We start from the raw sequence: 72,089 nt of genomic DNA on the forward strand, positions 1-72,089 counted from the left end.
TATGTTGTTTTTCTCCGTTTCATTTTTTTGTCATATTCTTTTATTTGGGACATATTTCTCTGTTTCCTCATTTTGTGTAGCTCTCCGTGTTTGTTTCTATGTGTTAGATAGATCAGCTATTTCTCCTGGTCTTGAAAGTACTGGCCTTATGTAGAAGAGATTCTGTTGTGCCCAGTAATGTAATGCCACTGATCACCAGAACCAGGCACTCCAGAAGTGTTCCCTGTGTGGGCTGCATATGCCCTACTGTTGTGGCTGAGCCATGATTGCTGTGGGCACACTGGTGGGTGGGGTTGGCCTTTAGACCAGCTGGCTGTAATAACCCACTGTCTGCTTTGGTACACTGGGAAGGGTTTGTTCCCATGTTGTTGAGAGGCATGGCTGTAGCCACCATAGGCTTGCTTGTGGTTGAGGCCAACACCCAGCCTTTCTGTCTGCAGTTAGTGTCTGTGAGAGCTACACGCATACCAAAGGGCAGCACTTGCTCACTGCACATCCAGCTAAGAGGCCTGGCTGCAGGAAATGCCAGAACACTGGTGTGTGAGGTTATCTCCCTCCCTGTTCAGGGCAGGAGTTACTTTGGTGGGCCACTGGTCCTGTCAGGGGCTGCCTGCCAGGTGTGCTTGGGAAAGAGCAACTTCAGAAGGGTGCCTGTCCTGGCAGATGGTTTGAAAGGGGCAGATTTACAGGAGAATGCTGGGGAAGGACATACTAACATGGTAGACACAGCATGTCAGAACTAGCTCCCACAGCATCTGGCTATCTAGGATGAGGGAGGGCAAGAAAAATGGCACCCACCAGCATTTTTGTTCCCAGAGAAGTTTCTTGCAGATCCCTGCCCCTCCAGCCTAAACAGTAAGATTAATCAATAGATCTCCTTATAGTATTTCCCAGGTGCTTTTCAGATTGCTGCTTCTGTGCTGTGTCTTCAGCCAAGTTATTTAGCATGCTGTCTCTTTAAGAGTGGGGATTTAGTTTCAGACATTATAGGGACTTGTCTTCCCAGTGCAGGTTCCTAGGGCTGAGGAGCATTGTGTGGAGTCTGATCTTTCTCCTCTGTGCTTACAATGGCCCTTCCATTTGTGATTAGTTACCCTGTGGTTTGGTTCCCGACCACATCTTTGCCCTTCCCCCCCTTTTGATGTGGCCTTTCCTCTATGTCTGGTTGTGGAAGATCTATTCTACCAGTTTTCAGAGTCAGTTGCAATAGTGTGTCAATGGGATGAGGTGAGTTCAGGATCCTCTGACTCTACCATCATCCCCCTCGGACTCTGAAGAGCCATTTATTATCTTCCCAGTATGAATATTCTGTTGTGAACTCTAACTGTGCTTTTTACCCTTTTACTTTAGGACTGATATACCCTCAATGTGAGATTGTTAATGTTGGCTAAGAAATGAGTGATCATTAAAGATATCCCTTCATTTGTGACACTGAGAGTCTTTTATGAAGTATGAATCCTCACATGTTCTGCAAGTGATGCTCTATGAGTAATAGATTTCCAGTGTTAACTTCACTAAATTGCTTCTGCAGCATGAAATACATGGTCTCCCCCAGTAAGATTCCTTCTTCCGGAAAACTCACATGGGAGAAAAAAACCTATGTTTGTAATCAATGTGAGAGAGCCTCAGTGGCCATTCATTCTTCAAGCACCATAAGTGAATTCATACTCATGGAGGGAAACCATAAAGTCTCTATAGGAAAGCCTTCAATTTATACTGTATCCTTAGCATCAGAAATGTTATACTGGAGAGACACCATGTAAATGAATGTGGAAGAACCTTCTTTCAGAGTGTGCATGTACGCAGACACCAGAGAATTAACACAGGGTGATAAACTATATAAATATAATGAATGTGGAGGAGATGTCAGCTAAAGAGCTCAGTTTTATTCACACCAAAGAACACATGGTAGAAAAACTCTATGTCGGAAATCCTTGTGGAACAGCCTCCATTGATAATTTGTCCTTTAAAAAACATTAGCAGATTCACATGGGAGAGCAGCCCCCTTTCTCTAATCACTGTGGCAGGACCTTTAGTTAAGCTCTAGCCTTGGTGTGCACAAGAAAACTCTGAATTCTAGTAACATGTAAAATAGGAAAGAATGTAGGAAAGACTTTACTGAGAGATAGGCACTTTAAAAACATACAGTTTCCAAAAGAGAGAGAGAGAGAGAGAGAGAGAGAGAGATGTATAATTTTTTAAATACTGAAAGACAGGGTATGGGGAGAAATCATAAGCCCTGGACTTGGGAGAAAAATTATAAAACATATATCCTAGAAATGTAAGCCTCCTAGTTTTACATTCTTATTCTATACCTGGGCAAAAAAAGGGGCTAGCCACATGGATTCTAGTTTATTTTTTATAAAAAAAAATTTTTAATGTTTATTTTTGAGAAAGAGAGACAGAGTGTGAGTGGGGGGAGGGGCTGAGAGAGAGGGAGATACAGAATCTGAAGCAGGCTCCAGGCTCTGAGTTGTCAGCACAGAGCTCGACCCAGGGCTCAAACTCATGAACGATGAGATCATGAGATCATGACCTGAGCTGAAGTTGGACACTAAACTGACTGAGCCACCCAGGTGTCCCATGGATTCTAGTTTAATAAAGACTGTTAGATAATAAACTAAAAGTTATACTGAGACTTTAAAATATTTCTGGTGGGTTAGATTTGTTGTCTAGTCTGTCACAGTTAATATTTAGTGTAATTTCATTGTGATTGAAGAATGTTGCCTGTTTGCATTTTACTTTTTGGAATTGATTGAGTTTGAGTTGATACCTTACTAAATGATTTATTTTTATAAATGTCTCATAATTATTTGGAAAAGAATAGGTCATCTTTGTTGGATGGGTATGAATTGCTCTGTCTTTCCATTTTGGTCTCTTTCTCCATCTCTTCCTCACACACACATAGTCTCACACACAGGCTCCCTTAATCCAAGCCACTATTACGTCTCATCTTGACTCCTACGGTAACACTTAACTAATCTCCCTGTCCAACATTTGACCCTCTGTACTCTACATGGTCAGAAGAATCCTTTTGAAAATGACTTATATAATGTCACTTCTCTGCTCAAAACCTTCATCTCACTCAAAATAAAATTCAAAGTGCCTAACAAGGCCTGTAATGACTTACACCATCTGGCCCCTGACGTCTCCTCTGACTTCTCCTACTTCGTTTCTCCTTTTGCTAACTGCTGTACTCACACTGGCCCCCTTGCCCTTCCTTCAACCTGCGAAGTATAGTCTCGCCCTTGGTGTTTTACTGTTCACTCCCTCCCTGCTACACTCTTCCCCAGACATGTTATAGGACATGCTCTCATTACTTCCAGGTCTCTACTAATGTGTTATTTAGGAGTCCTTCCTTTGCCAACCTGTCTAACCTTTGCTAACACCTACCTATCCCTTTATGCTGATTTAATTGTATTCATTGCTCTTAATCATCACACAGAACACTATATGTTTATATGTTATCTATATATTTATTTGTTATTTATTTAATATATTTGTGTATTGTCTGTCTCCTTTCACTGGAATACAAACTACATTGCTATATCCCCAGGTCCTAGAACACTGTATTTACTCAATAAATATTTGGTTAATGAATGTAACCCACTCTCATCTTTCTGTTTGCATACAGGTAAAATCTCTAACACCCTAATATGAGAGATACGTTGGGGCTTCTAATCATCCATTTTGCTTTGACCTTGCAGTCTCCAATTCAGGAACATACTCTCTGCTTCAGTACTGTAGGCTAACTACTACATTGATATTTGGAAGTATTGTTCTTGAAATCTGTCCCTGAGGTTAGCAGCACACTGGTTTCTGGATATATAGTCTTCATCATTCATACTATAAAGAAATAAAAGGCAATAAAGAAATAAAAGGCAGCTGAGATGTGTTCCCTAATATTAAAAATGGAGGGAAACAATGGCATGGTCCTGGTGGCATTATGGAGAAACATTGTATATGTTCTTTTCTCTTGGGGAATGTATCCCCAGGATATTTAGTAGACTTTCATTTAATCTTTTATTAAGGGTCTCTCTTGAGGGATAGAAGGTTCTGGATATCTGAACTCCCACTAGGTGGAGCACTTTCCACATCAAGGGGTTCTGGAAACCTTCCCTGAAGTCACTAACTCCTATAGTGATAAGTGAGCATTCATTCATGCCTTCTGATTTTGAGTGGGATAAATTGGACCTAAAAGGTGAGGTGTTTCAGCAATTGCAAATATATTCCCTACTTAAGCACAAAAGTCTATGAACACTAATTCCAATGAGTCCTGTATGAATTGTCCTTAAGTTAAGCTGCCTGTGTGGGTAGGACATTCTGCCAGAAGCAGAAGGCACAAATTTTCCAATTTTGGATCTGATACTTCTGCAATTGTAGGGGGGGAAAATCACTGTCTAGATTAGTTTTAAAATTTATGTCCCCATTCATATGTATGATGTTCTCAAAAGCAGGGAGATACTCACAGAGTAAGGCCAATTTTATCTTCTGACCTTGAACCTAGAAAACCACACATTACTTGTGAACTCACTACCCAAGTAACATTTTAAGGCTTGGAAGTAGGTCTAGTCCATCTGTTCAACTAGCTTTTGCCTTTCTTCTTTATCACTTGAAATGATGGAGGTAATGGAGATTTTCCTAGTGTCACACATTCCTCAGCCACAGCTAAATCCCCAAATGCTTAGCCATTTCTTCTCCAAGAGTACTGATGCCACCATTGAGTCCCAGACTGCCTTCACTCTCAATGGGAAATGATTTCCATGACCTGAGCTGAGAAATTCACATCTTTATGCTGATGTCTGATTCTTAATAGACATTGGAAAATTACAGTCTGGAAGAGTAGACCTGTTGTCCCTAATCCAGTTCACTGTGAAACAGGATGTTTAATGGGGTGTTAGTAGTAGTTTCTAGTGAAGCCAAAGTGACAAAGTAGAAAACAATAGGTGACAATTTCTCCCATGTTCTAAAATAAGTTATGAGACTATTTGCATATACCTTGCATAGGAGGTTTTCAACTTTTGGCTAACTGGTCAATTGTAAAAGAGGATAGAGAAGATGAAAGGAGATTGGAGAGAAAATGTCTTTGTAAAAAGTTGTTGAAATGCTATGGCATATCCCCACATTCAACATGACAGGGGAAGGGAAGTGCTTTTTCTCTAACCTTAACCTCAAATAGATTGAGGGAAGTTTCAAAGAGATCATTCAGATGCCTGAAAGAACCAAAGGACAAGAAATGGAAGTTTCTTACAGAAGCCCAGTAGAAGGCTGTGATTTTGAGAATAATCGCTTTCTCAAAGACATAAAAATACATGTTTCCTGTGGATGTATGCACAGAGAGTTGTGTGGGATTCTCTTATTAGTATTATTCCTAAGAGTACAACCTGGAGTTTTGGTAAAATTCCAAAAGAGATTTTCTCATGGGCTCAGACTGTTGAGAACCAAAATGTGCAATGGTGGTGATGGGGTTGGGGGTGTCATCATCATCAGCCCCCTGGAAACTACATCAAAAATTTCAGCAAGAGATTCCAACCAATGAATGTCCTTCATGGAACCCACAAAGCACACTGAAAAGTACAAGTCGGCATATAACATATACCAAGCTAAGAGAGAACTGAATCCAGCTTACAACTCTTTTCATTTAAGGAGCTATTCTCTGCTCCTTATTAATCTCTACAACCTTTCCAGCTTCAAAGAGTATTGGCATTCCAGTGAACTGGTGTGGGTAGAGAGAGAGTGGCTGGCTTCAAATGGGGCAACAGAGTAGAAGTAACTATGCCCATCTTTCTCCTTGAAATGTTTCCATCTAGAGCACACAGAAGGACTTTGTATTATCTAAAATTGAACAAATGAGAGATGGGATTTCCCTGAGATTTTATCCAAGGACAAAAAAAGACTTTCCGTCAAGAGTGAATTTTCAGATGCAGTCATGAAAAACAATTGCCTTATTTTGCCTTTTTATTCTGCCCTTTGAATATGCCACGTACATTTTATATATTTACATATATAATATATAAATATACATATATACTATAATACATATATATTATACATACATTATTCATTGTATATAATTTGTATGCACATTATATGTTACATGCATATGTATATACGTATATGTATCAACATTGTTCATTTTCTTATTTAAATCCTTTACATCCTGAATAGGTTTTGCTTTTATTTTCTGATACCTGAGATAGTAGTGTGAAATTCAGTGTGATTGTTGTTTTGTCAAGTTTCTTCTACACTAACAAGTTTTTCTTTCTATATTTTAAAGCTATATTGTTTGACCCAAAAGGTTTCTGTTATTTATTTTATCTTAGACCACTTTAATTTTTTTCAATCCTAATTTTTACATCAATGTTATAAACTCTGCTTGTTTTCTATTAATGTTTTCCTAATATGTTATTTTATATTACCTTATTTTCAAATTTATGTTATTTTGTAGGCTGTTGGGTTTGGATATACACACGCTTTGCCTAATCTGAGAATTAGTATTTAAATTACAGATATCTTTTGTTATTATTTCTGCCATCTTATTCTAGTTTATTTCCCTGGTAGTAAAAACTACCCTTAAGTTTTTAAATTAAAAAATAGAATTTGAGAGAGAGAGAGAATGCAAATGGAGGAGAGGGGCAGAGGGAAAGAGAGAGAGAATCTTAAACAGGCTCCACTCTCATTGCAGAGCCTGACATGGGCTTCCCTTAAATTTTTAATAGACATATTTAAACATATATTTTGCTATCAGTGAACACATCTAATCAGTAACCTCTCCTGTGAATGAGCAAACATTTACTAAATTTTTTAGGTATTTATTTTTCCTCTCTATTTACTTTCACATTTTGTAGCAATTGTTCATAATTTTAATTGCAGTATATTATACTATGTATTTGCGTTATGAATCCTTATGTAATAAAAACAGTATATTTCACAGGTACAATATAAATAATTATTTGGAATTAAATAAATGTTTTCCTTATATCTTAGGTTACCTGTCTTTTATCTCTTGTATTTTTGTTTTGTTTTGTTATTTTGATATATATCAGCAAGAAAAACTATTAAATGCCCATGAATCATAATATTTTGAGGTTTTAAGTACCTTATGAATATAAAAATGAATTCAAAATACTGGTCATAAGATTTGAAGTTTGCATTCCTCATTCCTCATATCTTAGAGATATTGCTGTTTTTTTCTAAAATTTCATGTTTTAGGTTAAAATCATAGGGGCGCCTGGTTGGCTCAGTCCCTTAAGTGGCCTACTTCACCTCAGGTCATGATCTCACAGTTTATGAGCTCGAGCCCCATGTGAGGCTCTGTGCTGACAGCTTACAGCCTGAAGCCAGTTTCAGATTCTGTGTCTCCCTCTCTCTCTCTGCCTGTCCTCTGCTTGTGCTCACTCTTGCTCACTCTCTCTCTCAAAAATAAATAAGTAAACATTTTTTTAAAAGCGTAACATAAGATTTTTTTTTTTTTTTTGCTTATGGAAAGAACATTTTTCTATATGGTTTTAATGATTTTTTTCTTTTTTCAGTTCTTAATTTTGTTGGTCTATGTGTTTTCTTTTTTTTTTAATATTGGCCTTTATATTTTCTTTGATTATTTCTTCTCCATTTTCTCTGTTGTCTCTCTCGGGAATGGCCATTTTGCTGGTTATCGGACATCTTAAATCAGTTCTCCATATCTCATAGCTTTTCTCTCAAATTTTTGCCTTTCCTTTTATGTTGTGTTCTGACAATTTCTTATTTCGCCTTTCCCCGTCCCTAACTTAATCTTTTCATTTGCTCTTTTTCTCTATTCCCTTCCAGCCTTAGCCATTATTTTATTCAGTCTTCTTGTTGATTCTTTAAAAATGATGATCACGATTACTTTTTGAGAATTCTAATTGGATATGTTTGGTCATTGTTATTATAAAGGATGGAATGTAGGTAGACCTTTTCTAGTTGCTAGACTGGGCTTATTTATCTCTAGAGGCCTAGGATAGTACATGTATTATGATTAGAGAATCGCTGGCTGTCATGCTTTGGATGGAAAGTATTTGGTCAAATGGATTCTAGTATGAAATGCTCTGCATAGTTGAATTTCACCATTCATGAAGAAATCTAAAAGTTGCCTGGAGCATGACTCCATTTTTGACTTAGTTTCTGGCACCCAGAGTATGACTCTCTGGTGGCAGATTGTTCTATTGTTAAAACAGAGAGCTGGCTGTTCTTTCATTTTTAGCTGGTTTGAACTCTGAAGCCAGCAATTCTGAGAGCAGGGGAATTAAACAGATTTGTACAGCCTTTTTATTAATGGGTCCACTGATTGCCCCCAGTTCCTACTGCTTCATCTTATATTTGTAACAAGGGTCTTCTTAAAACACTCACTTGTTAGCAGTTCTGTTTTTTAAACTATTGTGATTTCTTAAATTTTGCTTGGCTTTTCCACCAATCTCATAACATATATATGTTATTTTTCAGAATTTCTCCAATATTTGATTTGATAGGCATTCTTTCTCATTCATCATTAGTATACTGGATTTATTCTTACTTTTATTTATATTTTAACATTTTAGTGGAATTTGGAAAGAACAAAAATATACAGATGCCCTTCGGGTTTTAATAACTCAGATTATTGGATTTAGATATCTGATTATTAAACAGCAGGTACCTCTTTATATTAATGTAAGATGTCTTGTAATATTTACAGAATAATCATTTGAAACAGTTGTGATTCTGATATCCAGTTCTCTGAACTATTTTACTTGCAGATAGTAGAAGTAAGATGTTTTGTTATTTATGACTTCTCCTTCTCACATTTGTTAACTTTTACTGAGGAGATACATTGAAAATCTGCCAAGATAACACATTCAGAAGCAGAAATACTCAGGAAGAATATCAGCTGCATTGCCTTTGCTTCCTGAATTCCAGATCAAAACATTCAGTCAGATGCTTTCCTCCTACTCAAACAAAGGAGATTGCCAGGGTGTAGAAGGGGAAAGAATCAATGTTCTTTTGCTACTACTAGCAAATAATGGCAATGACTCCTCCTCATATTTGCATCTTATAACTTATTAAAACAAGTAAGCATTAAAGATATGATTTAAGGTGGGAATTCTACTGGAAAATGGTCATAGCATAGCATCCTAAACACAGTTATTCTGTTATCAAGCAGTTGTGTTTGGAGGCAATCGTATCTGCAAAGCTTGTTTTCAAATCATTCCCAAGTGGTAGCTCTTCCTTTCTGAGGTACTTAATGGATCAGGATCATGGACTCTTATTGATAAGCAGGTATTTTCCACCTTAAACTTTTCCCTTAAATAATAGAAGGATCTTTTATTCCCTTGCTCTACAAAAACATGACCATTTAGGGACTTGTTATCTATTAAAGAAGAAAGAAAAACAAATGTGCACTGGGTAATTTCTAAAATAAGTCATTCTTCCTGGGAGAGACTCCCAGCCATGCAACCTTCAGAATGAAAACAAAAATGAATGAATGATTTAGCAGTAATATTGTTTTCAATTTTGATGTGAGTTAAAAAGTGAAAGTTATTCAGAATATTCTTTCATTCAAATTAATCTTCCCTGGATCCTTCATACATTATTCAGAATGCTGTGGTAGAATGACCAATTCCACATGAATGCTGGATGGTTTATTTTCTTCTAAATAGAGCCTCTGCCAGCTGCATGAATAACCATAACTCAATGACAATTTTTTTTAAATGTAAAATATTTTTTAAAAATATTATTCCTATTCCTTTTTAGTAACTACTTTTATTGCCATGCTGGTTTCTAAGTGACTAAATAACAGCATAGATTTATCAAAGAAAGAATTGCCACTCTTCTAGTATTTTTGGACTAGATGATTAATTTTAAAATAGTTCATATTTTGTAAACAAGGCGTAATCATGGCTATCTGCGTCTCTCAGGAGTATTTGAAATATTAATTGATGATGAAAGAGAGAGAGGTGACAAAGTAGTCACAGTGGAAAGCTGCCTACCTGTGGAGTCAGGGGCTCATTGTGTTCAGTCTGGGTGGGGCTCAGAAATGTACACTTTTAGTATTATTTAGAGATGCAGATATAAGAATTGTACTTTGAGAAACATTAAAGCACAGCGCTCTTCAAACTTAAATGGGAAAAAAGAATCAACTAAGTTCAGATTCAGTAGGTTCTGGGTTTTCCCTGAGATTCTAAATTTCTCGAAGAGCTCCCAGATAATGCCAGTGCTGCTGATTCAGAAAAATACCCTGAGTAGCACAAGGTGTCGAGACTGGGCTTCAGCTTCACAAATCCAAAATCTCAATTTTGTCAATTCACAGAATTTGATCATGAAAAGACAACACACAACAACCAAAGAGATAAGAGGCTGATGTATAAGCCAAATTACCAGCTTAATGATTGCCCTGGTTCTTAACCCTGAGTACTGTGAGATTCACATATAGATTGTCAATATATACAGAATTGACCCCAATTCCAGAGAATTCTGATTTAATCAGTCTGCAGTGGTAGTGACATCCATAGTTAAAACTTCGCAGGTGATTCTGATATTCAGCCACATTGAGGACCGTTGATTTACATTGCAAAATAGATCAGATGCCAATGTCAATTGATCACCATGCTCCTTCCTGAAGATATGTCTACATGGGGAGCCAATATGAAGTTGGTGGCTCACCTGAGGAAGTAGAAATCACAAAAGAAGGGGTTAAATAACCAAGCGGCTAACCTCATCAAGTCTGTTAGGTATCCTTTCATGAAAGGATACACCTGAGAGGGTGTAGTGTACAGGTAGACCCCTTTGGTGCCCTTCTTCATTTCCTATATTCTTGCATTCTGAGTTCCCACTGTCTGTATACGAAGGCAGACTATCCCACCTCTGGTATTCTTCTTCATTCTTGGAAACATATTTTTAGTATTAGCTCACGCAAGACTTATACTTTGTTTATTTCTGTTTACTGAATCATGTATTTCCAGCTCCCCAAAATTCTTAGTCCTCTTGATTAAAAGTGGACATTTCAACATCACCCCCATGGTTCACTTCATAGTTCATGCCTTAGGGTAGATTTTCTTTGTATATGACATGTATTTTCTGTTATATTTCCCACTTTTTGGGTTTCTTCTTTGACACACACCTGCTGACTTTGTATTTCCTAAATCTTTTGTTCAGAATCAATTAGATGAATACATGAAATGCACAGTATATATTCTGCTAATTTTCACCAAGTTGATGCAATAGCTGTAATATTTGAAGACAAAACTGAAATGAGATTGAGTAGAATGTATTTTAGTTTAGGGTCATAGAACAGTACTACATTTTTCTGTCATTTAGAAAAAGTGTTTAACATAAAACTGAAATGATATGTACAAAGGCATGTTCTTACAAAGGCACTTCAACCAGAGCACTGGACAAGTGCTGGTGGAGCATTTGACTTTTTATTTTAAGTGGGAAAATGGCTGACCAAGAATTATTCTTTTTGGGAGGGGGTAAACTTTTACTACCATTAAACTCAATGGAAGTTTTAACAACGTATCATTTTGAAGACATATAAAAGGAAAGAGGTAGTAATCAGAATTTCTTTGTGAAGTTCTGTCAGACTAATTGAATTTTCCTCTCTGTCAGAATGATAGGACTGATATATCAGGTGAAGTAACAGCTGTAATTTACCTTGACTTTAAATGAGCTTCAGCTTCTACTTGTTTGGCATACAAATTACAGATTTTTAAAAATAAAAATAATCTAGACTAGAATCTTGCATGGTTGGAGTTTTACTTATCCATACCAGATACTTATCCAAAATTACCTAAGATTTTTTATCTATGTGATATATTTGTATATACTTGACACACAATTGCAGATGAACCACTGTTATATAGTAATAACAGGCATATTATGTGTGGGTGTGTATGTGTGTAAATCACAGACAAAGCCAAGAATCTGCTAGTGGAATATTAACTTGGCTTGAGATACCAGTCCTGACTTTCTAAAGAAGCCATAACATATGGCAATAGAGCCCAGAAATGGATAGTGTATTAATCAGTTTTCCCCAGAGAACAGAGCCAATAGTACACACGTATGATGGAGTGATGGGATTCTTATTTTGCTCCCCTATCTTGAAACCCTTCAAAGTCAACAAAACTAAAATATTTAGATTCTCAGAAAGTGGGGTGAAGCCCGAATCTGGCCTGGAGAGTGGCAGGTATTCTCTATATGTATGTTACATTTGTTGTTTTTAACAGAGTAAAGATATGTATATTAAGAAATTGGCTCATGTGATGATTATGGAGGCTGAAAAGTCCCGTGATCTATCTTCAAGCAAAAGATCCAGGAAAGGCAGTGGGGTAGTTCAGTCCATTTCTGAAGACCTGAAAAGCAGGAGAGAAGAGGCCATAAGTCCCAGTCAGAAGGCAGAAGACTTAACAGCACAGCTCAAGCAGTCAAGCTGAGGAAGGGAATTCTCCCTTCCTCCACCATGTTGTTCTACTCAGGTTCTCAGTGGATTGAATGATGCCCACCAGTATCAGGGAGAGCAATCTGCTTTACTCAGTCCAGATTCCAATGCTAATTTCACCTGGAAATATTCTCACAGACACACCCAGAAATAATGTTTAGCCAAATATCTGGGCACCCCATGACCCAGTCAAGTTGACACATCAAATTGACTGTCACATATAGCTACATCCATCCCAGCCCTCCCCAAGGTCTTTCCATTACCTGCTACGCTGTGGAAGACCTAAAATCAACATCATCATTGCACAAAGAAAAAAAAAAAAAGAAACAAAAGAAACAAAAAGGAAGTTAGGGAGCTATATGGAAGGAAAAACACCTTAAAAGTTCAGAAACCAAACCAATTTCTCAAACGCAATTCATACAGCAGAGAGATGTGGTTCAGACTTAGGCATCATGTAAATACCATCTGCTTATTTAAGTGTCAACCTTGTTCTCCTGGAAAACTGAATATGCAAAGAGAGGAAAGCAATGTTAGAAATAATAACCCCTTTGAATAGGATTTTATAGTAATAAACAAAAGTCCTGTTACCTCATTTGCTACTCAGAACATCTCTTTAGATGGCAGTTGCAGGACGCTAGGGTGGCTCAGTCGGTTGAGAGTCCCACTTCGGCTCGGGTCATGATCGGCTCGGATTCATGAGTTTGAGCCCCATGTCAGGTTCTTGTTGCTAACAGCTCAGAGACTAGGTTCTACTTCAGATTCTGTGTCTCCCTCTCTCTCTGCCCCTCCCCTGTTTGTACTCTGTCCCTGTCTCAAAAATAAACATTAAAGAAAATTTAAAAAAATAAAGTGAGATGGCAGTTAGTACTGTAATACCAGGTTTTCATATAACAAAATCAGAGTATTTAAATGATAGTTTTTAGCACCCACCCCCGAGGATCCAGAAGCACATACAGAGGCCTGCAGTTTGTACCTCTCTAAAACCAAACAAAGAACAACAAGTCAGAGAAATCTCCCTTTGGAGAACATGTTTCAAAAATACCAATCCCTTATTTCAATTTATTAACACCATGCAAGAATTTAATGTATCTAAGTTCAACATTTGCAAATTGAAACATCCCCCATGGGTTTCCATGCATGGTACATTCCATAGTTTTTCTATACCCTATTAATCCCCTAGATTGAGAACACCTAAAACATATGCTCATATATTAGACCTCTCAGAATGATAACATTAACCTTTAGGGAAAATTCTAACTGAATCAAGGTTAGCTTTCAGTGTTTTCCCAGATTTATATGCAAGTTTCACTAAATTTAGAAAAAACATACATAATATCATTTGGAAGATGAGGCAAGTTCCTTATTTTTTTTATTTGTATAAAATACATGTATTTGTTCATTTTGGTGGGCCTTAAGAAAGCAGAGTAAAAATGCCACTGCTCCTTCTTCTTAAAGCAGAATTCAGTTCTTTATTCTTAATGGATCACTCTAAATGGTATACTCTTAATATCTGTAGAATCATAGAATACCACATGTCACATTCCCTTAAAACTGTGGTCCAGCCAAACATCTATGATCACCTGATTTATGACAGAGAGACCAGACAGTATAATAGAGAAAATTTGGTCTTTTCAATAAATTGTGAAATGAATCTCACCTCGAATTCATACCATGCATATAAATCAACCATAGATAATTTCAGATTACATCTGGTATAAATTCAGCAATATCTGGTAAATAAAACAATAAAACTTGCAGAAGAAAACATTAAAAAAAATCTTCATAGAGTAGGCAAGGATTTCTTAAATAGGAATCAAAAAGTACCAATAATTAAAGAATAAAAAAAAGATAAATAGGACCATATTAAAATGGTTCATCAAAATGCACCACAAGGAAAGTGAAAAGGCAAGGTACAGACTGGGAGACGGCTCTGTATTTGAGCTATGGGCTATAGTTTGCTAACCCCTAGTCTAGAAAATGTAAATAAATGAAAAGAAGGCTAAGAGACAGAAACATTTTTGTGAAAGAAAGAAGACATTTCGGTAGTAAACCACTGGAAGAGAATCAGACTTCAGAAGGACTGAGTCATCAAATATAAGTCCAATGGAAAAAAAACTCACAAAATGTCTAAGGTTACCAATTTTATGTCCAGTCTGTTTATGGTTGGAAAGTAGCATTTTCCCCCTCAAATGAATATCATATCTGCAAAGGACAGGGCATATCTTAAGAAATCAGCATTGCAAAATTCAGGGTTAAGTTGTTTTGTTAGAATATGTAATACTTGTGTTTTCATTTATTTGAGAAACTTCACTTACTCAACTGACTTTTTTTTTCTTGGAATGCAAAATGCAGATCCTGATGGAATTCCTGATGTGCACACTTTTGATGGTGACAAGACAAAATGTCAGTTTTACATCCACTTATGAAGGGTCCCCACAGCAATATCTCAGTTCATAGAGATTATTATAAAAGGCATAATGACTTCAGGTATATTTCTAGGGATTTTTAAATACTTTGCTTCATCAAGGATATAAGTATATTAGTTAAGATGGTTTTCACTATAAAGAAAAGAAAATTCAATTCAAATCAGCTTAAATATTGAGAGTTCTGGAGGGGTGTCTATTAACTGAATAAATTCACAGGTGGTTCAGGAAGCAAGTTCATTTCTCTGTTCTGTAGCTCTGCCTCCTCTGTGTGTTGGTTTCATCATCAGTCTCTTTATAAAATGCTTTATAAATTTGTTCCACATTTATAAGCAGATCAAAGGCAGACAGAGTGGCTTTCAAAATTTGGCCCATAATTGAAGTTGCTATCCCAGGAGCCATTATCAAACCTGCCCTTACATGTCTTTGGTCTGAAATCGATTATTCACCTATTTCTTGGGCAAATCTTTATCACCAGGGGAATGACCCTGGTGTCAGCTGCCCATCTTGAATGAATCACTGAGCACTGGGGTTACCTTGAGTAACTTAGTCCACTGCTTCTCAAAGTGTGGTCCCCTAACTAGCAGGGTCAGTATCACCAGAGAATTTGTAGAAATGTAATTTCTAGGGCCTCATTCTAGACCAACAAATTTGAAGCTCTGAGGGAGTACCCAGCAATCTGTATTTTATTGAGCCCTCCAGAAGAGTCTGTACACACTAAAACTTGAGAACCACTGTTTTTGACTAATCAGAAGCTTATCTAGAGCTGGAGTCAAAGCATCAAACTACACAGCTACTAATTAATTGAAGAGATGTGAAGTGCATTATAGATACAGCCATAAAGTCAACCACACACAAAGCATATAAAGTATACTTATTTGATAGGGAACAATTTAAAAAGCATTATGTGTAGTCAATTATTAAAGTTGTAAAATGTCATTTCTTGGAGTATATGTTAAATGAGATACATTTTTATTTGAGTGGTTGATTTTTCATACTTTGGATTGTGCTCCTTAAAGGTGATTATAGAAGTTGCTTTATTTAATCATGACCAATTTTTTAAAAAAATATATTAGATTTAGTAGAGAGAATAAAATAGAAAATAGAGTGCAGCAGTGTGAAATTTTTATTCAAATGGATATCTGCATGTGTAAATACATGTGTGCTACTAGGTTGTGATATAAGATATTTAGCAACTAGGTGTCTGGGGGCAAATTGCTCTGGCTTATAGGTTGTCAGTTGCATAGTGTAAATATTATACCTCTCCACTGCCCCATAGCAGATGTCAGGCTACCAGTGTGGCTCCACTTGTCTGTGGATGCACAATGCATGCCACTGTAATGTATTTTAACCCTAAAAATAAGTATAAATAGCCTCAAGCATATAGTAAAATGTAATAATTAGAAATTGTTAGGTTTTGAGCATTTATTGCCTTTATTTTTAAGCATTTGATTTTAAATTATATAATTTAATGTTTAATAATGGCCATCTTTAACAACTGTTTCACAGTGTTCCCAAAAAGTTAATAATCAGCTCTTGTGAGCTGGTAGAAGCCAGCTCAAATACAAGTAGGCTGTGCCAGAAAGTTTCAGAGCTAGTGGCTTAGGCCATTCCCCATGCTTTCTGCTGACTCAAATGTTGAGGGAAAATGGCCAATGTAATAAGCCATTTCAAAACCTTTATCCTGTCTCTGGACTACCTAAACTTCTCTATTAAAATAAGGAAATCTGATTTCCATCCACTCCTCTTTTCCATAATCATATTATTTTATCCCTAAAAATTGGCAACTGTATCCATCTTCAAACTAATATACCTGATGAATTGGATTTGGGCACTGAAGGGAAGAGAGGAGTTGAAAACCATCTGATATCCAAAGATTGGTATAATTTTGTGTCATTAACTTCAATGAGGAGACAGAAATAATAATAATTTAAGTGCAGTTGACTGGATCATGTTTACCATTCAAAGGATTCCTTCAATAGAAGCTTTTCTCACAATAAGCTTTATCACATAATGATATGTTAAGAAAAATAAACAAGGGCACCTGGGTGGCTCAGTCAGTTAAGTGTCTGACTTTGGCTCAGGTCATGATCTCATGGTTCGTGAGTTTGAACCCTGCATCGGGCTCACTGCTGACAGTGCAGAGCCTGCTTGGGATTTTTGCCTGCTTGGGATTTGCTCTCTCCCTCTCTCTCTTTGTCCCTCTCCTGCTCACATGCTCTCTTTCTCTCAAATATAAATAAATATTAAAAAAAAGAAAAACAAATAACTAATGAAATCCATTCTGCCTACATATTGTCTCTAATATTTCATGAGAAGGTATCAAAGGAAGTACCTTATGCAGGGAACAAAATTTCAAATATAACAACAAGATAATTGCCATATAATTTTTTTCTCTGGCACTTTTCCTCAGAGTTTTTTGAGCATGTTAATAATAAAATGAATGCAAATTTATTTATGAATGATGTTTAATTTCCACTTAAGCTGGTGGAAAACATCATAAGCCTTTCCCTCAAGGCACAACTTAAGTCCTATCTTCTTTGCAAAATCATTCTTAATGACTTGCTCCAGTTTATTTACTTTTTATTTTTCTGATATCTATTATACATATTTTGTTGTGGCAAAATTAGAAAGCTATTGTTCTCTCAATAACATCTTACCTTCATTAAATTTTAAGATCTATAGCAACAGAATATTTTGCTTTATTTTTGTCCTCTCTAACCTCTACCAGCATCAGGAACATAGTAGTATTCAGTGCCTTTTAAAGTCTATTAGAAAGAAGTGTAAGGTTCTGTACATGAGCCTACACAGTCAGCTCCCCCTAATAATATTAATAATATATTAGTATAATTATTTAGTGTTTAATAATGCTAGCACTATTCTAAGTAATTTACATGGATTATTCATATAATTCTTACCACAAACTTTAGGTAGTAGAAAGAAGGTTATCTCCTGATCATATAGTTTAAGGACCAGCATCCAGGAAGTTTGGGTCTAAAATCTGCACCCATAATCATTCTCTCTACCATCTCACATACAGATATGATCAAGTGATAGCAGCATGTTTCAGAAGTTTACCGACAAAAATCCCAACACTGATGGAGTTCAGTGCTTTTAAGATTTTGTACAAATGGAATTTAGAGTTTTGGAAGTTCTCTAAGTGTAACCCAGTAAATGATGTGAATATGGCAAGTGTGAGACCAAATACATGAGGAAATATGAGAATAAACTCAATGTGATTTGAGCTCCTTAGAAAGTAAAAACAAAACAAGACACTTATGGTCTGTTGGAGTTCAACACTGATGGAGTTCAGTGCTTTTAAGATTTTGTACAAATGGAATTTAGAGTTTTGGAAGTTCTCTAAGTGTAACCCAGTAAATGATGTGAAAATGTCAAGTGTGAGACCAAATACATGAGGAAATATGAGAATAAACTCAATGTGATTTGAGCTCCTTAGAAAGTAAAAACAAAACAAGACACTTATGGTCATTCATTAAAAATTTACTGGGAAGACAGGAAGCAGGAAGATTAGATGTGACATTTTAGAACCACAGTTCACATCTTTTGTAAGGCTTAACCCAGAGGACCTGCAAGAGCTAAGGCAAGCTGAGCTTTGGGTTGGGCCATCCTTTCAAGGCTCTGCCTTACTCAGGTCCAAGAAACTTAAGTATTCCATCTCTAATCTTTAATTTCTAAGAAAAGTCCAACTAAAAGAGGCTTTCTGAAACACAGTCTGCTTAAATGATTTATATGAGGAATTCAATACTAATAACCAAAACCAAGAGTCCTGTGTGATTTTTTTTAAAGGATATCTTTTTATTTAAAATGATGATTTGGAAATCCTAAAGGATCAGGGTGATAATCATATGCACTATTCCACTGCTTCAGCTATTTCTTAAAGGAGATAACCTGAAAATAAAGACAACAGAAATGCAAGTTTGGGGCCTCAATTAAGTCATCAGTCTTCTTTATATTATTTAGAATGGACTAATTTTTTACTTGTAAGAAGTTAAAATTATTGTTTCCTGTCAAAGATTTTATTTGGTCATTTGAAAGTTCTATGACATTCCAAATAAGAAAAAAAATACAATCCAGCCTCTTTCTGGATAAAATGTATATTTCTGGAAAAATATATTTTGAGTTCTAATAGTGTCCAGTACTTATCTGTTCAGTAGAATCAGAACTCATGCAATATAAAATAGAGTAGGGCAACACTGCCTGAGAGCAGTAGGGGCTGAAGTCAGATAATCTTAAATTAGAAGCTCAGCTTTTCTTATTGGTTGGATGACCTTAAGTTACCTAATTTTTCCTAAGCCCCACTTCCAAATCTCTGACATGGATATGAATGGAAATATTGACTCAGGGGATCATTGCAAGAAATAGATGATCCAATAGACATGAGGTGCTGAGTGAAATAAATGGAAATTACAATGATATAACGTAAAGTCAACACTTTGCTTTTCATTCATGTATTATTCATAGCATAATTGATCACAAGAACATTTTTCAAATTTGTATTGGCATTGTGGTCCATTTTGTTCAATTCTTTATGTGTTGACATAAATAAGATACTATTTCAAAGTATTGCAGTTTTTCATAGGGAGGGTCTTATAAGCATAGATAGATAGATAGATGGTAGGTAGGTAGGTAAGTAGATATATACTTAGTAATTTCCAGACAACATATTGCCACAGTTATTTAGGAGGTACCTGCTAACTACTCTATTTTTGTCCTTTGTATGAATCTAAGATTTTCTTTCCATTCTGGAATATGAAGAGAAAAATATTTAAGAAACAGTCAAGTATTAAGAAAGGGGAAGATATTTAAGAAAAATCAGTCTCTTGAACTTTGGGTTTGTGTATGTTTTTGATGTGGGATAAAGTATTTGTTCATAACAAGATCAAAGATCTGTCTATTCAAATGTGCTTCAAAAATAACTCCAAAGAGCAAATATACATTATTTTTAATTATCTAAGACATTGCCCAGTAATTGAGATTACAGTATAAAAGAGAATAGCAGCAGGTGATAAAAAATAATTTCATATTACCTAAAGGGAAAGTTGACAATTCAATGAAGATGTTGACTGGATTTTTCTCCCTCCTTTCACTGAGGTTATTTCTTTCCATCTCCAAGGGCCTTTCTCACAATAACCTTTCTTAAAAAAAAAAAAAAAAAAAAAAAGCTCAATGACATTGCCTGCAGAAATCATCTGCTGCTTCTAAAGTCAGTCATAGGTTTTTTGCTTCAAGGCAAGAAAACACGTTGCTCTCAGTCACACCTCAGTGTGTCATCTTCAGAAAGCCTCACATTCCTATAAATGCAACCCCATCTCTTATAGTCAGACTGAAATACAGACGGTCCCAGCTTAATATAGTTTGACACAGTTTTTTGACATTATGATAGTGCAAAAATGATACACATTCAGTGGAAACTGTACTTTGAATTTTGAATTGTGATCTTTTCCCTGGCTAATGATATGCATTTCGATTTAGAATATTTTATTTTTAAAAAAAATGTTTATTTAAGAGAGAGACAGAGAGTGCATCCACACCTGTGAGCAGGGGAGGGGCAGAGAGAGAGGAAGAGAGAGAATTCCAAGCAGACTCCACGCTGTCCGCACAGAGCCCAACATGGGGCTCAAACTCACAAACCCTTGAGATCATGACCTGGGCCAAAATAAAACGTTGTTGCTTAACTGAGTGAGCCACCCAGGCACCCTGATTTAGGATATTTCCTACTTAGTGGGTTTTTTGGGATGTAACCCCATCATAAGTCAAAGAAAATTTGTATTTCAGGAAAACTTGAATTCCTCAAAAGGAAATGTTACTTACACTCTAGTTTTGTTAATGTGTTCAAGGAACTGTGGGTTTGTTTTTTTTTTTAAGAAAAGAAAGAAGATGCTAAGATATCAAAAGAGGAAACAATGAATTTGATAATCATATATGGATATATGCAGCATGTATTAAAATTATGCATGTTAGGGGAGCCTGGGTGGCTCAGTCGGTTGAGCGTCCAACTTCGGCTCAGGTCATGGTCTTACGGTTTGTGGGTTCAAGCCACATGTCGGGCTCTGTGCTGACACCTCAGCCTGGAGCCTGCTTTGGATTCTGTGTCTCCCTGTCTCTGGCCCTTCCCCTCTTGAGCTCTGTCTCTCCTTCTCTCTCAGAAATAAATAAACATTAAAAACAATATTCATGTTATTTAGAAATATCTTAAGTAGGATGGTTTAAAAAAAATTTTTTTTTTTTTTTTTGAGAAAAGCACACATGCATGAGCAGGGGAAGGGCAGAGAGAGAGAGGGAGAGAAAGAATCCCAAGCAGGTTCCGTGCTGTCAGTGCAGAGCCCAACACAGGGCTCGATCTTACAAACTGAGATCATGACTTGAGCCAAAACCAAGAGTCAAAGGCTTTAATGACTGAGCCACTCAGGCACCCCTAAAAATTAAAAAAAAAAAAAAACAAAAAACTATTAACTTGGTCTTAGTAGGCTATGTGTACCTTTTTTATATAATTATTAACTGCTATCATGGTCCTTCGTATTAAAAACTAACACTGAGCTGTGACATTAGGCCTCTGGATGGTTGTAAACTCATCTATAATTCCCTTTAGTCAATCTAATGACCCGTAGGGATAGGGAATGCCTTCTGCAGTGAAAAGGCAGAATTAAGAGAAAATTGAGGCATGCTTAGCAAGGAAAGGAGTATAAAGCCCACTGACCCACTCAAGCCCTCGTTAATATTATCTATCTTTATCTGAGCTAATCTACAACTATTCTTTGTTCCCCTGGGAAGAAAATGAAAAGTACAGAAGCCCTGGTATTCTCTTGGCTTACTACTTAATGTAGGGCCTCTCTCAGACATTGTTTTTGATAACTCCTAAATAGTCCTCAGCAACCATGTTGAGTTATAATATTACCTAGCAGAGCAAACAGTAAAAAACAAAAATGTCACATTAAGTTTCTCAAAAGAATGGGGCGCCTGGGTGGCTCAGTCAGTTAAGCATCCAACTTTGGCTCAAGTTATGATCTCGCAGTTCATGGGTTCAAGCCCTGCAACAGGCTCTGTGCTGACAGCTCAGAGCCTGGGGCCTGCCTCGGATTCTCTCTCTCTCTCTCTCTCTCTCTCTCTCTCTCTCTCTCTTTCTCACTCTCTCTCTCTCTCTCTCTCTTTCTCTCTCCACTCCTCCCCCGATTGTTCTCTGTCCGTCTCTCTCTCAAAAATAAATAAACATTAATTTTTTTAAAAGACTCTCAAAAAGAAGACTGCTTTATTTCTTTGAGTTATTATTCCTGCAAGTTCATAAACACTATATTATAAAATGTTGGCTGGTGAGTCTTTGTTTTGTCCTGTCAGCCAGAGTTTTGACATGATGACATCTGACTTGGCAGGGTTGTGTTTCTTGTAAAGGATGGGGGCAGAAGACCATTCAAAGATAAAGATAATAAGGAGATGAATAAAGTGGCTTTTAACTCAAAATGCTATTTTGTGTAGCATTTGTATTTTGTTAAAATTGTTTTCCACAACTAGCAAAAAAGCAATTAAGCAAATTAATTCAGCATCTACTGTATAAACTTGATACAGTATACATATGTATAGACCATCTAGAGTATATAGTATAATGTATTTATTCCACAAATTTATCTAGTTGGTGCTAGACACTTATTAAGGCATAACATGTACCCTTATAACGGTAAACAAAAGACCCTACCTCATGCATTTTATAATCTAGTGGAGGAAAATAAACATTTAATAAACATCTAAACAAATATACATATAATGGGTTAATTGGTGATAAGTGCTTGGAAGATATATAAATATCAGTAAAGGGGTTGAGAGGGACAAATAGTGATGTCATTTATTATTCAGCGAGGGATTCAAGGGCCATGAAATTGTGAAAGAGCCTAGCTTTCTGGAATGATGCCTATCTGGGAAGATTCTGTAGACTACTGATTTTCACAAGTTAAGGTACTATAATGTTATAGAAAAGAGATTTTATGACATTAGGTCTATGCTAAACAATTTTCAATATAAATTACTTTTGAGTATAGACTATAAGATGGTTTTGTAATCAAATCTCATCAGAATCTGACAGAGACCTTACAAGAAAAGATAATTACAGACTATTCTCTCTTATAACATAAATGCAAAAACTCTTACCCAAAGTATTAGAAAACCAAGTTCCATAATACATAAAAAGGATAACACAAATGATAAAGTTGGGCTTATTCCAATGGCACAAGATTTAAAAATTAAATCAATATAACTTACAAAATAAAACAAGAAAAGACATATTCATCTCCACTAATATAGAAAAGGAATTTGATCAAAATCATTCCTTCACAGTTAAAAAAAGTAAAGCTGTTAAACTAGTAATGAGAAAGATTTCCCAGTCTGACAAAATATTTATGACATTATATTTAATGATGAGATGCTTAATATTTACCTCACTTAATATAGTGGCAAGGATACATATAGCCACTTCTATCCAATATTGTACTATAGAAACTGTCCAGTGAATAAAGTGAAAAGGAATGAATGTGAGCAGATTAGAAAAAAAGTTGACAAGTTGTAGATGAAAATAATATAAGAGATTCTACAGAAAAGTTATTAGAGTAGAAAGTAAATTTAGCAAGGTCTCTGCACCTGAAGCAAACATTTAAAAAAAAAATGTATTTCTTCATAACATTGTGGTAGATTTGAAAAAATGGTCACCAAATACATATATTTTGACATATATATCAAAAGACATATGATAGGGGCATCTGGGTGTCTCATTCAGTTAAGCATCTGGCTCTTGACTTTAACTCAAGTCATGATCTCACATTTTGTGGATTGGACCCCCATGTGGGGCTCTCTGCTGCTTGGGATTCTCTCCCTCTCTCTCTGCCCCTCCCCTGATCTCTCTGCCCCTCCCCTGCTCTGTCTTTCTCTCTCAAAATAAATTTAAAAACCTTAAAAAGAAAGAGACATATGATATGTTCAAAAGTTTTGTTAGGATTTCAAAAAGAAATGTTGAATTCCTAACCCCTTCTACCTCCAAATGTGACTTTATTTGGAAGTAGAATCTTTGCACGGGTAGTCAAATGAAAGTGAGGTCAATAGGGTGGGCTTAATCCAATATGACTGGTATTCTTATGTAAAGGAAATTTGGGCACAGAGACAGATGTGTACAGGAGGAAGACAATGTGAATGCACACAAGAAGATAGCCATGTGACCAGAGTGATGCATCAGCCAACGAACACCAAAGATTGCTCACAAACTACCAGAAGCTAGGAAGAGGCAACAAAAGATTGCCTCGCACATTTCAGGAGCATGGCCTTACTGATTGCCTGCAAAACTGTGTGATAATAAATGTCTGTTTTATGCCACCCAGTTTTGAACAGTTCATTACAGTAGCCCTAGGAAACTAGAACAGTTCATATTTGTATTATTTGTTGCATCTAAATTATTTGGAAACAACCCAAATATTCATCAATGGTAACATGGATTTATTTTTATTTATTTACTTTTAATGTTTATTTTTGAAGGAGAGAGAGACAGAGTGTGAGTGGGGGAGGGGCAGAGAGAGAGGGAGACACAGAATCTGAAGCAGGCTCCAGCCTCTGAGCTGTCAGCACAGACCCCGATGCGGGGCTCGAACTCACGAACCGCGAGATCATGACCTGAGCTGAAGTTGCATGCTCAACGGACTGAGCCACCCAGGAGCCCCAGCATGGATTTTTTTTTTTTAATGTTGTGTGTTCACATATTGGAATAGATGTATTCATGCATTGGAATGGGAATAACAATGAAGAGAATACTGTAGCAACCAGAGATAAATAGATAGATGATAGGTAGACAGATATATAAACCCATACATAAAGTTGAGGAACAGTTAAACTACTCACTGTTGTTACAAGTCAGAATAATGATGACCTGTTGGGAAGAAAGAGATAAGGAGTGATATGTGGAGGTACAATCCTCTTAGTTGTAGAATGAGTAAGTATGGTGCTGCTATTCTTGAAATAGCCTGAAACACTCATTCTACAGTTAAGAGAATTGTAGAAGCCAAATCTGCAAGACAAGCTACTTAGCAGTATCTGAGAAGCAGCCTGGAGGCATTGTTAAAATTGTGGACAGTGGACCCAGTCTCCCACACCTACCACTTGCTGGCCAAGTAACTTTGGGTTAACTTTTCTGTGCTTCCATTTCTCATCTGTGAAATTGGGATAATTATCTCTCTTAGGGGATTACTTTGAGGGCTATATAAGTTAATGCTTCTAAAATATTTATAATAGTGCCTAAACATTTAATATATATTTAGTATATATTTATTAAATAAATATTAATATGTATTTATATTTATTATAAATATATGTATAGTGTATTTAGGATATATTTAGTACATAAAATCTTGGGAAAACAAACAAAATTTGAACTATAGAGATTTCATGTTTAGAATTTAAATGGTTTTCTTCTTTTGCACTAGCCTGTATAAACCAGTACACAGGTGCACTTAAGCATTAAGCAGTACATGCAAACAAATGTGTCCAGGATAAGAACATATTCTGAATCTTAATAAAATAACATCTTGAATTGCTATAGATACTCACAATCATGATAAAACAAAACAGTTAAAAATATTATCTACATAAAGCAAAGACACTGATAACATACTGTCAAATTGTAGTTGTCTTCCTAGAAACATCAAACTATACTGGAAAGCAGTTTCTTTTGCTTTTCTTTTTTTTTTTTTTTTAATGTTTATTTATTTTTGATACAGAGAGAGACAGAGCATGAATGGGGGAGGGTCAGAAAGAGAGGGAGACACAGAATCTGAAACAGGCTCCAAGCTCTGAGCTGTCAGCACAGAGCCCGACGCGGGGCTTGAACTCCCGGACTGCGAGAACATGACCTAAGCTGAAGTCGGACACTTAACTGACTGAGCCACCCAGGCTCTCCGAAAGCAGTTTCTAATTATTGTTCATGTTTTTAGGTATCAACACATGATTTTAATTAATATGTATGACCGTTAAAAGTTCATAGTAGGTAAGAAAAAACTATGTTAACATTAAAATGTGACTAGCCTTTTATATTCCAAAACTTATACAAATTGTCAGGTATTCCCTATTTCCTTATTAATAGCAAATTATATAAAATTATTTATGTGGGACTTGCAACAAAAGACTGTCTTCCCACAGTGTTGATTCTCAAGATTTAAATCAGTATTGTTTTCTGGACATTCATTTTGTCCACTTTCAAAAATAAACTCCTATCACAGTGGGTTTCCTCTCAATCATAATCCTGATGTATATTCATGAGTTCCAGAATGAAGGGCTCAGTTCCATCTTCAAACCCAATGTCTGTCTATTTGACCCCTTGCTCTACCCCAAAGGGAGTTTATTTGATACCATTAGTTTCACAATACCAAGAAGGTCCACTAGGTTCACTGACATAGTCATCCCTGAGAATGGACCCACTGATCATTTTCTGCTGTCAGATCATTCCAAGACATAGTAAAAATTGGTTAACTCATTTTTCTGGATTGTAGCAATTAAAAAATAAGTAGAAATAGAATATGTTCTCTCCTTTTGTTTTATTGAGAAATAGATTTTAGTCTCGGCATCCTTGTTTTATGTATGTATGTATGTATGTATGTATGTACGTATGTATGTATGTATATCTTATTTGTTTATTTTGAGAGAGAGAGAACAAGGGAACAAGGAGAGAGAGAATCCCAAGCAGGTTCTACACTGTCAGGGCAGAGATGATGTAGAGCTTGAACTCACAAACCTTGAGATCATGACCTGATCAGAAATCAAGAGTCTGTTGCTTAACCAACAGAGCCATCCAGGCGCCCCTGGGCCATCTTCACTTTAAAATGTAAATAATATGTAGATATATTTGTAATCCATTGCAATTTATTGAAAGTTGTAAAGGTTTGACTTTTAAATAATACTTCATGGAGTATTAATTATTAAGCTATTAAGTATTCCATTTTTTTTAATGTTATCTAAATTGCAGTTGGAAACAGAAGGAGCAGGAGAGAGACTGTAACTCACTTTATGACTTTAGGCTACCCTCCCCCCATGTCTACCGTCCACTCCTATACTACTGACTACCCAATATCATGTTCCATTCAGCCCAAGTTGAAGTCTACTGTATTACATAAGGTTATATTCACCTGTCTTTTGTTTTACTTTGTGAGATATGGTAGACCAGTTTCTAGGAGCTTATTTCTATTTAAAGAATTTGAAAAGCATTGAGGAAATGTAAAATTAAAAATAAAATATGTACCTGTTTTTCCATATAACGTGATCAATTTCATTTAGCTATTGTATGGGAGCATTCAGAGTCTCTGCCCTAAGGATTCATTATTCTACATAGAAAATAGGCTTTGTGGCTTTTGGCAGCTTGATATTTTGTTATCCTTTATATAGGTAGGAAAGAGCAGGCTGATTGAAGAGATTCATTATAATGTAGTTTCAGTTCCTTGATCCTGTCCAGTGGGGAAAACTGAAGAAGAATCTGCTAAAAATAGATAAGCAGAATGTTGAATAAACAAAACGAAGAGACCCTTTCTTGTTCAGGTTTCTTTCCTGAAAAAGCCTGTGGGAACTGTTATTTCCGAACAGGTCCTGCTAATTAATTAGCACATGTTAAATATCTGTGCATTTTGAAAATAAAAATCAACATTTGGTTCATTTATGCCACATGAATAGATCTAAGCCTTGGTGTAAAGACATATTCCTATATACAAATTATTCTTTCATAGATGGAGTAGTTTCATCCCTTCAAAGTTAGCTGAGAAGGAAAAAAAAAATCAATATATCAAACCTCATCTTCTAAATTACTCCCATTGAAAATGAAAGATGGGTTTTGGAGTTGAAGATTTAAGAGAGCAGATGTAGAAACTGAGATTTTGGCAGCCCTGTCAAAAGCTAATGAGCTCTGGGGCAATCCAGCTGATACAGAGTTTGGATAGACTACTATCTAAACTATAGGGTGTCTAACAGCTACAGTGAACTGGCTTCAAGGTGGCACACAGAAACTGACCAGAGGTAGTCTTTCCCAATCATGTATAGAATTATTCAGTATTATAAAAGACTACCCAGTGTAGTATTACTCAATATATTTAGAATTAATGCTCCTATTAATATTTGCACCATACCTACTCTTTTCGAAGCAGGTAAAAGTTCACAGTACTTTAAACTCTTGGTAGGTGCCTTACATGGTTCATTAGTCACCATAAAGCTATGGATGGTCTTTGTTTCATGGAGGCTATCTAGGGAAGGCCTGTGGTTAATATGCAGTTGACTCTCAGAGAGAGTCCCAGAGCCTTCAGCCAGCCATTAGAAGAGCAGAGGGATGGTATGAAGTGTAGTAAGACAAAGTGTAAGGAGAGTATGAAAGCTCAGGGTTCCTGTACTCCATGGTCGGGAACTCTTTTTTATAATTGGTTCTCCTAGTGGTTTTGCTGTTTGTTTCCTTTCTATGATTGGCTATATGCTAACTACCTAATTTCAGTGTGTTTAGTGTTTTAGTATGTTTTCAGTGTATAAATATAATTAGTGCATATTTGACTCTGCTATTCCTGCACATCTGGCTGTAGATTTTCAGGATATACAAATTAGGCAATCTTTATATATTGATGCTGATAAGATGCTGCCATGGGACTTCAAGTCAGAATTCATACATACACATTTTCTAGTTACTCAATCCTGCTCTATCAGAGTTTGGAAGGGTATGGAGTAAAAGGGGAGGTGGGAGATACTAACATGAGTGAACAGGAATCTCTCTCAAAGACTGTTGCCCCCAAGTATATTGGACCCCTCCATTTCGGCACCCCTCCAACTTGGCACCCCTCCAACTCATGGGTCTAATCCAGTGTTTCCAAAAAATCCAATCTCACTTTGGCCTCTGTCCCTTCGTTCCAGTGGACTCAGCTTGATGACTCACACCCTAGTAAACTTTCAATGACTTCCCATTAAACTTTAGGATAAAGTTCAAACTTCTTATCATAGCCTGTATGATCCTATACAAATTTACCCCTGTCCACCAAACCTTGTCTATATTCTAGGAAATAGTTGGGTATCCTTACTCTTCTCTAAATTTTCAAAGCACCTCCTATTTCAAAGCCTTTGCCTTTTTCTTCTCTCTGCCCACTGTTTGCTCTTCCTCACTCTTCATTTTTGTAACTGAAGTATATAGTCTTTATCTGGCAACATCAAAGCAACAGAGTTGTCAAATGTTAAGGGAAACATGGTGAAAAATGGCAACCACTTGCTGTGATGTCAATATTTCCATTTGTTTTGTATTTTTTTTTGTGACAAATTGCCATATATATGTGAGGGAGGTCTAAATGTCCTTCCTAATTTTTGTAAAAAAAAAAAAAATGAAGGATAGTTAAGCCATTTTCTATTAAGAAATCTATGTCAGGCACATTCTGCATTTAGAAATCTGCAGTGAGTGCTACCTCAGACCAGAAAGTCTATTTGCAGAGGTTAATTATTCACAAACCCAAATCTTATAAATTCATTTTTTTAGCCAATAGGCATTTATTGAGTAACTGCTATATGCCAGTCACTCTAAAAGATAGCATGCAACATTTCCAGTTATCCTGTTGTAAAGAAACATGATCCCAAGGAAAAGATACATAGGGAATAAACTGTAAAGATATTTTACTTTCTTACAAACATTACCTGAGAATGTATTATGTGCCTATCACTCTGCTAAGCATTGAGAACATTAGAGCCCCTGATTTCAGAAGTTTACACTCTTTGGCAGAAATAGACTTAAAATTTTTTTGAATATATTTTCCTAAGTATGATATGTTACAGAGGTTAAAAAAAAAAAGGAAGGAGGAATAATGAATTAATAGTGAGAGAGGGGGCAGTGGGTCATTAGGGGATTTTTCCTGGGGTTTCTGAGAGTATTTGAGTTTTGAAAAGAGAAGGAACAATGTATTTCTCAACCAACATGGAATGTTCCCCATCTTTCCCTTCCACCTGGAGGTAAAGGTGGTTTGTTGGTTTATTTGTTTTTTAATTTTCTGTCTCCCCACTGTTCTTCTAGAAAGGTTCTGCCTTTGGCTAATCAGTTACAGTATTTAATTATACAAGTCAAGAGAAGGAAGAAAGAAGTCCTGAGTGAATCATAACTGGAGGAGAAGGTTGGAGATAATTTAGTAGGAATATGAATAGAGGTTGCTATTGTAAATAGGACAGAAAAGTAGAGACTTCTAAAACTGTGGCTCTTCTTAGACTATATATCACATATATGGGGTCAAGAACATAACTATCCAGGAGTAATAGAGAGTAATGTAAGGAAATGTGTGCTCAACCCATTATTCTAAGGTCTAGGGCTAAACAACATTGGATGCAGAAAGGTAAGAAGACATTTACTGAGAAGACAGAGAGCAAGGATACGGACAGGGACATAAACACATACCATAGCATAGGTTCTTGAGGTGATTGTAAAAAGCTTCGTACTGAATATTGTGTAGAGAGAAAGGGAATGTAACAGAATGGAGATGTAAGTATGTGAAGCTTGTATATGGGATACACCACTGGAGTATGGAAAATTTCTAATCAGCCACTTGGTTCATACTTCAGGAGCTATTTTGACTTACTGTGAGCATTAAACTGCCAAAGTGGCCAGCTAATTGGTCTGACTTCATATTGGCACAGTCTTACTCATTGTCTATACAGTGAAGTTGCTTGTAGAGAAATGCTGGCATAAAATTAGACTGGATTAATCTGTCCAGGACATTTGCAGTATGTCTCAGCACATTGTCTATCCTTCCCCTGTGTTTGTACTTCTGTTTCACAACTATAGGCTAGCAAAATTCTGTTGATATCCCTTCATCCCTGTGAAACTGGTTGTAATCTTTCTGGGCTCTGTTGTCATTTTTTTATTACCAGAGGTGGATTTCAGGTGAAGTTAATCAAGACTAAGCTTCAGGGCCTATCACTTACATGGGCTCATTCCATATGAATCTAATATTTAACTTGTAATCTTGTCTTCTTAAATAGGGATCCCAAAGTTGTATAACATGCAGGCCACATCACACCTAGATCTACTCCTGCAGTAATCTCAGCTATAAATATGTGGCCCAAGTTGAAATAGCTGTCAACAGTATTTCAGTCAGTTCTTGAAGCTAAATTGTAGTTCCTTATTTTCACTGTTTGGTAGACTCCAAAAATTTAATGTGATTTTGACCCAGATGTTAAAATATAAATTATTCATCATGAGGTTTGCTCTCCAAAGGGAGTACATAAATGTGATTCTAAAGTGATTCTAAAAGTTTTGAATTGCCAATTCAGATGTAATTACTGGATGATGGAAAATTTTATCTCCTCATAATCACAAATAAATATACATGCAATGTTTTGTAAACATCACATCAGATTTTATATATCATCTTATTTAACAACTGTATTAAATTGCTCGGGCTGCCATAACAGTGTTTGAGCCACAAATTAGGTGGCTCAAACAACAGAAATTTGTTGTGTTCTCGGTTCTTGAGGCGAGAAGTCTGACATCAAACTGTTAACGGGGCTGGTTCCCTTGGAAAACTGTGAAGAAGAACCTGTTCCATGCCTCCCTTTTAGCTTCTGCAGATTTGCTGGCAATTTCTCTTATTCCTTGGCTGCTGCTTCATCACCCTGGTCTCTGCTTCATCTTTGCATGGTGTTCTCCCTGTGTGTGTCTGTGTCTAAATTTTCCCATTTGATAAGGACACTAATCATATTGGATTAAGGGCCCACCCTAGCCCAGGGTGTTCTCATTTTAACTAATTACATGGGCAACAATCCTATTTTCCAGTAAGATTAGATTCTGAAATGCTGCGAGTTAGGACTTCAACATATGAACTCTGAGGGAACAGAATTTAAACCTTACCAACTCATGATAGTAAATAAATCAGAAGGAATATTGACATGTATACAGTTGGCTTGCTTCTATTGGGGGAGGGGGGGTGCTTACAATTCAAGTTAGTAGCTCTAGGGATCTGTCTTGAGGAGGCACAGCCAGAGTCAGCAGAGCTAAAAGTATTGAGCACGTTTCTAATGACAGTGGGCATAGTTATAAGTAAGTATGTACTGTGTTTATGGTCTGGAGTTCAGAAAATATCATATCTTGCCCACAGGTTGTGGCCTCAAATACATTTCAATTCTAGGGCCTGCACCTTTGTAAAAGTAACTGATGCTGAAAGATACACAGTCCAATCCTTCTTGTCCTGTTAAACCTTGAAGCTTTTTGGGTTTTTCCTTTAAGGGGGGAGTAGTATGGACAGTTTTGAAGTTCTGTGAACTGTTTTAGGGCTGTAGTATCTTAAAAAACATTCTGTGAAAAAATTGACTCCCTCATATAAAAATATATGTACCCCATTCAAATTAAAATTTTGAATTTCCAACTTCTGTACTCTCATGGAGATAATGGTCTCCTTAATTTTTTGAGCAAAGTTGCCTATAATCCATATTTCATGTTAATTGATGAAATGGAATTATTAAAAAAGAAGGAAATTAAGGAAGAGAAGGCAAGGAAGAAAAAGAAAAAAGAGAAAGAGAGATGACCAAATGTGAAGAAAAGAAAAGCAGAGAAAAGACTTTGTTCTGAATTTTCAGAAAGCCTCTCTTAAGTAAGTATTGTAGTTCCGTAAATAATTCTGACTGCCGAAGATAAAAGGAGCAGATTGGCCAATTACTTTCAAACTGTTTGATCAGATCCATGTTTTCATTAATTATTCAAGCTTTAGGACTCATCAAAGAATCCTAATGCATAACTCAAAAGGAGGAGCAAAAGCTAAGGCACTGGCAAATGCTTTTTATGTTTAAGATTTCTCCCACTTATGACATATGTGCTTTTGAATGTTGGGCTGATTTAAACCCTGTCCATGGGAAGGAGGTTGGCAGTTTACCCTTTTGGAAAAAGGGAAAGAAGGACATAAATTAAAGGTGCTTAAAAAGTTGTGTCAGCAAGTAGGGCTACAGGTGCAGGACAAAATGACATCCTTGGCTTTATGTGACCTACTTTGTAGGTTGTCCCTATTGTGCCCGCCTCCTTGGCCTGGCTGTACATTTGATGCTGCAGGCCAAGCAATGATTGACCATATATAATAATGGTACTTGAGTCTTTACATGAAAAATAGTTGTAACAACAGTTTAAGGATCATATGAAAAATGAAATGAGATGATTAGACCCAAGAAGGAAGGATGATGCAGTGAGATCCTGCAATAATGTGAGAGTAAGTTCCCAAGAAACATTTTTATGAAGTCTATAATGTGTTACTTTAGTTTTATCCTGATTGTAAGTTATCAGACCATTTTATGGGCACTATAATGTCACTAGAAGTGCATGTCTAACAAAATAATAGAGTGCATTACCGATTCCTCTGTGATGACCACTGCAGAGAAACTATTAGTCCCATTTGTCAATGTACTTTGGTGTCTAGTAACTTTAAAGAATGGATACTTGTGAACACTATTCAACATTTTAAAGGTATTGTTTCTCCTCACGTACAGTCCATTGAATCATCAATTTTGAGTACCTCTATTTGTCCACCCTTGCCTTTTCAGGAAGCTGATTGAAAAGTAAACAACAAAAACACATTTTGAATGACAGACTAGAAAATACTAACAGTGTGTGAATGGAATTTGTAAGATCTATTTATTATTTCAAATACAATTGGTATTTTGTTACATTTTGGGTATTATGTAAGTTGGCCTAGAATATTAAAATATATACAACATAGATCTTCAGAATAGTAAAAATCTGCTTTGCAAGAAAAAGCTTAGAAGTCCAAAATAGTAGGGTTCATGCCATTATAAGGAATTTCTTTACAATAGATAGATTTAGCAAGCTCTTTAAAAGCATAGTTTCAGATATTGTTTATAGTACTATATTTATGTAAAGGAGTTTGCTTTACCAATTCTAACTTCAACCTTCATTGACTGATCTCATGTTCCCAGTCCTTTATAATCCTAAATACCACTACCCTTCTCCTTTCCAACTCCTTTAATTATTAAAATGGATGAAGAAAAAAGAAAAAAAAAAGGGAAAGAGGAGAGCAAGAGGGGTTTTCCTTTAGGAAGAGCTACTGGTTTGCTCTGTGCTTTTGAGTCAGTTCCACCAATTGTTAAATAGGGGACTGAACAAGGTGATCTATAAAGCGTCCCTGCTCCAGATCTACAATGCTATGATGCTAAGCGGGGGCATGAAAATAAAAACTGTAAACAACAAATTAAAGCAAAGGGTAGTGTGGAACCAGCTTTCCAAAATTGTCACAAATGCTCAAGAACAACTTTTTAAATTAAGATTCAGCATTGCAGTATTTTGTATTGCACACCTTTAAGTCCTAGGTGCACTATTAACTAGCTCTGAGACATTGGGCAGATCATCTAACTCCTTAAAAACCACAATTTCCTACTTCTTACTCTGTTAAATAAGAATAATGATATTACTATATAGGTGAGGATTCAGTAAGGTGATATAGGCTAAAATGTAGTACCAACTAAGTGTTATCCAGATGTGTATTGGCCATGATTAATTTATTCTTCAGTTACCTATTCACAAATATTCATATATATTTTATGTCAAAAATTATACCTAATACTGAGCCTCCACATTTAAATGTGGTCTGCCATGCATTTGTAGGATTGAAAAGTAAACTGATTAGCTTTTGTTTTAAAAATATATATGACTGAGAAGATATAACAAGTCACAGATTCAAGTGTGTAGAAGAAAACAACTTTTATTTATCTACTACTAAGTAAATGTAAGTCACCTCTCTGGTCCTTTTTTGATTGTTAGCAGAAACTCTGATCTTGCCAGTGGAAGGTAACTTGCACCTCTTTTCTCAAATTCATTGACTTTTGGTTCACTTCAGGGTTTTGTATCACCACTTTTTTCTACCCCCCTGCCTTCTTCCCATTGAGTTCTTTTGTCTTGTCCTAGAATCAGGATATCTGATCTGTGGTTGCCTCTCTGTTTTCTGCAGTCTTGGTTGTCTTTTGACTTCTGTGCTGTAGGCATTGAAAACATGGAAGTTGTTCTGTGGGACCATAGGGTTCTGCCATTGAACACCCAGACTCTGTTTGGCTTTTGCTGACTTTGTGGTCCTCTACAGTTTAGCAGCGTCCTCCACCTGACCCCTAGCTAGAGATGTCCATCCTGCAAATTTTGTTTAGCTATGGAATCCCCTCACATCAAGCTAGAGTAACATTCTAGGCTCACTGATTCCCAACTTTTAACTCTCATTTGTTCCTCAGTCATGGTCTTGAAAATTTCTTTTATTTCCTCCCTACCTTGTGAGAGCTAAAGAAAGCTTGGGTAGGATTGGGGTCCATCTCAGGCCTTCTCTTTATCTAGATCTGCCTAGCTGACACTTCTACCTACTGCAGTCAGCTGGTTTGGTGAAGGGTAACTGCCAAGGTTATTTTCTTCTCAAGTTCCAGAGTAGATGTGGGGGAGTCAGCATGCAAGAGTTACTAAATATTTGGGGGAATTTCTGTCACCCAACCCTAGAATTTCAATCCCAACATAGTTTCAGGGAATAAGGCCACCTATACTCTTTTTATTCTCCTTTCTCTATCTCTCCTTTTCTAGTCCAAAAAGGATTTTTTTATCACCTGTTTTATAGGAAAACTGCTCCAATGGCATCACTTCTTTTTCTTACACTTTCTCCAAGGCCTGAACCCTTGCTCCAGGATTTGGCTCTTGATATTTAAATCCAATCTTTTGGATTTTTTTTTTTCTTTTAAAGCTGCTGGTACTTGCAATTCAAAGCCTTGGTTTTAAAGACCATTGTCTGCACGTTTACTTACAAAGGTCAAATTAATTGCTCAAAGGCCAAAAATGTGATTCTTTGTTCTCTCTGAATCAACCATATCCTGAGGTATAGAGAAAAGTACTCTTTGCCACTTAAATATAGTAGAAAAATAGAACTAAAAGAAATTGAAAAAACTCAATACTTAGTTTAATAGCAAAATACCTACTACAGAAAGAAATCCACAGTGAAATAAAGTAATAAGTATATTATATATTTATCTATGTTTGCCCAGCTCCATAAGGTAAAAGAAAATCAAAACAACAAATGTGCCATATATATGTGTGTGTTTTAGTTATGTGCATATATGTATATATTTATATATATATTATATATTACATATATTAACATGTTAATATGTATAATATATATAATGTTTTTGAGCTGCACATGTTATCACTGACTCTGTTTTTAAAAATCTTTTTGGGGCACCTCGGTGTCTCAGTTGGTCAAGCATAAGACTCTTGATTTTGACTCAGGTCACGATCTCACAATTTGGGAGATCAAGCCCCGCATCAGGCTCTGTGCTGACAGTGTGGAGCCTGCTTGGGATTCTCTCTCTCCCTCTCTCTCTTGCCCTTCCCTCATGCTCGCTTGTGCTCTCTCTCTCTCTCTCAAAATAAATAAACATTTAAAACAATATTTTAACATGAGCATACTATCTTGGTTTAATACTTCTAGCTATAAACATCATTAATTTATATATTGAATGCCTACCATATGCCAGGAACTAGGGATAAATAAGTGAAAAAGAACAATGGAAATGTCCCTGATCTATTAAATGCTAAGAATTTCTCAGCCAACAAATAGACACCAAAAATCCTCAAGCTTACATCTCACACTGTGTAATCTCCGAAACCTTATCTTTCCAAGATGTTCAAAGCCACACCTAGAATCTTCACGTGTTCTGTCTGGTGGTAAAGTAAACCATATCTGGCATTTCATTCTCCATCACCACAGAGAGTACTGTTAGATCCCCAAAAGAGTTAACCCGAGGAACACAGTTTTAAGGCTGATTTCTAAAAAAGAAGAACCTTGTAAATAAATAGTATCAGAAAGAAACGTGCTTTTTGTTAATAATTACAACTTACTGTCCACCAATAGCTATCATTTCTCAAGATGCAACTGGTTTTTAGAAGACTAGAAAATGACTCCATCAGTTTATACGACAGAAATTTGATATATTTCCTTTCTTCTTGGATTTAAAATTGGATACAGCATAAATTCATCTCTCTTTATAGTTCTTTCCTAGCAAGTAAAATAATCTCATAGTCAGATTCTATTATTGCTAAATTGAAATTAATAGTATATCAAAATCTGAGGAGTTGAATGGTATTTTACAGCTATACAAGGGAGATTTCACAGTTCCACTAGGACTGGTTGGGTTTTTTTGTTTTTTGTTTGTTTGTTTTTAACAATGACATTTATTTTAAGCCTTCTTTTTTCTTTTAGTACATGATCTGGTGGGAAGTCAGGATGAATTAAGGATGATCATGAGATTTCAGTAAATTAACTCTTTCAGGACACCAGAGCTTTATCTTTTAAACACTAAATATCCACAAGTGCGAAATTTAAAATATACATTTTCCACAATCTTGTAGGTAGGTCAGTTCTTATTAAACTTGCATAATATAGAGAGTCTTTTTAAGGGAAAAGCACAAACAAGGACAAAAATCTTCTCTTTGAGCCCCAGTATTAAATCACGTTTATTACATTGTTACTTAAAATTATGCAAACCTAAAACCAGGCATAAATACCTTATGCTTATACCTCTTACAAAACATAACAACAAATAAAATACAAATCTACAAATGTGAGAATTTCAATTTCACAATATTGGTTTTTAATGTAGCAGGAAATGTTTTATTAAAATGAAATATTTGTTCACTATGTGAATATGGCATTGGCTTGCTACATAGAAGATTCTTATCCAGTATGACAGCATGGTGTGCAGTATAGTGACCATCCTTCTCATGTTTTATTTGTGGAAACTCTTCGTACAGTGTCATCACTGGCTTTTTTTCTAGCTCTGTTTTTATTACAACTTCCTGGTGCCATTGTATTTACAAATATGAATGCTGGGTTCATTGGAGAATATGTTGCTGTTAAAATAGTGGTCTAGAAGACCCAGAAACCACTTGGATTATTTTTTGAATTACTGTGGGAAATCAAAACACAAACATAAAAAAATATTAAAGGAAAATTTTTAGAAGGGCAAACTCAAAATTATTATACAAGTGTGAAAAAAATTTAAAAAATATTTCACTTAGTTATTAATAAGGAACTAATAAAATGTTATCACCTGGCTCAGTAGGGTATTCAGAATACCGCACATACATGGTCAAGTCAGGAATGTTGAAATGAATCTCCAAATAGATATAAAGCTGGTCTTTTCCCCTAGGGTTGGAATAGAGAGAGAAATCAATTTTTTCTCCATTAAGAGGAATTTGCAGGTCTTTGGATAAGTATTATTTTAATTGTTATCAGTAATGTATAGTTTACAGCTCTGTAAAATAGCTAAAATTGCCCTCCAAAAGAATTAGATAGCCAAGAAATATGTGCTAGATAATGTCTCCTTTCCATTAAAGATACTCAGTCTTCTTTTGGTCCATTCCAGTCTTTCACAATTTGTCCATCCAGTATGTTTAAGAGGAATATGCAGACTGTACAGAACCTATCTCTGTGGAAACCTTGTAAATCTTCTCAGCTCAGCTCTTCCTCTTGAGAAATGACTTCTAGCTATGAATGAATGCCCCATCATGAGCCTTTAGTCTTAAAGGAATTTGTAGCTCTCCCTTCAAATATAAACACTAAGCAGCTGTTTGCATTCAGTGACTTCTAAGGGAAGAAGAATTATAACTAATCCCAAATCTTTTACATGTGGAAATTGTGCCCAAAGGCGGAGTTTTAACGATAAGCCAAATCTTCAATAAGAATGATAGAGCTTTCTCTTTTTCTCTTCCTTCCTTCCTTCCTTCCTTCCCTCCCTCCTTCCTTCCTTCCTTCCTTCCTTCCTTGCTCCTTCCTTCCTTCCTTCCTTCCTTCCTTTCTTTCTTCCTTCCTCCTTCCTCCCTCCTCCTTCCTTCCCTCCTTCTTCCTTCCTTCCTTCCTTCCTTCCTTCCTTCCTTCCTTCCTTCCATCATTCCTTCCTTCCTTCCTTCCTTCCTTCCTTCCTTCCTTCCTTCCTTCCTTCCTTTTTGCTTTCTTTCGAGGGCAATTGGGCAGTTACCAAATACCAGGTATTGCATTAAGTATTATATATATATTATTTCATTAAATATCATAATAAGCCTATAGATATATGTATTTTATAAGAAAATTCTGCCTGAACTAACCCCATGTTAAAAATTAAAGAAAAGAGTATTAGATGAAAAACAGGGCAAAACCAAATGTGTATTTAATGAGATCTGCATTAGTAATTAGGAAAATATCTTAAGGACTTAGATGACACATGTTGTCCCAAAATCAGCTCAGTCAATATTTATGGAACACATCCTAGTCCTTCCCACCTCACCTGGGAAACTGAGTGCCCAACTTACTTTTTATTTTTTTTCAGAGCCCTGTGTATGCATTTGTCATAGCACTTGCCAAATGAGATTAAATTATCTTTTTATATGTTTACATCTTCTTACCATCAATGGCTAAGCTATGAATTACTTTAGAGGAAAAGCCGTGTTTGATTCATATACCCCTAGTGACTTGCATAGTGACTGGCATATACTAGGAGGTAATATATACCTTTGAACTTACCTAAGGAATGCATATGTAATAAAGCCATTTCCTACAATTGAACCTCTAGAAAAATTGAGTCCTAATCACTAATTCTAAATGTTTCAGTGCTGTTATATAGATTTTAGTACTTAATAAATCCATTAAATTTGGAGCTGCTTAGAATTTGCTCTAAGGACACATGGGAAGCCTTGTCTTATGGGATACAAAGCCTGCAGGCTGAATGTCATGATGTGACATCTCTTTGAGAGTGGGGAAGGAAGCTGTGACAATGCAAAAACCATTAGAAATCATCTAGAACTTTGCACCACAATTATGTACCTAATGGATTGAGATTGAGAGAGCTTTAAGTGCCAGTTTTTATAAGGTTCTTCAAATATCACAAACTCAACACCACGTTTTTTCCTTAAAGTATTTCTTAAAATACCAGTGACTATCAAAGAATGACTAAAGAACTGGGAACCCAGGGAGCTGATATTTACATTGGCAGGAAGAAAGAATGCAGACCAAACTAAAGTCAGATTGGTAGGGTAAAAATTAGAAAAGTAGAAGGAAAAATTACAAGAAAATATTCTGTTGTGTTAATTATTATAATCATCAGCTCTTTGGGGAATAAAAAACAAAACATGGGATTTAATAAAATGTACTACTTGGTCAAAATGTTTACGTTTCTTAAATATTTAATGTGTTAAGCCTACACAAACAGGAACCATAATTCCTAATTAGCAATAGAGGATTTCTTTTGAATTTGTCACTGACCAGAGTTAGAAAGTAGTAAAAATGTCATTCCACAGTTTGAAGTACAAGCTCACAGTATTTTCTGTGGATACGTGGGATAGTTGTCATTTTTGAGAGAGTTAAGAGTTCCAGTTACTTTTGAGTTTTAGTGGCCATTTGTGGTCCTTCCAGTAGAATGCAACCCAAATCCTAAATTGTCTGGTCAGAGACTGGGAAGGACAGTAGAAATCAGTGAGAGGCAATGTTGTGGATGCATGCTTGATTAAATACAAAACATTCATTATCCATCGCGGCCTTGGTTTAAAGTACGCTTCTCATTCCAAGGCCAATTTTTGAATTACTCACTATTTCTAGTGTCTCACTATGAGGTTTCTCATAGAGCAATCTTTAAAAACTCATGGTGGTTTTCTTGTAGACAGCTTCACAAAATAAACCACAGCATAGTCCTCCTTAACAGGCTTGGAAATTCAATAATTATGTGGTTCATGTTTTATTTATTTGTTTTTAAATTATATTTTTTCATCTTTCTGATCTTGTAAATGACTCCTCCCATTTTGGAAAGAACTTTGGACAAATAGGTTAGAAAGCCATGAAAAAGAGAAAGATGATTTTTATACCAGTTAGACAAAGGAATATTTTCACATACTTTAAAAATTAGATTGCCCATAGAGAGACTTCATTTAAAAGTGTGTTGGGGTGATGGTGAGGGAGATGTATTTACCTAAAAGTACTTTATATTGGAATGCTGGTCCATTCATGGTTATACTTTGTTTGTATATCAAATACTGTACCTGTCACAAGCTTGGATTTATTGTGCGTATGCATAGTGCTTGTTGTTGGGAAAGCCTGCAAATCCCTTGTTGGCAGCCGTCACCAGAAGTAGATGCACCTGTCTTCCCAGCTGGGATTTGCTCATGGGAAAGAGGGTCATTTAACACCATGTTATCCTCATGGACAGCTGTATCTATAAGTTGCCCTAGGGTATGGAAGACCTAAATTCTGTTTTACAAAAAGACTTCAATGTCCAAATGAAATTTGACATGAAAAGTATTTTGATGTTTTGATTCAGTAGATTTAGAGAATATTTAGGCTTGGTTTAATAGAAAAACATCATTTAGTTTGCTTTAGCCTGATCACTCTAACAGCTTTTAATGACTCAGTGAACACCAATATTTTCAGCTTAGCTTAGCTTGGGGTTTAGCATAAAATAGTTCATTCTGTTTTGATGCAAGCCCTTAGTTAAAATATGGTCCTTCTCTCAAAGCTACAACCATAACTCTTTGTTTTTGTCCGTTTTAATTGTCTATTTTCCCCCAACAGGCCCTAAGCTCCATAATAGAGTCTGTGTCTCTTTTGCTAACCATTATTTTTTCTAGCACACTGCCGCTGTGTTAACTCTGGATATATTCGTGCTTAATAAATCTTTGTTAAGTGGATACCTAAATGGAAGAATGAAGAATTGTTTTTCACTGGCCAGGAAGGCGGTAAAGACTTCTTCATAAATACTAGGTGATTGAAAATCATCCCAAAACTGAGAGGTCTCTTTGAGTCCCTTTGTTTTTCATTTTTTATTATGGTATTTACTTACAATAAAATGTAGGCTTTATGAGCATAGAGCCATAGAGGTTTTTCAATTGTGTCTATTTATATAATCACTAACCCCATCAAGACAGGATTCTTCCATTATCCCAGAAAGTTCCCTCATGCCATTTTCCAGTTAATCTCTCACAACCAGTGTTCTAATGATCACCATAGCCTCGTGTGTGTGTGTGTGTGTGTGTGTGTGTGCCTGTTCTAGAGCTTCATATAAGTATAATCATAACCAAATAAAGTATGTACTTTTTTTGTCTGTAATAAGATTAATAAGGAAGGGCTGTGTTATTTAAAAAAAACTGCTGTATGCCTCTCCTTGGAGGATTTGTTGTCCTACCTTCCCACTCTCTAATCATTTGCTCTTAAGAATTTCAAAGGTATACAGAATAGGATTCCCAGAAGTAGAGTTCCGAAGTACCATCAAACTAATATCATTGTACTGTGTGCCTCCATAGTCAGATCATTGGACAAATCAAGCCGATCAAGAGGGGCATATTTTAGAACTGGGAAGGCAGCCCGCCTTCCTGACTTCTCTGAGCTTTACACAGCACTGCACCATTGGTTTCGCTTATCCTCGAAACAGTTCTGTGGGTAAACAACGTATGTGTAACAAGTTGGAGAGGTTAAGAAGGAGCTCCAAAATTAGATATTTCCACTAAAAGTCTCCTTTAAAATGTATTTTCAGTAACATATAATTCTTTGTGGTGTAGAGGGTGGTGTTTGGGGTAGAGCTGCAAAGGAGGTTTGCAAAGAACTGTAGTCAGTTTGCAGGCAGTGGAAAGAGGCTTGCCAAGTAAAGCCGGCAGAAAATGGATTCATCGAATTAGAGCAGTCCATGATCAACTGCCAGAGCTGGCTTATTTTCTTTGCTAGTTCCAAAAAAGAGTGTCTGAAACTTTGTGGTGATGGAAGGCTATCTTATAGAACATGCTGGCAGAGCACACTTTTTCACTGGCTCAGGTCAGTATTATTATAGACTCGATGGGGTACTTAGGGCTCTGGTAGAGATTTTTAGGTCAGAAAAAAAATTAGGCATAGGAGATTAGGGACCAAAATGTGTTAGTTTATTTCATAGCAGAGCAGAGAAATAAAACAGTCTTAGCAAAGCCACAGACAGGACTGGCTAAGCCTAACAATTTTTAACTTTTCTTGCAGAAGCATTTGCTATTACTAATGAGACCAAAGAATCGAATTGTGATCTAGGGAAAGGAAGTAAATAATCATGAAAAATAGTTAATATGATGTTATAACAGAGAAAGATGCCATTCGAAGATGGATGTGGGGGAGATTATAAATGATTGAAAGCAAGTAAATTCCTTGTCCAAGTTAAATGTTCTGTAAATGCTGATTATTTTGTACAAGATGGTTGGATGCAAGATATGTGGCAATCATGAAATGGCAAAAGAGAATGTGAACTCAGAAAAGAGTGTTAATGTTAGCTGAAGTGCACCAAGGTTATTTATGTATTTCTCTTGCCCCTCAGAGCTGGTAGAGACGCTTCAAGAACTGCTCAGTCCCGGAGTGGAGGGATTATGTGAAGACCCCAGTGCTTTACCCTGAGACCAAGTGCAGAGGTTTTCATTATAGGGTAAGAGCCGATTCCTACATTTGGTTTTGTAGTGCTTGAAAATTAATGAAACTGTGATGTAAAATTGGGCAGTATTATCAGAAGTATGAGGATGCTCTGAATTTGATTTTAGCTTTGTAGTAGCTTAAGCCTTATACCTTTCATGTGAAGTATGTTGAGAAATAATTCCTTGGCAGGTATTATCCTTATGTTTGAAACAGGATGATATGTAGAAACAATGGGAATTGCAAAACACCAATCTGGCCATTTTAGATGAAAACATCTTTAGCAAAGATTCTCTTGTGAGCTGCTTCTCAGCCTTTTTCTTAGCATGCCTATGTAGAAGAGAATAATATTCTTGTGATACACCGCAGAGACTGCTTACTACCAGAGACAACTCGCACCAATAATCAGATCCAGAGCAACTCCACAGCTGAAGAATTTGAATCTTAGGACATCTATAAACCATTATTTGGGGGAGCTCTGCTGGGGAACAATAGAAGTTTTCCTTTTTGAAAGTGCTAAATATCCCCAGCTTTGTAGGCATCCAGGTGCTTGGAGTCTGGATTTAGAGGAGTTTTTCTTAGAGGAAAAAAAAAAAAATAGGATACTTTGGATCCCAAATTTTCACATGAAGGTAATTTGACCTAAAACTTGACCAGTATCCCTGATTTTGTGTCAAAAAAAATGAACCTAAAATATTTTCTCCTTCTTTCTGTTAGTACAATGATAAAGAAGCTCTCTCCTAGAGAATCCACAGGTACATTTCAATTCTGGCAAGGCTCCTTGTTGTCCTAGAGCTCTGGGGAGGTTTACATAAGACAAAATCTGCCCTAAGAGTCACAAGTTTCCCCAAGAGTCTGAGATGTGTACAGCTTATGCCTCATTTCAATATTCAATCTAGTCTGGGTAAGTCCTGTTAGTTGTCTTAGTAGTCATTTAAAAAATGATTATGTGTTCATCAGTTTTGGGGCCTGATTCAAACCCAGACTGAATACTGCAGAATTATAGGTTTCAGGCTAATGGGACCTGGATACTCTCTGGTATTTCTTCTGTGCCTTATTCCAGTATCATCACAGGTATCAACATAATTATTATCTCAAGAATAAATGACAACAGGGTGTCCAGTGGTATCACTGTGAAAGACTGGCATAAAATAGCCTTTGGTCACAATTCTAGAAGTTGTCTTATCTTACCAGGATTTTTGTCTTGTTTTGATTTGGTTTATTTTGGTATTATAACCTTGGTGTATTGGGTCTTGCTTTAAAAAAAAAAATTGGTAAACAACTTTTTTTTAGAGTTTTAGGTTTACAGCCAAATTAATTGAAAGCTATGGAGAGTTCCTATGTATCCTACCCCAAAACACACATAATTCTTAACATCTTGTATAAGCATTGTGCACTTGTTATGATTAATGAACTAGTATTGGTAGGTACATTATTATTAAAATCCATTACGTATGAGTTCACTCTTTGTATTGTACGTTCTTTGGTTTTGAAAAATGTGTAATGACATATTTCCATTGTTACTGTGCCATATAGTATCCCATACAGTACTGGACACTGCATTATACAGAAAATACAGAGTATTTTGACCACCCTAAAAATTTCATGTGCTTTCCCTCCCCTCACACCCTGGCAACCTCTGATCGTTCTCCTACCTCCAGAATTTTTCCTTTTCAGGAATGTCAGAATCATACAGAAGATAGGCTTTCAGACTGGCTTCTTTCACTTAGTAATATCTCACTTAGCTTTTAAGTTTCCTTCATGTCTTTTTGTGGGTGGATAGCTCATTTTTTATTGCTGAATAATATTCCATTGTATGAAATATACCATAGTTTGTCTATCCATTTGCTTCCAGAAGAACCTCTAGGTTTCTTCTAAGTTTGATAGTTATGAAAAAAAACTGCTCTTAACATTTCTCTGCACAGACGTTTGCATGGACATAAGTTTTCAACTCATTTGGGTATATGTCAAGGAGTGTGATTACTGGACCATGTCGTATGAGTAACTTGAGTTCTGTAAGAAATCTCCATACTGTCTGGCTATATCATTGTGCATTCAAAATGATGAGAATGCCTGTTGCTTTACATCCTTACCAGAATTTGGGGTTGTCAATGTTTTGAATTTTAGCTATTCTAATAAGTGAGTAGTGTTTTCTCGTTGTCTTAGATTTTTAACACAATTAGTTACACAAGATCATAACTGCCCAGAATACTCTGAACACTTAGCCACTAGAAATTTCTTCAGTATTTACTTGACAAGGAAAATTATTAAGAATATGGGTTTTCCCCTGGTAACATTGACTGTGACAGTACATTTTTATGAGAGAAGTATGTGTGTACACCTAAGTGTATATTTATGTGTGTCTCTGTATACGTACTATTCTCTGTTATACAAAGAAGGAGTAATAGGCAAAGACTTTTCTAATAATACACCCTTAAAATGAAAATATGAAGAGTAGATCAAAGATAGTTTCTAAAAATGAAATATGAGTATTCTATAGATCCTGATATTAGAACAGACCATGCTCGATGTTATTTAAAGCTAAATCTCTGACAATGGTAAGCTGTTTCTAATTAGGCATTCCTAATTTTTGTATTCAGTTAAATTCAGCCATGTAGATATATCTATAGGAAGGAATTCTTTATTGCCCTTTCAAGTTGTAGTAATTTTTCTGTATGCTTGGTGCATGTTTCTCCTTTAGATTTGATTATATTGCTTTGTAAGTATGCTTGATGTGATAAACTTCCATTCTAGAGGACTACTTTCTCAAGCATAAGGACTACTTCTCTCATAATTCTATCTTTAAAACATTGCACAATGCCTGTGTTAAAGAAAAAATTTTCATGACACTTTATTAAAGATCGTAAGGAAGACTTTATTCAAGAGAGACTATGGCAGTGGAGTTTTTCCAAAGGGGAGAGAGATGGACCTCAATCCCCAATACAACATGGATAAGTAGAAATTTATAGCCAAGGATCAGGGTAGGGATCAGGGGATGGAAAAGTACCAGGCTAGGGGAATTCTCCTTAGACTGACTCAACAGGATTCTTACTGAAGGCAGGCCAGGATGATAAGATATGGAATGTGGAGAATGAGAAATTTGATCTAATATCAAGGATAATCAGATACCAAGGGAAGAGTATTTTCACTGAACTGATAGCAGAATTTTTGCTAAAATTCCACTAAACAGGTCAAAGAGAGAACCCAAGGTCAGAGCTCAGTTGAGAAGAGGATTCAGAGGACCCTGACACAGATTTGGTCCAGGAGAGAGTCTTTGTCACCTGACACATAGTAGAATTTTAGTGAACATGTATGATGTTGTTATATAGATGGCTATCCATCACATACTATAGAAATCAATTAACAAAGTCCTAAAGACACAAGGCAAGCATTATAATTTAAGGGAAAAAAGAGGGAAATCACTTTAAATGATGTAAATAATCCTGTGTAATGTTCAAGACTAAGCTATTAAAGCATGGATTTGGCTAAAAAATAAAACAACTAATATACATGAGCAGTTTCTATGTGTAAAACACAATCTCAATGGTAACAAAAATGCAAAGATAAAGTAGACATGTTCTTTCTAAAAACGATGCACTCTAGTGGAGGAGAGATGGGGGAGAGGGGTAGGGGAATTGTTTTGTATTAGTGATCACAGATTATATATATATAAATTTTATAGAGAAATAGAATAAAATGTATCTTAAATCTAGGATATACTTTAAGTTGGACTGTACTTTAATTCTAGGTTGCCAATTCATTGATATCATATTATATGGAAGCCTGGTTTTCTAAACATCAGTATACATAAAAATTACCTTGAGTTTTTATGTAAATTTCATTCTCTTAAGCCCCTCACCTCAATATCTGAGAAATTTGAAGGATCAGTGATTTTTCACTTTTAATGAGTACCCCAGTTTATTCTATTACAAGGACCTGTAAGCCATGCTTTAAAGAACACTGATCTGTACCATTTACAGTTTTCCTCCCTGTAGTGTGGTTGATGTTAAAAAGTACCCCCTGAGAATAAAGTGATAGGGAGACCAGCCCAAATATAGGAACCAAGAGAATGTGCCAACAAGATTAACTTCATGGCCTCTTACAATGGTGTAGTTGAAGGAAGATTGTGCTAAGTTTGAAAGTGAGAAAACAAACTAATTGGAGACACCAGCACAAAAATTGTGTTTAAGATTAGAAAGTTTAGAAAAGACTGAAATGTGTATTTAGTAAATGGAATGAATATTTTCTAAATAAAATATAGTGTAATCACATCACTAATGAATGAGTTATTTCAAAGGTGTGAGTTACAATATTTATAATTATAAGGGGAATAATAAATACCCAAGAGTCCAAAAGTGGGGGAATGATTGAGTTACTTAGTATCACTGTCCCAATGTAATATTTTCACTGCTTTAAAGAATGATGTTACAGGAAGTATCTAACAATGTTGTATCAAAAGAAAAATGAGAGTTGATATGACTGTTTCCCATAAAATACATATGTATATGTGGTAAAATTACAGGTGTCTTGAATTCTAAATCTTTTCTTAGATATTATATGGTATTCACAAAATCAGATGCTAGAATCTAACACCTAGATGAAATGGATCAATAAAATCTGGACTCAGAAGCCTTTGGTCATGAATTTTTAATAGTTAATAATTTTTTTTTTCCTTTTGGCTGGGCTCACCATCTGCCAGTAATTTGCTGAAATGACTGCTGCAAAGGGGAGAGGAGAGGCACCCTCTGTATGTTCTCTAAGCCCTTTTAGAAAACATGGAGTGATTCCTTTGGCCACATACATGCCAATCTACAAGAAAGATGATACTGTAGACGTCAGGGGAATGGCACTGTTTAAAAAGGAACCCCCCATGGATGTTACCATGCCAAGACTGGGAGAATCTACATTGTCACCCATAGTGCTGTTGTCATTGTTGTAAACAACAAGTTAAGGATAAGACTCTTGCCAAGAGAATTAATGTACATATTGAGAGTATTAAGCACTCTAAGAGTATGGATAGCTTCCTGAAGTGTGTGAAGGAAAATGATTAGAAAAAGAGGAAGCCAAGGAGAAAGGCACTTGGGTTCAATTGAAGTCCTAACCTGCTCCTTCCAGAGAGGCACACTTTGTAAGAACCAATGGAAAGGAAAGGAGTCTGAGCTGCTGGAACCCATTCTCTATGAATTCATGGCTTGATAAATGACAAAAATATAAACAATCCCTGGACTATGAAAATATTTCTCTAGTTGGATAGAAGTGTAGTATCCCCTCCCCCAAATAAATATTTAACCATAAATAAATAAATAATTTTTAAGTAAAAAGGTATTTTGTGATTATGTTACCATTAAGCTCTAGCAGTGATACCCACATCTGGCTGATTAATGGAATCATTTGGGGGACTTTTTGAAAATATCAATTTCTTAGAATCTAGACAAGTGATTCAGTTTCTGCAGATCTGAATTTTTCAAATGCTGTATTGATAGCCTTATTGATTATCAAATGTTGTCAACCACTGTTGTGGGGAAGACAGTTTTATGCCTCCAAGAATTTCTGCAATAATCAATATATGACAAAAAATATAAGTAAAAAATAATGTAAAAGTCTAGAATGTGTAATGCATATAACATAGTAAATAAAGTAGAAGTTAAGACAAGGGGAAGAATAACACGAGGAGGATTACCTGGGAGGGCCTTCTTGAACAAGAACCTCATAAGCATTGGTGGCAAAGGTAGAGTAAATGCTGCAGAAATTATCCTCATCTTAGTAACCCTCATGTTAGGATGAGGGGTGATGACACAATGAAACACTTAGACATGTCAGTAACACAGTGGGCCCATTTGGGGATGCCAGCTCTTTCACCAGTCCAAAGTGTAAGCCCTCCAACCTTTCCCTTGAGGCCCAGATCCCTTTCCAGGCCTTTCTTCCCAAGTTGGATCCTGGTTCTGGGGCAAGGGGTGCCTCCTGGTTGAAGAGGTTTTCAGTACTTTGGGATGGGAAGGCATGTGGAGTCTATAAATCATTCTTTTTCAAGTGGGGGAAAGGCATATCAGTATATTATGGAAAGACAAAATATTTATTATTTATGTTTATTACAAGGAATTATGGGTGTACCTAGGTGGATCAGTCAGTTGAGTGACCCTTTGTTTCAGCTCAGGTTGTGATTTCATAGTTCATGGGTTTGAACCCCACATAGGGCTCCTCACTAACAGTGTGGAGCCTGCTTGGGATTTCTCTCTCTCTCTCTCTCTCTCCCTCCCTCTCCCTCTGCCCCTCTCAGTTTGCGCTCTCTCTCTCTCTCTCTCTCTCTCTCTCTCTCCGTCTCAAATAAATAAATATTAAAAATTAAAAAAAATGAATTATGACTTCTAAAAGACAGAGAATCAGTCACAGAGTAAGTTGAACTTGAACCTTTACAAATAGATATGATTCCCTCCCCACCCCCACCAAACATGAAAGGTAGAGGTGAGAGGCATTTCAGTGATGGGGACCACATATACCTAAATCTGCCAAATGTCTTTCTTCTGTAGACTCAATTTCTTCTTTAATACAAATGCCATTGTTTACACTCACATTCTTCTAACTTGTGTTGCCTAAACTGATAGTAAATTAGTTTTATGCCACATAGGACCCAAGAGTAGGAGGTCAACAAATACTTCTTAAAGAAAAAATGCCAATAGCAGCTTGACTCGAGTGGACCAAGGAATGGCGTAAGTGAGGCCGGACATGATTGGTAGTCATACTAAGCAGGGTGTCAAGTTCCAGAATAAGGAATTTTGACTTGGCCTTATAGTGAAGGTTTCTGAAAATGATAATGAGAAGATAAATGTGGGTTTTGAAGAAGAAAATCAGCCAACAGTAAAGAAGATGGATTAAAGAGAGGAGGAACAGGAAATGCAATTAGCATGCTAATTAGCTAATTACCACAAGAGGAAACCTGGACTAGGCTGTTGGCAGTGAAAAGAAAAAGAAAGTAGAAGATAAGAGCAAAGTTTTTCAGCTCAATTAGAGTGATATTGATTGATCACCTACTAAGTGCCAATCACTGTTCTAGGCCACTGGAACATCAGTGAACAAAATGGAGCATATATTCTATCTGGAAAACAAGCATAAGGAGCAATAACTAATACATATAATAAGTAATATATATTATTACATATCATTGGAAATTTTAAATGTTATAGAAAAATAAAAATCTGAGCAGAGTGAAGGGGGTAGGGGCAGCAGTTTGTAATATTACATAGGACAGTCAGGGGAAGAAACCTCACTGAGAAGGAGCAAAGGTTTGAGGAAGGTGAGTGAAGCAGCACCCTGAGGGAAGAGCCTTTCAGGAAGAAGGAAAAGGAAGGGCAAAGACCCTAAAGTGGGATGTGCTGCTAATAGCCACATTTTGAATTTAAAATCTATCCGTTGGCAAGATGCTCAATTGTACCAATTACCAACTACTGAAATGGGGGATTTTGCTGCAGGAAAGAATCTTCTTGCTTTGCAGTGCTGCTTCAGGCCAAATTGGATTACATTTCAAAAGGACAAAAGAAATAGAAGAGTGAATTAAGGAGTCAGCCTTGGGCCATGCCCATAGTTAAAGTCAGTGGGAGAAAATAAAGGACATAGAAGTCAAGAGAAGCCAGAATCTCATTTGTTCCTTATAGCTGATTAAAGAGGGCTTGGCTAAGAAAAGGAGACTCCCAGATGCCAAATGTTGTAAAAAGATTAAGGGAGAATACAGATTACAGAGACAAAAAAAACAGTGGGGTCGAGAAAAGAGGTGTTGGGGTTATGAAGGCCATTGATGACCCAAGAGAGAGCAGTTTCAGTTGATTGAGAGCACAGTTTTATGAAATGCTCATCTAGTCATGTTGCTATACCAAGAACAATGGAAAATCTGTGCTGTTAAGAATGAGTAGTATCCTAGACAGGTTGATTATCAACAATCCTTTAAAGATATTTTAATAATGTTTTGAAATCTATCTTTGATAAAAAGTGTTGACAACTTTGAGAGAGTAAAATGAAATGTGTTAGGCTTCAAATTGAGGATGTATGCAACTTCTCTTTATCCCTTTGCTCTTCCCTTCTGTTCTGATTTTTAACAAGGCACAAGGCACAATATTGACATGTTAAAGAAGTTTCCACATACTGGGGTTGGGTAATGTTGCAGTATTGATCAGTTTGCAGAAATTCTCTGGACTGGGGCACCTGGGTGGCTCAGTCCATTAAGCGTTGGACTCTTGATTTCAGCTCCGGTCATGATCTCACGGTTTGTGGGATTGAACCCCTTGTCAGACTCTTCGCTGACAGCATGGAACCTGCTTGGGATTTTCTCCCTCCCTCTTCTCCCTCTCTCTCTCCCTGCCCCTTCCCCCACTCACATGCTTTCTAATTCTCCTCCCCACCTCTCAAAATAAATAAATAAGCATAAAAAAAAAATTCTCTGGCCTGAAGTATAGTTTTCTTCAGGTCATCACCAAAGCTTGTATTTTATTAATGTATCAACTTAAGTCTTTTTCTAGCACATGGTGTTGTTCTAGTTTCAAAAGGCTTGCAGAAACATATGGTTATCCTAGAGTTAAGAGTGGAACCTGTCATTATTTGGTAGCAAAATATCTCCCTTAAAGTTCATACAAATTAAAACATAGCAATAAATAACCTGGGTGGCTCAACTGGTTGAGCATCAAACTTCAGCCCAGTCATGATCTCACAGTTCATGAGTTTGAGCCCCACGTGGGGCTCAGCACAGAGCCTGCTTTGGATCCTCTGTCCCCTTCTCTATGCTTCTGCCTGACTTGTGCTCTCTCTCATTCTTTCAAAAATAAATAAACATTAAAACAGTTTTTCAAAAAACAAAACGAAAATAACAACAACAAAAAACATAGCAATAAATAAATAGCGCTCAGTTAAGCGTCTGACTCTTGATTTTGGCTCAGGTCATGATCTCATGGGTTTGTGAGTTCAAGGCCTGCCTAGGGCTACACACTGACAGTGTGGAACCTGCATGGGATTCTGTCTCTCCCTCTCTATCTCTGCTCCTTCCTGGCTCATTCTCTCTCTCAAAATAAATAAATAATTAAAAACATTAAAAAAAAAACAAAAAATAAAACATCACAATAAATAATGACTCAATATACTTCTATTAGAATGTCAATAACAAAACGTATAGAAGTCAGGGATTTATAAAATTGGTACATTCAACCATGCTTCCTGCTTCTTGTGCTATGACCTAGAATTCACTTTTTAAAACATCTTTTTTGTGTTATGTAGTGAATCTATCAGAAAAAAAGGGCTTTGAAAGCAGTAGGATATTAGCCATTTAAAGACTGGAAAAACATCTAAATATAAGAAAAGGGATAGACTTGTCATTCCAGAAAACAAATAGGGAAAGTATGTTAAAATTGATGTGATAGGTCATGGAGATTATTTGGAATTTCAGGATTGATGGTAAGGAAATTTCTGGAGATCAGATTCATATTTAAGGTCAGTCTCTTGCCCTTATTCTCTTCTTGCCTCTTCCTTCTAGATTCCCATCATTCTCCCCCTATTAAAACAGGATCCTGCTCAGGAAAGGATCCACTTTCACAGTCTTTTATAACTTCCTATGAATTTAAATCAGTGTGTTACTTCTCCCATGTGTATTCACATTTTATTTTCTTTTTTTTTTTTTAATTTTTTTTTAACGTTTATTTATTTTTGAGACAGAGAGAGACAGAGCATGAACGGGGGAGGGTCAGAGAGAGAGGGAGACACAGAATCTGAAACAGGCTCCACGCTCTGAGCCGTCAGCACAGAGCCTGATGCGGGGCTTGAACTCACAGACCGAGAGATCGTGACCTGAGCCGAAGTCGGACGCCCAACCGACTGAGCCACCCAGGCACCCCACATTTTATTCTCTTAATGTTTATTTACTTTGAGAGAGAGCATGTGAGCAGAGAAGAGGAGAGAGAGAGAGGAAGAGAGAAAATCCCAAGCAGGCTCTGCATGGTAAGTGCAGGGCCCCACTCAGGACTCCATCTCATGAACCATGAGATCATGCCCTGACATGAAATCAAGTCAGATGCCCAACAGTCTGAGCCACCCAGGTGCCTCATATTTACATTTTATTTTTATTTTATTATATTTTTTTATTTTTTTAATGTTTTTTATTTATTTTTGAGAGAGAGAGAGAGAGACAGAGCATTAGTGGGGAGGAACAGAGAGAGGGAGACACAGAATCCTTAACAGGCTCCAGGTTCTGAGCTGTCAGCACAGAGCCTGCTGTGGGGCTCAAACTCATGAACCATGAGATCATGACCTGAGCCAAAGGCAGACTCTTAAATGGGCCATCAAGCACCCCACCCCCACCCCATAGTTGCATTTTTTTAATGTTTATTTATTTATTTTGAGAGAGAACATGAGCACACATGCACCTGCGTGAGGGGGGTGGGGCAGAGAGAATCCCAAGCAAGCTCTGCACTATCAGCATGGAGCTCTATGCAGGGCTCGATCCCACCAACCCTGAGATCATAACCTGAGCCAAGATCAAGAGTCTGATGCTTAACAACTGAGTCACCCACGCACCCTGGTAGTTGCATTGTTAAATATATTTTCTTTTTGCTGGCAATTTATAGTAAAGGAACTGTGTAGTTCCCATAATTGCAACATGATGAGATTCTCATTGCTTCTAATTAACCTGCCTTTTTCTTTCTCAACTCCACAATTAATTTGGCTAAATTGGTTAGCAAACAAAAAAATGTAACTACACTAGCTGCATATTGCTTTTACTGTGGACTGTTTGGTACTTCCATTGTGTTTCACATGAGAAAAATCTTAAAGTCTAGATTTTATATTCTGTGATAAAAATCACCACTTTGTCCTTGAAGGCATTGTCTCAGAAATGATTTTTTAAAAGATAGCACTATTGGTTTCATTTCTGGAAAGAGAAAAACATCAGTCAGAGTAGTAGTAAAATAGTAATCTAGTACATTTGGTATTATGAGACTCAAGGATTTTGCAATAAAATGAAATCTTTACTGAAGAAAAAATTGGCATATTTTGTTAAGAGGAAGAGAGTTGAATTGCTATATTTGACTGCAAATCTGGCAACACTAGAAGTAGTTACTTAGAAGTAAAAGTTTTCCTAAAGCTTTTTATTTGAATTAGTTATTGTAATTGCATCAATAACAGAATTCTTAATTTTTACAAGCACAGAAGTATGCATAGGTTTTTTTAATCCTGTAATATCCCTAAATACTTAAGACATGTGCTTTATAGAAACAGAGTGTCAAAAGTTCAGAAATAACAGAAGTAAAACCAATGAATTACCAAAGTAGTAATTAGTACAAGTTTATTGTGCACACACCAAAAACTTTGCAAACTGGAAGCCTGCAAAGCAAAGTGTGGAATGAGGCTCAGGAGCGTATTGTTATAAAGCAATTCATATAGTAAGAAAGCAGTGACTGTTTATTCTTGACAGTGATTAGTTATAATGTTAAAATTTTCTTAAACAATAAGGAATTCGTCAGTGGTTACCTCGATATCTACCTTGAGAAATAGTTTAAAATTTGCTTATGATTTCCAGAGGCAGAAGGAGGAAATGATCCAGGTCAAGTTCATCTTTCGAAATAAGCTAAATAAAGCTTTGCATATGTGACTGAACTGGTTTTGGCTGCCCAGGAAATCTTCAAGGTTCATCTGTTGTTTTGATTATAACAAATCCCACTTTTGGTTATTCTCTCAGCAGGCTAAGAATATGACTAAGCAGTATAGCAGTATTTTGGTTACTACCATTGATGTAGTCAGACTGAAGAATCACATGTCAGTGTTTGCATTCATCAGGCCAGAGGGCCTTGTAACCACTGGATTCATCATTTGTGTGATTATTGTTGATTTGATCTAGTTGTCTGATCCTGATGAACACCATTTGGCATGTGATTGACTGACAACAGGCTTTTAAGACCCTCAAGGTAATACAGTGCACTAGAGAGGTCTATATGGTGACTATAAGAAGAAAAATAGCCAAGGATTAAAAAATTCACTGGAGGACAGCTTCTCATGAGCCAAGATTTAACCAGTTAAGTGTTTCAAGTAGGTTATAATTTAAGTTATTTACGTAGCACAACGTGATGTATTAGCAAACATCCTTATGCTTACTTAGGAAGGATGAATATTGAGGATGCTTAATTTTAGGAGATGGTGTTGTGGGTGAGCTTCCACCTAAATTAGGTGGAATATATGAGATGAACAATCAGGTAATTTAATGAGAGGTGTTTTTATGGAAACAGAAGAGAAACACAGCTTAATAATTTGAACAATTTATAAGTTTCTGAGTTTGGGAACCAGCCAGTTGAGATTTCCGTATACGGGATTCTAAAGCATCCTCAGATACAGTGAGAGCAAGCAGGGACAATCTGACAGATTTTCTTGGTTTGCAGTGTGAATGTGTCTGATGATCTGAGTGTCCACATAGCAACAGGCATGAAGATGGTCCACACATCCACTGGAGCGGTGATTTCTCAGGAGTTTATATCAAGTTGTCCAGCTTTAGCTTGCATGACTTCAAGAAAAAGACAGTTTTAGTTTCATAGTGATTCCAAATCTTAAGAATGGGAGAAAACTGGAAATGTTAGTTTGAAAAATTCTAGCCAAATATTAGAGGAAACTAAAAGAATTCAGGACCCAATCCAGTTTATGGGTAGAAAACAAAACCTCAAAAACATTAACAGCACTAGGATCTGATACCCACAAAAATGTATTACTGAAATATAATTTTTCTCTCTCTAATCATCCCCATTTCCTTCAAAGATAACCACACTAAGACTAATTTGTTTGCAAACTAATTCTGATTTCAATAAACTTGGCCTGGTTATTTACAAAAGTGTAGCAAGAACAGTGATTGGCCATATAGTTCTTTGGTTTTTTTAAAGTTTATTTATTTATTTTGAGAAGAAGGGTGGGGACAGAGAGCAAGGGAGAGAGAGAATCCCAAGCAGACTGCACACCCAGTGCAGAGCCTGCTGTGGGGCTCAACTTCATGACCATAAGACTGTGAGATCATGACCTGAGCTGAAATCAAGAGTCAGATGCTTAACAGACTGAGCCAACAGATGTCCAAACCATATAGTTCTTTAAAAAAATTTTTTTAATGTTTATTTATTCTTGAGACAGAGAAAGAGCATGAACAGTGGAGGGTCAGAGAGAGGGAGACACCCAATCTGAAGCAGGCTCCAGGCTCCGAGCTGTCAGCACAGAGCCTGACTGTGAGATCATGTCCTGAGCTGAAGTCAGATGCTTAACCAACTGAGCCACCCAGGTGCCCCCATATAGTTCTTCTAAATGTGCTTTGCTGGACCTTTTCATAGGGTATCTCAGATTAGACTTTCAAAAGCCTTTCAAGGCTAGGAAGCCAAGCCAAGGGTTTGTCTTTGAATTCAAAGAATCAACTATAACAAAAACTTGTGAGTGACAAAAGAGCCATGATTAAAGAGCCATGGTTAAAGATCTAGTGAGAGTTCACACACATACACACACACACACACACACACACACACACACACACACACACGCACAATGTTGACAAGTAAGTTTGTTTTGTGTGTGTGTGTGATTTACAATATTTTAAGGTAATAGCTGGAATTATGACTAATAACATATCAATTTTTAAGGAATTTATATAAAAATTTAACTTACTTATTTTAATGATATATGTCCCATATAAATATGATCTAAGAAGGTTAAACATTACTTGTTATTTGACAATGTTCCCCATGAAATTTAATATATCAAGTTTAAATAAACTAACTTTTCTTTTTTTAAATTTCATTCAGATATGATTTGAGGAGGTTTAAATGTCAAAAGATTTTTTTTTAATGTCAAAAGATTAAAAATACTTGATCAAATAGGATCATAAGTCTCTGTGATACAACACTTCATTATCCATTCAACTCAAAAGTGAACTTAAAAGATGTCAGAGGCAAATACAAAGTTACATGGTTATACAACTAGTATGTACAACTATTGAATTTAACTCCATTAATGGAGAAGATTCTGGGTTTTTCTTTAAGAAAACCAGGACCTGACAAAGACAACATGAAGCACAGGGAATTATTTTCATAAGACACAGAATCTTTGTTTCCTAGGCAGAATACATTAAAGGTAAAGAAAAATCTTTGTTTATAATTTCTTATTAAGATCAACTGATGATCTAAAACAAACTTTGTCATTTTAAAGGAGAGAAGCAAATTATAATTTTGCACCAGTATTCTTTTGATATTAAAAGTACCCCCCTTCTTTTTTTTTTTTACCTTGTTAACATAAATGTATTCCAATCTTAGCTTGACTACATATAAAATTCCTTTCTGAAGATTTCTTTTTCACAAACCTTCTACAATTTTCTGTATCCATTCAGCTGTTGTCCTATCTTTTCTTATTCTGGAACAATTATATTACTTTAGGACAAAATTACTTTCTTTTGTCCTTTACAAAAAACCAAAAACATTCCATGTCCTTCATATCTTTTCTTACCCCTCCAAAATTCTATTTTCCTTACCCACTTTTCATATTCAGTCATTTTCTTTTATCCTTATTACTTCTAGTAGTTCTAATTACATATATTAATTAAAATTCTAATCTCCTAGAATCCTTAATGCCTAGTGAAAACTAAGAAGTAAGCAGATGTGGACTGGCAAATTTATAATTACATTTCATAATTTCTAAAAGTATATTCTTCCTCATGGTAAATTTTTCGGTGTGGCACAAAACATGTTTATTAATAGACCCAAATATCTGTTGTCTCTCTAAAAATTAAAAAGCCAAAAGATGAACTTATGTTTGTTATTTAATGTTTTTCTTACTTGGAAATTATTTAGGTATTCAATGAATATTCATTATTTAGTTTAACTTAGTATCAACTTTTATTTTATTTGCATTTATTTAAATTCATTGGTTTTAACAGTTATGTTTGGTTTAGACATTGAACAGCTAACTGTTACATTAAGTAACTTTTCTTGTTGACCAATTTTGAAGAACTAGAGATACCCTGAGCTTATTGGATTAGTAAAACTAGGTAGAAAAAGTTGTATGTTTGCATTACATTTAATATTTACAACTCTCAAGACATTCCCGTTTTTATTAAACCACAAACTTAAACTAGCTTTTATTTGTCAAAGATTATCCCAGACCATTTACACTTGAAAAATGTTTGGGTTAGTTTCTGTATTTCTGGGAATTTTAGGAGTACTTAATTTTTATAAGTGCTTGTTTTTCTTTAAGCCAATTAAATTGATCTCCTTACAAATTAGTTTTGGCAATATCCAGAGTTTGAAAAATATCACATATTTACAACATACATCAGGTGGCCTAAGTTACGGTTACCTGCTCAGATGGCCAAAGAGATTTTACTGAAGACTTTTTATTTGCACGCTGCAAGGATCCTTTTAAAGCTATTTTCAAAGTAATTTTGTCTATTAGAAGCTTTTAAACACCAATCAAAGAATGCACTCCATTGCCTCTAAGAAGTTTGGAATCCTCTTTTTTGAGGATGCCACTTAAGGTGCACTTATCTAAGTTAAAGTTTCTCCAACATGGCTACTACAGTTCCCAAAGCTCCTACATTTTCCAAAAACACACAAGATCCTGGACCATAGACCAGGTTGAACCCATCTCTGCCTTAAGATTCCCTAAGTCATCTTAACTACGAGGGGCCTTGTTTTCTAACAATTGTTCCAAAACACAGGGAATCATGTATTTTTTCCTCCTTTTGAAAAGAATAGGACAAAGAAGCTTTATTAAGCAAAATATGGATATGCACAATAAAGTCAGAGAGCTCAAAAGGCAAAGAGAGCAGTACTGGGATCCAAGAGAGATTTATTCTCAAAACCAGGGTTAGTAAGAAAGCAGTGAGCTCAGCAAGCTCTGTAGGTACAGCACCTGTTTGTTTACAGGCCTTGGAGTCTTTAGGCATCTTCTTTGGATCCTACGTCTGATGCCATGGCATGCCAAAAGTTTAGAAATAATAGAAGTAAAACCAGTGAACCACCAAAGTAGTCATTTGTACAAGTTTATTGTGCACACACCAAGAAGATAATTTGCAAACTGGCAGCCCCACAGACCAAAATGTGGAACGAGGCTCAGGGGAATATTGTTATAAAGCAATTTATGTAGTGAGAAAGCAGCGACTGCTTATTCTTCACAATGATTGGTTATAATAGTAGAATTTTCTTAAATGATAGGGAATTGGTCAGTGGTTACTTCATATCAACCTTGAGAAACAGTTTAAGTTTTGCTTATGACTTCCAGAGGAATAAGCAAGAAATGACCCAGGTCAAGTTAGTCTTATGAAATAAGATAAATTAGGCTTTGCTTGTATGACTAACTGGTTTTGTCTGACCAAAGGATTGTCAAGGTTAATCTCCATTTGTTTTTAATTTTCACAGGAGTAGTAGGGAAAATAACATAAACATCTCAAAACTCTATATTAAAAGATGAAAGAAATTATGTTTTCCCTTCCCCTGCAAAGAGCAGCACAAGAACAATTTGGGTGGAAAAATAAGTGAACCAAGTGAGGAATGCATGACTGGCTTGGAACCTGGAGATACCTTAGTTAAATTCACTTATCTGCCCTACTACTAGAGTAGTTTAAGTAAAATCTTGGGGATGGTGGGAAAGGAGTAAGGTGGGGGGAGGGGGAGAAAGGGAGAGGGAGGGAGGGAGAGAGAGAGTGAGAAAACTAAGAAAGAAAGAAAGAAAGAAAGAAAGAAAGAAAGAAAGAGAGAAAGAAAGAAAAGGCAAGAAAAGAACGTGTGTGTGTGTGTGTGTGTGTGTGTGTGTGTGTGTGTGTGTGTGTGTGTGTGTATAAGAAATAGTCTAAAAGACAGGTACAAAAACAAGCTCAGAGGGAAGAATTTGAGTTCCAAGTAGAGGAAGATATTTGATAATCTTTCAAGCTTATGGTTTGACACTACCAATGGCTTTTGTTGCTTTGGAAACATCATTTCAACTTCTTGCATCTGAATTTTTCTGGGAAAAACATCCACTTAATGTCACAGTAGCCTCACAGGAACAATTTAATAGTCCCTGTTAAAAGCTTGTACGAACTCTCAGGACTGAAGATGCAGTTTTGCAAAGGCATTTGCAGCCTCTGTCAATCTTAATTTAACAGATTGAGAATTTGATTGTTTTATTACCAAACCATCAGTTGCACAGAATAGTAGGCAAGAACAATTCTTTACAAATTGTTAAAATGCTAGTTAAATAATGACCAGAAAATTGCAAATTGACCTTCTTTAGTGGCATTTCTAAAAGATGGCTTCAATATGCCCAGTTTTATTTCCTTACTCTAAATGATAGCTCATCAGACAAAGTTCCCATGTTGTGCCATTGATGGGATCTTTGGAGAAAACTCCTTTCCTCTATATTTGTTTTATGAGTTGTGGCATCTTCTCTTGGTTTGACCATATCTGGAGGATCTGGCTATATTCATCATGAGAGTAACTGCAAGCATTTGAGTTCTGTTCCACACTAGGACCCCAGACAGAACTTAACTTAGGAGGAGCAAAACATGCCCATTTTATGCTTGTTATAAAAGCCAGAGTGTTTGTTCACAGCTTCATTTTTGTGAGCATCAGTAATTCTTTAATACATTGCTACTACATGGGTCTTAAAATGAATATGACTGACAATCCCTTGACTAATGTTATTGGAATTTTCAATTCACTTGCTGATTCTAACTTATTCCTGGGGTAAGAGTAGAAAAATCTTGCAAAGAATGATTCATAGGAAGATTGATCCCAGTGAGGTAATTATAGGCTCTTTAATAATAGTTGATTGTTTGAACCACAATTCTTTACTGATGATAGGTCTATCATACTATCTGGAATAGTGAAACTATTAGTTATAAATTCCTAAAGTAGAATAATAGGACACCCTTTAAAAAATGACACTTAAGTAGCCGTTGAGGTAAACAACTTTATAACATATTTTAATAAATTAAAATGCAGTGATTATAAAATTATTGTCCTTTTAAATAATTTTATAAGATATTACGTCATAGAAGTAAATGAAATGGGCTTTGAGTTTACAACAGTAGAAAACCTCTTAAAGTGGATATTTAGGCTGATTTTTTTCTGATAATATATCTGTTATGTATAAATGAAAGCAAATACAATATTTATTAACTCAAAATTCAAAAATATTTACATTGATTTTACTTTAAGTTGTAATTTCTATCATAGTTTAGTAAAATTAATACATAATGCAGCTAATAACTATTTCTAGTTTTCAAATCTCAAGTTTTGTTTTTCCATATAAGCTTTTAAATACGCTAAAAATAATTTCTTGATTTTACCTTGAAGTTCAAACTTTTAAGCAATAAATTAAAATAAAAAACACCAATACCTTTTATTTACAAAACAAAATCAATGTTTTAAACATGTATGAAACAGTTTATAGTTGCCTCTTAGTTGTAATGTAAATATAAGATTGATTAGATCTATTCCAAATTTGGAAACCTTTTGCTCCTAAAGACAACTCTCCAAAATATTAATTCACTCATCTACAGCAGCAAAAGAATGTCAGTAAGGTTGAGCCACTAGTGTGCTACTCTTGCAGTAATTACATACCTTGGACTTTACCTTGAAGTACTTGCTTATTTGTTGGAATTTAGCCTTCAAAGTAGTGTTGAGTTTGAGATGAGTACATAAATGAATTACATATGACATTTATAGCAAGGCTCTAGAGTCTCATTTCCTCTCTAAATTCTTAAAGTGTTAAATCCTTTGAAGTTTTAAGCATCCTAGTAAAATAAACTTGTCTTATATCACTTGTACATTCCATTTTTCTTACAATAGATGCAAAAGACAGTGGACTATAGATGGTTCATTCATTCATTCATTCATTCATTCAAGGAACATTTACTAAAAAGTCTCTTTTATGTTAGGCAGTGAACAAGGTGGTGAAAGCTTCCAATTTAGTAGTAGAGATCCACACTGAACAACGCATTTCACCCATCTATCCACAGATGCAATTATGAGAAATACTGCAAAGGAAAGAACAGGAGGTGAGTGCATATAAGAGAATGCCTTACCATAAAAGGGTCATGAAAATCCAGGAGTAAGTTAGTTAAAGGGAAGGGGAACATCCTGGAAAAAGCAATCTGAATGTTTGAGGGATATATTCATTAAGATATTTCCTGAACAAAAATGGACAAAACCAAAGGACTATAAATGTAATTGAATAAGATTTTAATTACTGCTTTATAACATATATTTTCAGATGTTTTTAAAGTTAAGATTTTTGACATACTGTCCACTAAAACTTCTTAAATTTTTCTTCACAATCCTTCTTCCTCCCCAACCTCGTGGATTAACTCAACTATTACATAAGTATTTAAAGGAGTGAATAGATCTGATGAGTGTTCATGAGCGATTATTTGTGAAAAATTTATGGGTGTGTATACTTCAAGATCTGCAGAGTATCTACCTGCCATGAAGTTTCCTTTCACCTGAATAGTACCCGGGCTACTGCTGGTTCCTGAATACCTGCAAAAAGTAAAAAAGCTTACTGCTAAGTTTTAATATGTTAGATTATTTAAAGCTTCCAATAGCTGCTGTATTTTATGTGATAATGTCAAAATACAGTAGCTTGGCTATAAAAACTCTTTATAGTAAATGTGATCTCCAACCTACGCTTCTAGCATGTTCCCCTTTATTTCGCGACACACAGTCTATGCTTTGGCCAAAGTAGTTCATTTACTTTTCCCCTAATGGCACCCTAAGTTATCTCACTTCCAAGAAATTTCCTCCATCTAAAGTGCCCCCTCCCAATTTCTATTCTTCAAAAGCCTACTTGATCCTCATAATATCATCACTGACCACTCCACTCCAGAGTACTTTTTTTATCTGAATTCCAATTTAGAAATCATACAAACTCTCTAATAACATTCTATATTCCTGGATGCCCCTTCTGGTTGGTAACCCAAAACTGAATTGGCTTCTTTGTGTTAACATTTCAAGTGCACTTTGTTTTCATTATTTTGTACATAGATTCCATTTCCATAGCTGTCCTATATTCTAGGATGGTTTTTCTTTAAATCTTTGAGGTCAGGGTGCTTTTCCCATATTCAGTGTTCAGTAAATGCATGCTGCTGGGTTGATGAAAAAGAGCAGAGTTATCAATAACCACCAAGCAAAAGAACTACTGAATCTTCATCATCAGGAACTTTCTGGCTCCCTGGATTAATACGCAGTGGGTACAATTCCATAACAGATTAATTGCCAGCAATCATGAAGAAGTTAAAATAGTCTCAGAATTTAAAAGCTATACTTGAATCATAATGAAGTTTCTTAATTTTGTGCCAAGCCCACAGATTGAGTGCCTGGTGTTGTTTAGCTGGCCTTATTTACTTAGTGATAATCATTTCCTGAGATGGTGTAGAACATTGAATTAGAATGGATTAAAGTCTAGCCTAGAATCCATATCCTACTATTAGTTATAAGTAGCTCAATATTAGATATTGTAAGTGACTATATGTCAACTGTGAAGGTAAGCACTAGCTAGTTTTTAGGATCTCAAATCATCTCAAATTTAAAGGTCAATTTTTTTTTCTGTTTTCACTATGATTGCTTTTCATGCAGAGGCAAATTATAGGACTATTACAGGACTATACAGATACCTCTTTTCTTTTAAACTTTTGATAAAGAAAAATATAGAGGGGAGCCTGAGTGGCTCAGTCAGTTAAGTGTCAGACTTCGGCTCAGGTTCCTGATCTCGCAGTTTGTGAATTCAAGCCCCACATCGGACTCTGCTGACAGCTCAGAGCATGCAACCTGCTTTGTATTCTGTGCTCCCTCTCTCTCTGCCCCTCCTTGCTCAGCTCTGTCTCTTTCTGTCTCTCAAAAAATAAATAAATGTTAAAAAAATTAAAAAATATATAGGAAGAAAATCGCTTATCAGAAAGGAATAGGTTACTTCAATTTCCATTGATAGCTGGATGGTTAATTAAATTAAGGTACAGTAGGGTGCCTGGGTGGCTCAGTTGGTTGAGCGTCCAACTTCAGCTCAGGTCATGATCTCACAGTTCATGGGTCTGAGCACCGCGTTGGGCTCTGTGGCTGACAGCTCAGAGCCTGGAGCCTGCTTTGGATTCTGTGTCTCATTCTCTCTCTGCCCCTCCCCTGCTCATGCTCTGTCTCTCCCTCTCTGTCAAAAATAGATAAGTATAAAAAAAAAATAAAAATGAAATATGCTTAATTTAACAAAAATAAATAAATTAAAGGTACATTTACTAAATGTAGAATTGTTAAATTGTAAATATTAATTTACTAACAATACATTTATTAAATGTTACTATGCAACATAATGCATATAGCCATAAAAAGGAGTATATATTTCTCTATATACTGATATATAGAGATCTCCAAATATATGAAGTGAGCAAGCAAGAGACAGATCAGTGTGCAGGATATGCTGCCATCTGTATAAATGTAATAAAAAGGAATATGGGTAGATCTACATATATGTGAAAAGAATATATCAGGAAGAACATACAATAGGCTGATCATTCTTATGACTCTGGAGGAGAGGGGAGATTGTTAAAATGAAAAAATGAGAGACAGTCTTTTTGCTGAATACACTTTGTATTTTCTAAATGTTGAACCATGTGACTGCCTTAACTACTAAAAAATAAATAATATTCAGAAATTTAGTTTTAGTAATGTACTGTGTGTGATAATCATGGAATTACAGAATATTTATTATAGTGTTATTTTACTTTTTTATTTATTTATTTTTTAATTTTTTTAACGTTTTATTTATTTTTGAGACAGAGAGAGACAGAGCATGAACGGGGGAGGGGCAGAGAGAGAGGGAGACACAGAATCGGAAGCAGGCTCCAGGCTCTGAGCCATCAGCTCAGAGCCCAATGCGGGGTTCGAACTCACGGACCGCGAGATCGTGACCTGAGCTGAAGTCAGACGCTTAACCAACTGAGCCACCCAGGCGCCCCTATAGTGTTATTTTAATAAGACATTAAAAACAACACATGATAGAATGTAGTTAATTATTATATTCATTCATTTATTAAAAATAATGAACAAATATATGGAAAATAAAAACTGCAATAGATTAAGGATCTACATGATTTTAGATAGGCAAAAAATATTTTTGCATATTTGTTTTTTAATTTAGAGAGTCATCTAAATGTTAGGAAACAATTATTGCTGAATGGTAGGTTTTCCTTTTTCAACTCTTCTGTACTTTCTTAATTTTCTACATAAATTATATGTTGAGGAAAAAAGTTATTTGAAAAGAAGGGAACAATGAATGACATGAAAAACATAAGACAACTAATAAGATAGACTTGAATATTAATAAAATGAACATTTTTTTAAGTGTATTTATTTTGAGAGAGAGAAAGACAGAGAACACAATCAGGGGAGGTGCAGACAGAGCAGGAGAGTGAGAATCCCAAGCAGGCTCTAGACAGTAATCACAGAACCCAGTGCGGGGCTCGATCTGAACCATGAGATCATGACCTGAGCCGGAATCAAGAGTCAGATCCCCCTCCAACTGAGTCACCCAGGCATCCCCAAAATGAACATTTTTTAACTTACTACCTTTACTCATGCAAAATGTATTTCTTATTGAGAACCCATCATTGTACACCAAAAAGATACAGTGCTAAACACAAAAGACAAAGTCCCTTCTATGGTTGAGCTCACATTTTGACAAGACAGAGATACAAAAATAAGCATAAGATATGTTAGCAAATGATAGGTACCATGAAGACAAATGAAGCAGGATAGAGGGCAAGTTGTTAAATGAATGACATACTTTGAATTAAAAGTGCAGTTGGAAATAGAAGCTAAGACAACAAGAATCCTTTTCTCATTCCCAGTATTAGGTGAAAAGATTTTAATATTTCAACTATTAAATATGATGTTTCTACAGATACTTGTCTAGAAAATTTTTATTGGTTATAGGGTATCCTTTATATTCCTAGTGTTCTATGAATTGTTATCATGAATAAATTTTGAATTTTATCAAAATTTTTATATATTCATTGAGAATTCATTGCTTTTCTTCTTTATTCCATCACTCTGGTAAAATGCATGAAATAATTTTCAAATGTTAAACCAAAAATATTCCTGGAATAAACCCACTTTGGTTTAATTATATTTATTATATAAACTTAAATAATATTTTATGCATATAGAGGATTATAGATGCAAAGTTGTATTTTAATTTTTTTAAGTTTATTTATTTATTTTGAGAGAGACAGAGAAAGCATCAGTGGGGGAGGGGCAGAGAGAGATGGAGAGAGTGAATCTCAAGCAGGCTCCACACTGCCAGCACAGAGCCCAACGTGGGGTTTGAACTCATGAAAGTAGGAGATCATGACCTGAGCTGAAACCAAGAGTCAGGCACTTAACTGACTGAACCACCCAGCCTTCCCACAAAGTTGCATTTTATATCCATAGAAATCTGTGTGTGTTATTTATATAAATATATATACTTGCATAATTTTTAAGTATATTTATATTCAGTGGGAAAAAATTGTGTACAATTCCTATTATTTCTTTAAATGTTTGAAAGAATTCACAGACTATCTATGGCACATTCTTGCTAAAAGTAAGTAAATAAATAATGTGGGATCTTTTCAAACCTACAGATCTAACTACCAATTCACAGAAAATTTAGGGGATTCAGGAACAAGTTAAATGACACCTGAAGAAGTAATCAGCCATATATAAAATAGCAGAAAATTTAAAGGATAAATGACCTGGTTTTTTCATCATATTTAAAGGTAAAAATTGAAATCTTTCTATCACAACTTCTATTTCAAGTAGTACTTTCTATTGCCTGGTACAGAAAGGGGAAAATGAAAGGTGGAGTAGTTAGTTACAAATGCAAGGGTAAGCCATATTTGAGTTTTAATTTTTTTCCTTTTTTTAATTTTCAATTTTTTAAAATCTATTTAAACTCAAGTTAGTTAACATACAGTGTAGTATTGGTTTCAGTAATAGAACCCAGTGATTAATCACTGACATATAACACCCAGTGCTCATCCCAACAAGTGTGCTCCTTAATGTCCATCATCCATGTAGCCCATCCCCTCCACCCTTGGGTTTTAATTTGAACAAATCAACTACAGGAGACATTTTGAGACATTGTGGAAACTTGAACATCAACAAGCTGTTATTAAAACTGAATTATCTGTAATATATAGGCTTATTATAATATTCTTTTTTATCTTTGTGTATATTGGAAATGTCTATCATACAGTTCAGTGTTTTATAAAAAAAAGAATAAAAAGGTATCGTCAGCTTACAAATGTACAGTTTTTGCTCCACTCTTATTTCTACTGCTGCTATAAAATAATATACCTGTGTTTCCCTACTGTATATGGTTTATTTTAAAGTTTGAGAAATTTTTCAAAATTGATATGTATTTTACTAGCTACTTTTTAAAGAGATTTTACTACATTTTAGAAAGAATACCAATTATATGTTTTTGTAAAAGAAAAATAAATATTTGGAACCAAATGAGCAAACTTACGGCAGTTTTAAAAAATATTTATTTTTGAACATTAGAGGATTGTCGACCAGTAACAGTTCCCTGTAGTAAACAAGAACAAGGACTGTTTTTTCTCTTTTCTTTCTGCCTTCCAATCTCTCTTTAATGTGTCCTATTGAAAGAATCTAATTGGAAGCCATGGGGGAAAGGAGAAATAAAGTTCAGAGTCCCAGCACCAGCTTCACAGAGCTGAGTGTAAATGAGTTAATTTGAGACTGAGTTATAATAATGATAACTGGAAAGCAGAGTGTCTGTTATTTTATGTGGTAAATTTTGATCTAGTATTATTTTTTGTTACTTGTAGTCAAATTATGTAAACTGTATAGAATAGTGACTAATAATGTAGACTTTTAATTTTATTTTATTCAATTATTCATTTTTATTATTATTTTGAGAGAGGGAGGGAGTATGCAAGCAGGGAAGAGAGACAGAGGGAGGGAGGGAGGGAGAGAGAGAAAGAAAGAGAGAGGGAGAATCCCAAGCAGGCTCCACGCCCTGCAGAGAGCCCCACATAAGGCTTGATTCCAAGCACTTGGGATCATGACCTGAGCTGAAATCAAGAGTTGGATACTCAACCGACTGAGCCACCCAGCCACCCCGGATGTAAACTTTTTAAAAGCAGCTAAATCCTGTCTCCTACTTGTGCAAATGTGGGTAAATTACTGAAACTTTCCAAGCCACTGTCTTTTCATCCATAACATTGGTATAATAATCATATCTACTTCATGAGGTAGTTTCTTTACCCTTGTGAAGAAAAGGTGAAGGGTGAGTGAGTAGCCTGGTCACATATGCAAACTGCTATAATTTTTTAATAATCATCATCTTGCTATCATTATCATCATTGTGATTTATAAACTTTAAAATACACCAAAAGTTTATTTTTAAAAGTGAGTATGAATATTCTGATAATTTCGTAACGGATTTACCATTTTTGGTATAGTCATTTTACAAATTATCACTTTTAATGATATTGCATTTAATACCCAAAATAATACTGAGGAGAAAAAAAATTGTCTTCAGCTTGAGTTAATCTAATATAGCTGGGAAAACCCAGAGATACAAAAGAGATTTTCCTCTGGAGGTAAGAAGATAACTAGATTTAGGTAGATACCTATGGATTTGATGTACATATCTACTTCAAATGTTATTATTTCCTTTAGTATGTTTAAGGCCAATCAGGCATCTTAAAAGAGACACAGTTGACATGGAGAAGGTGCTCTCTTCAGATTGTCTTCGTGTTCATGTTGGAGTTTACAAAGGAATCCTTAGCCACGTGCCACTGACTAGGGTTAGTTAACACAGTCCTACTGATGAAGCATTAGCTGAGCACTCATCTGCTTATAGTGAAGCATAAATCAAAATGCTGAAAAGTGCCTCTGCCAACAGGTTAATGCCTCAAGGATGATGTGCAGCTCTTCGTTGTCTTTGTACTGGATACAAAGCCACCTCCATTCTTGTTCATTAGGATGGAATATTGACATTATCTTTGTTTTCGATCTTACTACCTTCAATTACTTTATTTTTCTAGGGAAATTAAGCCCTCATAAAGCAAGTTTACCTCAAAATTTTCTTCTAAAATGCATGGTGTATTTGCTTTAGATTTCAGATGTTCTTTAGGACGTATTTATCTTGTGAATCTGCTCAACCTTTCTTGGGAATCAAGATTTTTTTTATTATAAAATAACTTTTATGCTATATGGTTAAAGAATTTTCTAGTCGTGGGATGCCTGGGTGGCTCAGTCAGTTAAGCATCTGACTCTTGATAATCAGCTCAGGTCATGATCTCATGGTTCGGGAGATTGAGCCTGGCGTCAGGCTCCAAGCTAATAGCGAGGAGCCTGCTTGCTGCTTTCTCTCTCTCTCTCTCTCTCTCTCTCTCTCTCACTCTCACTCTCACTCTCACTCTCACTTGCTCTCTCTCTCAAAATAAATTAATAAAAATTAAAAAAAAAGAACATTCTATCAACAAGTGACTTTTAAAAACCAACTTTACTAGGTCACAAGACAAACTACATAAATTTCCCACGTCTGCCTATATATGTGTTTAACATATTCTAGTAATTCCTATTCTGAAGCAAAGTTAGAATGGATTTTATCTTCTATTAACCATTAATTTAAATCATATTTGCCCATTTATGGTTTTTCCCTTTCATCCTATTATGACCACCCTATTTAGTTGCTGTGATACTATACAGAGGTAGAAGATTCTGTTTAATCATGCGGAAAAAAATCCAATGTAATTTTTTTCTATCTCCAAGGGACATTTGTTGTCAACCTTCTTTCTTCTGGCAGGCCCTTATTTCTTGTTTGGACTGATACAAGAACTTCTTTAATGATTGCCTTCGTGGTGTCTTGCTTCTTTCTACACCATCCTCAATATTTCTGCATATGAAAGTTCTCTAAGACATAAATTTGATTTTTAATTTTTTTTTTGCTTATAATTTTTCAGTGCTTCCATAGTACCTTCAGAATTAATGTTAAACTTTCCTGTGACATACAAGGCCAGGCTGATCACTCTAATCTTGAATTCTGACCAAAGTATCAGAATAAGCTTAAATTCTTAATCTGTAATTAGGTAGCTGGGTCACCTTTGGCAAGTCATTTAATCTCTGTGGGCCTCTGTTTTCTCATTTGTGAAATGTTGGAAATAATAGTACTGTTAATGAAGAAGGCATTATTGTTGAAGAGATTGAAATGAGTTAACATATGTAAACTGCTTAGAACAGTGACTGGCATGAAGTAGAAACTATATAACTTTAGCTATTATTATTTTGTTGTTGCTGTTACTTTTTTTTTAAGTTTATTTATTTATTTTGAGAGAGCGAGAGAGAAAGTGTGAGTGGGGGAGGGTCAGAGAGAAGAGAGAGTGAGAATCCCAAGCAGGCTCTCTACCTGACAGTGTGGATCCCGATGTGAGACTCAAACCCATGAACTGTGAGATCATGACCTGAGCCGAAGTTGGACGTTCAACCAACTGAAACACTCAGGTGCCCCACTGTTACTTTTTAAAACATTTTTCTTATAACAGCATTACCAAGCCCATGTACAAACACGTTATACTGCAGCCACAACGATCTGATCATACTCAGAGTGCTCCTTTGTCTATCTCTATAACTTTCTTTTGTTCTTCAAGATTTATTTCATTTTTCAATCTTGTGACCATTCCTCATATGTGTTACCTGTTTGTCATAGATGCCATCCACTTACTTACTTATTAAAATTTACTTTTTTAGTAATCTCTACACCCAATTTAGGGCTCAAACTCATGACTCTGAGATCAAGAGTTACATGCTTTACTGAGTGAGCCAGTCAGATGTCCCCATATTTAGTTAAACATATAAAATTTAACCTTCTTGACTATCAACATTACAAGATTATAAATAGTTTGAAGACAGAAATTTGTTGTTTTAGATATTTTAAAATCTGTGTACCATGAACAGGACAGAGGCCAATATATATTAAGTGCTTGATAAATAATTGAACATTTGTCTTTGTGAAACAGAGACAAAGATGAGATCAGGTATGTGAAGGATGGTATGTTTGTAGACAAAACGGAAAAAAATAAAAAATTCTCCTCAAATGAATTTTCTTCCCTTTGCTTAAACATGATGCCATCACTTTCTGCATTGAGATGATATCAATGTTTTTACTGCACATTTAAAGGGAAATAAGATTATACAATATATAGAAGCTACCTTTCCCTTCAGAGATAACAGATTAGTAACAGCAACAGGTCACCTACTGAGCAAGCTTTTGTATTTTCTAAAGGAAATGCTGTTTCTTTATAGGAGTTACAAGAAAATCTTCTCAAAGGAAAACCATTTTCGGTCTGGAAAGAGTTAAAAATACAGCAAATTTTATACTAACATGATACTACTGTTAACCAGTTCTAGCCAGTGGGTGTACTGCCCATATAATCAAGAAGTGCTCTTCTGAAGTTTTATATGCACTTTTTATTTTCTGTTTTATAAGTAAGCCTCTTACTTTTTCATTGATTTCCGTTATAGTGAGAAGAGCAGTGGTCCAGAAACAACCCATGAATTACATTATCTAATTTAATTAAGGTGAACTGGAAATTTCTCTAAAGATTTAACAGTCACCAGGCAACTAAAAATGAAACTTTAAACTAGCTCTGTAGTGGACATAAACTTCTTCCATTTACCATCATTATCCACTTTTACATTCCTTGACAGGAATTTATGAATAATTCTACAGACTCCTCCATGCTGGATTTACATAAGCAAAACAGGCATTTCAAAATGT

At 35.8% G+C, this 72,089-nt stretch overlaps 1 pseudogene; it reads left to right on the forward strand.

The window, feature by feature from the left end:
- Positions 1-377: 377 nt before the first annotated feature.
- Positions 378-48,485, forward strand: LOC122240804 (annotated as a pseudogene).
- The last annotated feature ends 23,604 nt before the right edge of the window (positions 48,486-72,089 follow it).

The sequence above is a fragment of the Panthera tigris genome, chromosome C1 (assembly GCF_018350195.1).
Source record: "Panthera tigris isolate Pti1 chromosome C1, P.tigris_Pti1_mat1.1, whole genome shotgun sequence".
NCBI lineage: Eukaryota > Metazoa > Chordata > Mammalia > Carnivora > Felidae > Panthera > Panthera tigris.